At 43.7% G+C, this 72,089-nt stretch overlaps 1 long non-coding RNA gene across 2 annotated transcripts; it reads right to left on the bottom strand.

Moving 5' to 3' along the window:
* Positions 1-33,919: 33,919 nt before the first annotated feature.
* On the bottom strand, positions 33,920-55,927 carry LOC146776007 (uncharacterized). Of its 2 annotated transcripts, none has more exons than XR_014972314.1 (3): positions 55,742-55,927; positions 50,288-50,352; positions 33,920-34,334 (listed from the first exon to the last, which is right to left on the bottom strand). It is a non-coding gene; the product is annotated as an uncharacterized LOC146776007 (long non-coding RNA). The 2 variants fall into 2 exon arrangements; XR_014972315.1 differs by lacking the exon at positions 55,742-55,927 and adding an exon at positions 53,275-53,305.
* Positions 55,928-72,089: the final 16,162 nt, after the last annotated feature.

Consider the following 72,089-nt stretch of genomic DNA (forward strand, 5'->3'; position numbering starts at 1 on the left):
TAGACATCATATGAGTATTATATCTCAAGCTGTTCATATGCAGTTTTACTTTACCCCTTTGCTGGTCTCATAGCTTAGCACTGTGTACATCCTAGTGGTCACAATTTAAAACCCAAATAAAATATTTTATTGAGGTGATATTCCTCTTGTGGAGATATGTTTAATTCACTAGTCATTGTCTGGAAAAAAGGCATGGTACACTTGCCTTTCATTCTTTTAGCCACTGTATATTGAGTGCCAATAAATTGTCGGACAATAACCAAATTACTATTATTTGAGCTCAATTAACTGTTGTGACCCTCTGATTGGAGCATACTCTGTGGTTAATGCTAATTTGAATAAATGTTTCATCTAAACTCTGTTAAATGTTTGTACTTACACAAAGAACACTGTTAACACATGATAGTTTTTTCATTTTGTGAGGTAATGAAAAAGTTCAAACAAGGAGATGCAGTATTTAAATGTGATCTTGACCTTTTTAACGTGCTTGTTTTTTCCAATGAACGATTGTTGCGCTAAAAGTTTTCTTTTCGTTAATACAGATGTTTCCATTTCTACATAGACCATTGTTAACAATTGAAGGATTAGATATTTAGAAGGTTAGAATTGTAGTTTATACATGGGAAAACAGTCTTGAATGAGAAAAGACCCACATGATTTTGTTGCTTGAATATGATTTTACCTTTTTTAAATGAAAAGATAAGAGGCGTTTGGAAAGACAGGAACAAGTTGGTTTAATTAAATGTAGCAGGTGGGAAAGCATTGATAGAGGCGCGTCTTTATAGACAGACTCAGAGTACAGAAGTTTTATTTGGCCATATATACATTTTGTGAATCCAACAAAACACTTTGACAGTCTTTGAAAAGCATCATAGTCATAAATAACAAGAAAAAACATCAGATAAGGGGGACACAGATGGATCTCGACCTATGGGTAGTGTGGGACAGTGTGTGCGTGTCCAAATGTCCGGTGTGGTGAGAGTGTAATCACATTTTGTGGTGTGCATGTTGTGCCCCGATTGGCTGAATGTGCCTAACTACATGTGACATCTAACTTTGTGGTATTTTGGGAACGTGCGCCTTTGACCAAATGTGTTAAATTGGGGCTAATATCCTAGGTACTGTTTGTGGTGTGACTACCTATCTGTGGGATAGATCAGGGTTTTCCCTGGGTGGGGATTTGTCTTGAGGTTAAGTGTAACCCCGCCTGTGACCTGTCGGTAGGCCCGGATTTGGGTCGCAGGGCCTGTCTGGCCATGTATTTCTGAGTTAGGGTTGTTGGAGAGGTCATCTCTGATAAATCCGACAGCATTGATACAAGTTCGTGAGTGTGAGCATGTGTACCATGGTGATCAGTCATATCATATTTACCGATATTCTCATTATTACACATACAGTTGTTACATCGTACATCAATATTTTATTCACTGAGATTGACTTCACAATGCGTGCATAAGTTACGGTATAAATTGACTTTGGATTTACTGGTATTGGCATCACTTTGCATTCATAGGAGCTAACATTGGCATTGCATTTACTGGTATTGACATCATTGGGCATGCATAGATTACAGTGTACATCGATACTACATTTATTGATACTGCTGTTGATGATAAACTGCTGCTATGTGCACATACATCAGGGGGAAAATTGCTGTCATATTTATCAGTATCAACAAACTTAGAAGTGATGAAACGAAGTTGCAAACTTAACAATGCTGTCTGTGGACTATTGTATTTCTGTGAGAAGAGGAGTGATCTTGTTCCCAGGAAAGCCGCACAAACTGATTGTCTGAATGGAGAAGAAGATGCAACATGTTGCAAAAACTTCAGAATGTGTCATCTATAATAGTGCGTGCTCCTAGAGTAGGTCACCCCCACTTGTCTTTACGATTTTTTTTTATTTTACCCTTATTCCACGCTGTTTCTTGAACCTCTCTTTAAAGGAAGTTCTGCTTTGTTTGAATTTTGATTTATTGAATTAATTTACATGTCAAATCTCTATATTTAAACTTTCACTCTCTTGAACTGAAACTTAATATGGGTTGTGACTGACATCCTTCTCTGCTGATTCTTAGAATAGGGATTCTTTCCATTAAGGAACATGCTTAATGCATTTTATTTTTGTTTATTGATTGCTAACTGATTGATTATTGATTTTAATAAGATTTTAATGACTACAATTATTGGATTTACCTGTGATCTAATAAAGATGACTTACTAAAAAGATTAATAATAAAACACCTTAATTCATATGAAACTCTCACTTTTGACTGAAAATTAGATTAGAAATTGTGATTATAATTTATGTGATGTTCAGCTCCTGATCTTCCATAAAACACATGCAAAGATGCATTGCAACTTTGATCCAGAGCTGGAATTATCCCACGTGATGGTAAACCGAGAAACTTGATTGATCAAGGATACATTTGTTTGCTCCTTCTGCAATTTTTGACCCAGGCCAAAGTTAAGGCTGTATAATGGGAGGGGGGGGGGGCAATTAATATCTGTTAACATCTGACACGATGTGAGCATTAAGGCAATAGGACCACTCACCCTTATCCCACTTAACATAGCCAATAGCCCAAATATCTATGTATGTTTGATTTTCCTCATTCACGTATTCACTAAATGTAGGAGTTACAAGGCTACATAGTACCAGTGTTCCAATCATTCTGATTGGCTAAGCCACTTCCATCATTACATACAGAGTGCTAATGTTCATAATATATATGGTCAAAATATTTAAGTCTGATAATACACTAATGATGACAAGCCAGCCATCCTGGTGCATTTCTATTTAATAACTAATCTAGTTTAATTTATTTTCATAAATTGTGGAAATGTGTTAAGGATAATTTGGTACAAGAAGTGTCAACACTTGCTCACCACAGAGTAAAGGGAAATCATTGTGTTCTCAGTCACACTACTTTTTCAGTCCACAACTCCTGACGTTTGCTTAAGAATGAATAATGGATGTGTTATGTTTTGGGGCCAATAGCTCTTATAATGCTTTATAGATGTTTCAACGTGTAAAATCGATTACAAGATTGAAAATGAAAAATGTATAATCAGTTGATTGTTAGATATATCACAGTAACAATATTACTTATCTATATTACTAATCTATACCAGTGTCTAGTCTACCTGGTACAGTTAGGCTCCAGGAGATACATGGGTTTCTATCTTTTATGAGAAAAGTAAATGTGTACCTTTAAATCAGGTATATACATTTAGAGGCAGCTCTTCTTAGTAGAATTAAAAACGGTTCCGAGCATCAAACAGCTCAACAAATCGGTTCTATATAAAGGAGAAAACAATAAAATGGGGGGGGAAAAAAAAAAAGGGGGGGAGAAAAAGAATAAGGGATAAATCTAAACAGGGCCAAATTGGGAATCACAATAGCTATATGCGGCAGTACGGCTTACCCGAGATAGAATCAGATAGGTAAAGCGTTCTGAAACAACGTGGACAAGGTCCCGCACAGGGGGTCAGATGCGTCAGAGGTAAATTCCTTTTTTATTTTTTTTTCCCCCATTTTATTGTTTTCTCCTTTATATAGAACCGATTTGTTGAGCTGTTTGATGCTCGGAACCGTTTTTAATTCTATTAAGAAGAGCTGCCTCTAAATGTATATACCTGATTTAAAGGTATTGCTTGTTCCTTATTTTTCTCCTTTTTCCATTCTTTGAGTTATAAGCAATTATGGCTTTGCACTTTGCTTTATTATTCTCTATCCCGCTTTAATCTTGGTAACTTTCTGACTATATGTGCACCTTTTGATAGCTTTTTCTATTCGGCACTGGTGTCTCATCACTTTTTCTTGAACACTCACTTCTTGTGAGATCCTTCTCTGCTGGGTGCATACCGGTCTTACCTAAATTGAATGATTTTGTTAAACAAGCCTTCATTATTCATGTATTATTCACGCTTGAACCCTTGCCTAACTGACTCGTATTCTAGATCCTCACCCTTTAGCCCTTGTGACCGTTAGGGCCATACTTTAATGTGTGATGGCTATGGTGGAGGTAAAATGTTTTTTAACCATGCGTTTAACTTAGATGCCTTCCCAAGTTTTGATGTTTTCTTATTTCATTAATTTGTTGATTAAATTATAGGTATCCACTGTGTGTCCCACACGTTTACCATTGTCCTTGCCCTGATGAAGGTGTAGCCCCGTGTAGGCAAACACCGAAACATGCGTTGGCTCTCACTTTTTCGTGCCTACCTGAAGACTTCGACTGTCCTTAAGAACTGGGAGAGCACGAGCCCTTTTGAATCTCTATTGAGCCAAATTGTATTTTCTTTTAATCCAACTGTAAAACGATGTGGTTTTGTGAAAGTATACCCCCTGTTGAATAAATGAGTATGTTGTGTGAATGAATGTGTGTATGATTGTAGTGTGTGGGACCTTTACATATTTATGTTTGGAATCTATAATCTTGTGTCTACCTTTCTTGCAAAGATCATTATCCTGATCGTTGTCATTTAAATAAATTATGTTTTGATAACTTTCCCTCCTTTGTTCTTTTGCCTCTCTGAGTCAGTTTTGGCCTGTGGTTTTCACTGTAATCTAGACCCTAATTTGGGCGTACCTATATCAATTTTGTGTAGGCAGTTGGTTAGTTCTTTAATATTTGGCTCTAGTTGTCCCCTATTCCCCCTGCCTACCCATTTAACCTACAGGGGCCCCCTTCTATTGGATAAGGACACAGCTGAGACCTCACCTGTCGGAGTCCCAACACGCATGAAGGGAGCCGGGAGGCCTCTGCAAACGTATATATGTCGTTACTACGCATTCCGTTGCAACGCATGCCTTTACCACGCATGCGTTACAACGGAATGTTTTTTCTACGCTTTGCCTTTTCCTCGATTTTACCTTTACCCCGCTTTTTCTTTTTTGCGGGGGAGACCCCCCCAAGCCCCCTTTCTTCTTTTTTTTACCTTTTTCGCAGGTTTCCGCCGACACTGAAAACGGACTGACGCATTTTTTCGGATTAGGAAGACGTTGTTCTGTGATGACGTTGCTTGCGTGGTAAAGATGGTCGTTGAAGCATTACGCGTTGTGAAGACGTTTACGAGGTAAGTGGACTGTTGTAAACGTAATGCGTAGAAAATGCTTCGTGGTAAAGGCTGTTTCCCACCTCCGGCAAGGACACAGCTGAGACCTCACCTGACGGAGTCCCGACACGCCTGAAGGGAGCCGGGAGGCCTCTGCAAACGCCTCTATTTTTCAGAACGTCTGGCACTTGTAGCTGTTGGGGCCACGTATCGGCTCTGTGTAGCAGACACTGGCCCAGGTGGAGGCCGGGCCTAGCGCCATACCACCGGCCGTGGAGGCCCAAGTGTGCCCCTCCCTGTGGCGATGTGACACCTGAGGTGAATCCGATGCCACTCTGAGCAGGGTAGCAGTGCAGGAAACCGTGCTGGGAGGCTAAAGAACCCTGAGGCAACGCACAGGCATCATGGCGGCTGGGCCTGGCATCGAGGCCTGAGACAGCATCGGAGGCACCATTCCCAGGCATCTGCTCCATAGCAGGTAGCCCGAGCAAGGATCCCACTGGGGCTGCGGGACGTCCAAGGTGAGCGCATAGCGCCGTTGAAGACTGTGTGATGGGTGGTGACACCCCGGAGGGAGCTGATTTGAGATGCCTACCTGGTCCGCGCTGTTCCCCACCAAGACCGCGGCGGGCCTTCTGTGCAGAGGGTGATCACGGAGGCTTCAGGGGGGTCCCTGGGACAACTGGTACCCCAAAACGGCGGCGATAGTGAGCGGCCGCCTGGGACACAGTTTTGCCCGAGCCAGGCAGCGCAAGTCAGAATAGACCTAGTCCCAGGCTCCTGAACTCCTGCGCCCATCCAGTCCCGCAGGGTGAACACTGTTAGGCCCAGATAAGTCAAGGGTCCCCTAGACACAATCGACTAGTCATTTTTGGCTCGGCGTCGGCAAGTACAGGCTCCGGGATAGTGAGTAGCCCGAGAGATGCCCAAGGACCATTGACCCGGGATAGGGGACACAGTACCAAGTCCGTGGGGGTCACATAGTCCAAAACTGCAGACACACAAAGCACGGGAGCAGCTGGGGTGGCCCACCTGAGGCAAATACCGCAAATACCAGGGAAGCAGGGCTCCTGTGGATGACCACCCACCGAGGGAAAATAGACCCGTCGAGCAAGGACCTCCTATAGAAGCCGGGTTCCAAAAAGACAGACCAGCAAGGTCCTCCAGGTCCTCCAGGTCCTGAGGTGGACATGGCGCCAGAGGGAAGTCAGGCAGAATAGCCCATCACCCGTAGCTTCTTAGAGGCTTTGTTTGGGACCCTCAGAGAAGACTTCTCTGGCTTGCGCCGGGAGGTCGCTGCAGATATGAAGCAGGTCCGAGCAGAGATGCAGGAACTTGGGGACCGTGTGGACTCCTTGGAGAGGAGTGGTGATCGACGACAGGAGGAGATCACCGAGCAAACCCAGGAGCTGTTAGAGCTAAAGGATCGCAACAAGGAGCTGTTCCCCTGACTAGAAGACCTTGTAAAACCGCTCCAGAAGATCCAATATCCGCATTAAGGGAGTTCCTCTCCTCGCTAATGGGGGTAAGCTAGAGGATTGGGTGATCCGGTTCCTCAAACACGTGGTGCCACAGCTGGAGGAGAAAGAAATTGTGCTGGACCGCACTTACCGCGCTGGGCGCCCAGCCCGAGACCCGGGACAACACCAGGACATCCTCACTTGCCTCCACTCGTTCAAATAGAAGGAAATCATTATGGCGGCCACCAGAGACAGAGTGACCATAGCCTATGAGGGCCTACAGATCGGAATCTTTCATGAATTGTCCCCACTCACTCTCCAAAGACACAAAGTCCTAAGACCATTCACTGCCTTCCTGCGGGACAAAGGAACTCGCTATTGCTGGGGGCCCCCCTTCCGATTGTCCTTCATTTGGGAACAGGTGACCCACTCGGTTTGTTCCCTTAAAGAGGCACAGGAAGTGCTGGGCCTGGAGCTGGCAAACGATGACACCCCGGGGGCTACTGAAGGAAACGCAGTCATGCTTGGCAAGCTGAAGACGGGAGGGCGCAACAGGAGCAGAAGGGCGAAATCCTCTCAATCCTCTAAACCCACAGCCACAGAAAGCCAGAAAGAGCGGGAGGCGTTGTTGCAACAGCTCCAGCACAGAGAAGGGTCCCTAGACACTGAAGAAGCCGAAGAGTTGACTCCACAACCATGCTCTTCTTCTGATTCCGCAGGCATGAATCTGGAACAGGGGCATCGAAAACCAGCTCCAGCGAGACAGACTCCACCTCTCTGTCAAGATGTCGGACCATCGGATACATGGACCCAAGCACAATAGTGCAAGTACAGCCTATATCTCGGTGTTTTTTTTGTTCATGTTTTATCTCTCTTCCTTTCTTTCTTCTTCATCGTTCCTTCTCTATCCTCTGTGTCATGAGGTAAGCAACCGACTATTAAGCATGGTGGGGAGTGGGGTGGGTACGATCAGAAGCGGGCTCCTGGGAGGGGTTGGAAATGGCCGGGGCAGGGCTGGGGGACTGGGAGCTGCAATGGACGCGGGCGACCCCCACGATTGTCTTGAAGCTCTGTCAACGTTCCAATGTTGACAGTTAAAATTAACATCCTGAGCCTCAATGTTAGAGGCCTCAACTCCCCGGTGACGAGACGGATACTGCTGACACTTTTGAAGGAATCGGGTAGTGATATCTGCCTGCTTCTAGAGACTCACCTATTGCGGACTGACTGGAAGCGACTCCGCTCCGGGTCGTTCGACAGGCTATTCTTCTATTCTACTGGGGATAAGAAGGCACAGGTAGCGATCCTACTCACCACACACTTTAGGGGTCAGGTGGTGGGCACACAGGTAGAGATACCAGGCAGGGCACTGGCTACTAGGGTGCTAATAGGTCCCGACACATACACTATTGCATCTATTTGCAGCCCAAAAGAGCGACAGGAGCAGTTCCTCAGTGCTACCTTGAACGCCATTCTGGCCTCTCCAGATGTGGACTTGGTTGTGGGGGGGGGATTTCAATATAATACATGATATGCAGTGGGACCGCTCCATCCAGAGACATGGCCAATCTGGGGCGCTTACCGACTCCATGAAGCAGAGACTGACAGATTTAGGTCTGACGGACGTGTTGTGGAAAGTAAACCCGACAGCTAGGGAGTACACATGCTTTTCAGCTGCTCACTAGACGTATGCTCAAATCAACTGGTTTTTGATATCACCCAGGGTTACTAGAGACACCACGGACACTTCGGTAGGGACTGCAGCCCTGTCAGATCACTTGCCAAATCGACTGGAGTTGGGTGTTCGAGGGGGGCCCCAAGGCTGCAAACAGTGGAGATTTAATCATAATTTGCTCAGGTATGAGGCTAATCTCAAAGAAATATAGGGAATGATCACGTCATACCTCGAGATTCACAAAGTCGAGGATACCTCGATTGCCATCCTCTGGGACGCCCTAAAAGCTGTTGTCCGAGGGCGATGTATAGCGATAGTAGCAGGAGTCAACAAAGATAGAAAAGAGAGCAGTTGGAGGCCCAGGTCAAGGAGTTAGAGGGGGTGCACCATTGGACAGGCACCGTTCAAGTCAGGAGACAGCTTAACGCCGTTAGAAAGCAGCTGAAGGCCCTTGATTGGGATCGAGCGGAATATTCGCAACTACGGATCAAACACGATACTACTAACAAAGCCAGGAAACTTCTGGCGACTTTGCTGCGAGCACAGAAGACTGCGTAGAGGATTGGGCAAATTAAAGACATGCAGAGGGGGGGTTTTGAGCTCTCACGCCGACATAGCGGGCCGCTTTGAATCCTTTTACACCGAGCTTTACACTTCAGAGGACCTAGATCCAGAAGCCGCCGGGCAATATATACTGAACGTACCGGTTGCATCCCTCCCGCACACGGAGGCAAAAAACCTAGATGCGGACATCGGCATAGATAAAGTCCTAAAGGCCATATTCAGCCCCCCCTCAGGGAAGGCTCCAGGGGAGGATGGGTTCTTGACCAATTTTTATAAATCCTTTGCCCAAGAACTAGCTCTAGTATTGGTCCGACTATTTAATTCCTTTAGCGACACATGTAGGGTGACGCAGACTATGACTATGGCGGAGGTGGTCTTGATCCCGAAACCCAGGAAAGACCCTATGGATTGTGCTTCCTACATCCCCATTTTGTTGCTAAACGTCAACCTTAAGAACTTTACGAGCATTTTGGTGAACAGACTGGCGCCCAACATGTAGGGGCTGATCGATTCCGATCAATCGGGTTTTATTCCGGAACGCAACTGCAGTGATGGAACCCGTCAGATGTGCCATCTGCTGGACAAGACACAAAGTACTCCGATGCCTACGGTCCTTTTTTCGGTCGATGCTGAAAAGGCTTTCAACCGAGTGCATTGGTCGTATTTAAACCAGACGCTACGCAAATTCCGGGCCCGAGATCACTTCTTGCAGTGGGTGTACTGCATATATGTGGACCCCCAGGCATGAGTGAGTGAATGGTGTCACTTCGCGACCGTTTCACATTCGGAGAGGAACGAGGCAGGGGTGTCCGCTGTCACCCTTAGTCTTCGCGTTATACATGGAACCTTTTGCAGAAAGAGTCCGCCAACACCCGGCTATCTCTGGGATCAAAATGGGAGACAGAGTTAACAAAATTTCATTATATGCAGATGATGTGGTCCTGTTTTTAACCCGGCCTGAGCTCTCGCTGGTCGCCCTGATGGAGAAACTGGAACTTTTTAGTTTAGCCTCAGGATTTAAAGTCATTCTCCATAAAACCCAGGCTCTGAGCTTGACCTTCCCGCAGGCCGAACAGCTGGCGCTGTCGCCGAGGTTTCCTTTTAAATGGCATCCAGTACCTGGGCTTGCAGATATTCCCCACTGTCACCAAAACGGCGCAAGTAGAACTATTCCAGCTTACTGGCCAGGATCCGGCGTGAGCTCACGAGCTGGAAGAGACATACCCTGTCCTTGCTTGACAGATTAGCTGCCGTCAAAATGACAATGCTCCCACGGATATTGTATGTAATGCAGACGTTACCACTTAGCCCCCCTCCTAGCATGCTAGCACAAATGCAACACCTCCTTTGCACCTTTATCTGGGGGGCTACGAGACTGAGAATGGCCCGTCAACTGACGTACCTTAAACAGGGAGACAGGGGATTGGGGGTCCCATGTCTAGAAAGGTATTTCCAGGCTGCTCAAATCCAATACATGCTTGAATGGCACAAGTTTGAATCAGAGAAGCATTGGAGTTTTATAGACTGCTCGATTGTGGGCTTTCACATCTGGAAGGTCCCTTGGCTCCCCCAAAAACACCGCCCATATGGAGTCTATGCGTCACCGGTCCTGCGGGCTACCATGGCAGTCCGGGACAGGGTACAGGTACCACAAGGCTTATCCACCCTGATATCACCTCTGACCCCTTTTATAGGAAACCCTGACTTCCCGCCGGCTTCAACAGTGAACAGCTTTCTCACGTGGCAAGAGGCCAACTGTAAACGTATTGGGGATTTGTACGATGTGCATGGGGTAATGAAGTTCTCCAGTCTCACAGAGGGTTATGAAATCCATAAACAGGCATATTGGCAGTATCTGGCCTTCGTTATAGGGTCACCCAACCACAGGTGAAACCACACGCTAGTCACACACTAACAGAATTCGAGAAATGGTTCATCACTAGGACATCAGACAAACGACTGTTGTCGGACATCTACGCCTTTTTAAACACCTCCAAACATACCAGCAAATTCACTGCGAACCATAGGTGGGAAACAGAACTGGAGTATGAGTTCTCCCCCAAGAAGTGGAGTGATATTGTGCACAGGGCCAGGGCATCCGCTCGTAGTACAGCGGGCAAAGAGATGTTTTTAAAGATCGCACATTATTGGTACTACACCCCTGAGCGGCTACTTAGGTGGAAACCTGGGGAGACAGGGCATTGTTGGCGTAACTGCGGTCAGCCGGGCACGCTCACCCATATTCTTTGGGCTTGCCCAAAAAAAAAGATTTTCGGGGAGGTAACTCTACATGACATTGACACGATCTACCACACGGACCTACCAAGACTCCCCACATTTATACTTTTGGGACTCCCTAATGCTTTGATGTATCCCCACAAGTCTGGGAGAGGTAGAGCGATAGCGTTGGCACTGGGGGGGTGACAACCAGGTATTGCTGGCTAGATGGGGCATGGCAGAGGTTCCGTCTCATTTGGACTGGCTGTATAAGTTGTGGGAACTCCTGGGTATGGAAAAGATTACGGTAGGCCTTACACACTTCCTCTCCTAATTCGAGAAAACATGTGGGTCCACTATAAAATTCTTATCTAATGAATTCACGGAACTCACATGCCCAAAGTATCTCAGAGTACTCTGCCTCACTAGCTCCAATCACCCACAGGAATAAAATATGATAGGCCATCTCCCGCCTTGTCCACCTATTGATCACCTGCCAGGCTCACCTCACACCCGCTCTTGAAATAATCCTCAGTACCCTCTCTCTTCTTTCCTACCTCGTTCTCATTTTTATTATTCCCTTTTAGTTAAATTGACTTTTCCCCACCAGCCGGCAGATGTAGGTGGCGGCTATTGTTTTTTTTTAAAAAACATTTTATTGAATTTTAAAAGAAACATTGCTGATTGCATCAAACAATTGCAAATCATGTTGTATACATGCATCAGGTAGCGCATTAATCAATAGGCTATTGTTATGCTTGATCTCTCTTTATAAAATGATTTAAACCATAAAACAAGTGAATATCTTCTGCTTACAACACCACTGCCTTGCACATATGGAATTCTAGGCATTCACTAATTATAATTGCTAGCTAATCGCAATTTATTTTTTGTCGCCTACAATTCACCGCTCCTGATCCACTGCCCCCAAGACAAGATAGAGCATCTCTCTCATCAGTCACACATGCCACCAAATTGCTTCCAATATAGGATCATACCAACAAATAACAACAAGCAAAGCAGTATGGTTTTACATCACAACCTTCTCCAATGAGGGACAAAGGGCAGTGAGAGGTGAGTTAAAAGTAGGATTTTGTGTAGGAGCATTGACATTTACCCCAAAACAGTATATATTATATCCCCATTTCTTAATTGACAGCATCATGCAGAGAGTTAGATTTGTACAACAGAAGATTTTTTTTAATTCATTTTGCCGTAGTTGGTAACTACAGTATTATATGTATGCAGTATTTTCATAAAGGTTATGTGTAGTTGCTAAGCTTGATGGCTCACTACCTTGTGCTTTTTTATAAAAATGCTGAAAAAAGTGTGACTAGGGGCCAGCCGCGGCCCGTGCAGGTAAGAGCGGTGGGGCCCGGTGGGGGGAGATTTCGACAAAAGACGACGAGGGAAATGTTTTATTTAATTTTCCCTCGTGGTCGCCTGTTGAATTCCCTGCCAACCCGGCCCCACAGCATCACAGCCCCACCGCTCTTACCTGCACGGGCCGCAGTTGCTAGGGGCCCAGGGGTTTTGCAGGATGGCGGTGGGTTTCACATCAGCCTCTTTTTCCTTGGTAGATACCACATGGCATGGCTTCTGACATTCGGCAAAGGGAGGATGTGGCACGTCAGGAGGCAACAACTGTGTATCACATTGTCCCTCAGGGCTAACAGTTCTAAGGCATGGCTTCTAACACTAGGCAAAGAGAAGATGAGACGTCTCAGGTGGCAACAGCTTAACTGAAATAAGAATGACTAGATCAAACCGACCTTAAAGTACTTTTATTGCACACATTGATTCCAGAATTATATTCAAAATTGTATGCACTATGCAAATGGATTTTTGGAAAAAAAATCGTTCTCAGCTCTACCCTAACCAACTAACAGTCTTCAGCCTGCCAACTCACTGACTATTCATCTGTTAGCAGATATTCAACTGACAATGACCTTGACAAAGAGAGCCTTGTGATCTGATGCTGAGTGGTTGTTGGTGGTCTTGCCTTTTAAATGGTGTTCTTGAGGTCAGATGTGTTTTCTACCATGCCACAATTCTGCAGAGTAACTTGTTTTATGAAGTTTATACAATGGCTCACTTTCATTCCTTTAGGATGAGGACAAATACCTGTTGTGACAGGCCTCACTTGCATTATCTTTGTCATCGGGTGATGCATGGATATCTGATCTTCTCCGACAAAAGAAATGTAAAATTGATCGAAATGGAACATTTTTAGTTGTAAAGGGTCAGAGGCCCTGGTGAACAGGCAACATTTACTTGACAGCACAGTTAAAATAACTCCTTTCAAAAACCTTGCAATAACTAATTTATTAAACTTACCCCTGAGGCTTAACGGGGCAATAACCTACTAGACTGTTTCAAGAATTATGCCAAAGTGTACCCTTTCTACTAGCTAGCATCACCATCCCCTAGAACAGGGGTACTCATAGTACGGCCCGCGGGCTGCCAGCGGCCCGGCAAGCCTTTCTTGGCGGCCCGCGGACCTTGCAGCAAACACAGACTCTGCTCTGTGGGGGCCCGGGGATTCAAGCGATAGTCAGAGTGGAGCTGCTGGGGCGCTAAGAGGTGAAATACAACAAAGCCTCGTTATCATGCAAATGGTCTCTTAAAGACCTGTGAAGTACTCGGGTGGGGCTGTGTGTGTGCCCTGGAAGGGAAGCTGCCTCAGCTGCCAGGGGCATGACGCAGCCCCCATGGTGCGGGGGCCCCCACGCTCCAGGGGCCCACTCACTCTAAGCGAGGGAGACGGCTGCGCCTGGAAGCAATCCTCTTCAGCCTCCCCAAGTCCCCATAAATTAAACTGTGCGCGCACACCACGGTGACGGCATCCAAGCCTCAGAGTCTTCCCTCTCATTCTGTCTTGCTCCTCAGTTAGTGAAAACCGAGATTTCAAGAAACGGGTATTACCCTCTCTTTCCTCCTTTCGTTTATTTGCTCCCCTGTGAAATGGATCCAAAAAAGAATAACATTTTTGCTGGAAACGTTGTCTTTCTCTGACACAAGTGCAGCCTCCGGGTGGAGAGAAATAAAACATTCCAAATGTGAAAAATAAATAACTAATTAAAGCAAGACAGAGTGGTTTCGAGGTGTCCAGATTGATTTATTTACACCTAAACACATTAGTGCCACTTTACAGTGTTTGCCAGTGAAGTGATACTTTTGTTTACTCCTCTCTCTTTGAACAACATAGTTTTCCCTGTGTGGGAAAGTGCACCTTGCCTGGAGGTACTGAAATACCTGCTTGATGGGTGAATTGAAAACAAAATGTGTACAGCGACTGTGTGTTTACACATGTGGTCTTTTTATACCATACTGCCTATGTTTTGAAAGAATATAAGCAATGGACACTGAAATGGGTCCCTTCCGGGCCCTGTAGTCATGGCCTTACCTTTTCATGCAAAAGCACTCACTAATTTCAGAATAATGAGTGTAAAAGGAAAAAGGTAACCATGACTGAGAGGGGGGGAGACGGGGAGAGGGAGGGAGATGGAGAGGGAGGGAGACGGGGAGAGGGAGGGAGACGGAGAGGGAGGGAGAGAGGGAGAGAGGGAGAGGGGGAGAAAGAGGGAGGGAGAGAGGGAGGGAGACAGGGAGGGAGGGAGACAGGGAGGGAGGGAGACAGGGAGGGAGGGAGACAGAGATGGGGAGACAGAGAGGGAAGAGACAGAGGGAGACGGAGAGGGAGGGAGAGAGAGAGGGGGAGAGAGAGGGAGGGAGAGGGAGAGAGACGAAGAGGGAGAGAGAGGGGGAGAGAGGGAGAGGGGGAGAAAGAGGGAGGGAGAGAGGGAGGGAGACAGGGAGGGAGGGAGACAGAGATGGGGAGACAGAGAGGGAAGAGACAGAGGGAGACGGAGAGGGAGGGACAGAGGGAGGTGGAGATAGAGGGAGGGAGACAGGGAGGGAGGGAGACAGAGGGGGGAGGGAGACAGAGGGGGGAGGGAGACAGAGAGGGAGAGACGGAGAGAGACGGAGAGGGAGAGACGGATAGAAAGAGAGAGGGAGGGAGACGGAGGAGGGAGGGAGATGGAGGAGGGAGGGAGATGGAGGAGGGAGGGAGGGAGAGGGAGGGAGACGGAGGGAGAGGGAGGGAGACGGAGGACGGAGGGAGATGGAGGAGGGAGGGAGGGAGATAGAGAGAGGTAGAGAGAGAGATATATGTATGCCGGGTCCGGTGGCTCAGTGGACGAAGGCGTCCGCTGCAGGGACCTGTGTTCCACCTCATGGTCACATTTCTTTTTGTTGCTCTAGCCCCGCCCCCTCCCCCAATGACCCCGCCCCCAAGGTGCGGCCCTCGGCCACAAACCACACTGTAAATTTGGTCCCCAAGAGAAAGTTTGTGAGTACCCCTGCCCTAGAACATTGACGTAGGTGCTAGAGTGTTTTGTGCAATGTAAAATGCGGCAGAAACTGCCTTTTATCGCAGTTTTCTTAATCTGTGAAAAACTGTGAAATTGTTCTTTTTTGTGGTAATTCTTCGGTTTGCATAGGGGTGGGGAAGGCAAACATTTCTTGACTAAGTGGCAGATTCTTCCAATTGGTGAATTTTTTAAACTTGTGTTTTTTGTATTTTGGGGAAAAGTTCAACCTAATGGTATGCTTGAGTAGGAAGAGAAAGGAGAATGTTGTCAAATTGTATGCTTGCAGGTATGAGCAGATAGTGAGAAATGAGAGGGATAAAAAGTAGTAGAGTTCACAGACAAAAACGATTAGAAATGCTCTAATATTTTGAATGGATTATAATGAATAGATAGATAGATAGATAGATAGATAGATAGATAGATAGATAGATAGATAGATAGATAGATAGATAGATAGATAGATAGATAGATAGTCACTACGGTAGGTTGCCATCAGAGGGAGGGTGGCTTGCTAGGTCAGCAGGACGCTAAGTCTGATTACTTTTGAATAAAGTAAACATTTTTTTAATGCAGGGTGTTTTCCTTAGAGGAAAGAGGGTTGTGCTTTAAAAAATTGTGTTTGAAAGTTGGTAGTGGTCCCCTAAACCACTGCCTGCTCTCCTCCTCAATTATTTTTTTAAAATTCACAATGGGGGAAGCAGTCGGAGGAGACACCTTCCCTTTCACAAATATATTACCACCTCAACTTGGGAGTTGGTAAATTTCACATGGATTTAAAGGGATACCTACAATACTCGTCTTCTGAAGACTGATTCGGTATGGGGCCGCAATCCCATTTTAGAAGTCGATTAAAGCTTATTGACTTTTGAAATGGGATTAGTACATTCCAAAAAGCAAGCGAGTGTTTGAGACCGTTAAAATGCGTTGTAAATCTGCCCTACATTCTGTTGAGAACATGAGCTATAGTGCCACTAGTTAAAAATGTTTAAAAAGCATTGGGTTCAGAATATTAATTTGATCATTTCCTATTTTCTTTCTGATAGTCACACTTGTGAACGATCCGGTGACATCGCAGGTTCCATCGGATCTATGAGAAAGGTTTCACTCGTTTACAATTGATACTCGTCTGAGAAATTGTACTACAATTTTTAGAAAATTACATTATATAAATATTGCCTGTTTGAATACCCCACCAGACATGCAGGAATGTCTCTTGGTGTTTAATGTTTGCCATTAATAAAACAAAATAGCACTCCATGTGTCATTTGAGGATGGATGAAAGGCTGAGTGGACAAGTCATATTTCATATTTGTAACTTGGCTGAACACAAATGTCTGTAGAGGACACATTCGTTTACTGACCTACCCTATTTTTTTTATTTCAAAACTGATCTCGTCTATTAAGACCATTGAGTTTATAGAGGCATACATACTTGCCAGGTTATTTGCCTAGAGCACCCTGCCCAGAGCTGCTGCAAAGGTTTGTGATTTCTAGGTGCTGTGATATATTTCTTTCCTACTCCCCTGTCACTGGAGCCATATTTTTACACTTCTAGGGGCACTCTTAAGCTCGCCTACTATCCCTTGTTCTGGCACCAGCCCCACATTATTTATTTCATATGTGTTGGTTAGGTTAAATCAGGAAATGTGATGTCCAAATGTAAAAAGGCATTTGTTCGGTTGTTTTGCTGTTTTTTTGCTGATTGACATATTTTGAAAAGAAGTACCTGTGTAATCACAATTCAAGCTAGACGGGATAACATCATTTTTAAATGGTATTTTGCATGTTTTGCTTTCCTTTCACAAAATGGCACAGTTAGGAAAACTTAGGGTATCTTAAGACATAAACATTAGAAATACAGCTAGGGGCTATGAGCCTGGGATGCTGTTAATAAGTCACTCCAGGCTAAGGGACAATGCACTGAGCAAGGAATAAGCAAAACTCGTGGGTAATGATGAATAATTAATGAAGAAATGCAGAGTAATAAGAGGAACCACAAATCACCCTATGTATAATGGGTCTCTCTTGCAATTGAATCTGACTTTTTAATATGCCTGGACTATTTGGGGGATCAGCAGATTGGAAGGAAAGGCATACACACGCATCTTTTCATCGGGTTAAACTGTAAGACTGGTTTCCTAACAAAAGTTTAGAATAACAAAATAGTGTCTATCAGGCTGAATTAAAAGGAAGGCCCACATTTAAAAATACTGTGAGTGTCACAAATTGACAAAGTCACAGAAAGAAGCGCAAAGTGGTGAATTGGTGTTTGGTTACAACATTAAAGGTATTTAGTGCTGGGAGGTGTGTTTTTTACAGCACAAAAATCGCTTTCCACTGCTTTGCATAAGATGGGACAGTGCAAACGCCCATAATTATTGACGCAAAGTCCAAGGACTAACACTCTATTTAAGCACGCACTAATGTAGAGGAATGTTTTCCTTACTCAAAAAAACCCATTGCATCTGTGCTGAGGCTCACAGCATACACCCAGGCCCAGATATACTCACATTTGCACCTCTTTTGCGCTACCTTTGTAATGAAACCTGACGCAAAGTGTTGTGGTGCTCTTTACTTTCCAGCAGAAAGGCTCCCCTTCTAGTACAAAATCTATGCTTTATAGAACATCACACACCCTTGTACTAAAATGTGATAGTGTGTGCATTGGTGCTTGGCAGCTTAAAGTGCACCAGAGCAGGGTGCGCTTTTTCACGCTCACTTTGACACAACCAATCTCAGCAACTTTGTTTGCTGCACTGCGTTACTTGAAAGGTTAGTAAATTTGGCCCCCAAGTGGACATGCTTCTGTAGCATCCTCCCCAGTCTGGGTACATGCAAATGATCATGCCACACACTGAACTTGGTATTACATGTCTTTATTCCTCAGTGTGTAACCGTTCACTGAACATTGTACATCATGAATTCTATCACCCACACCCATGTCACTGTTCTACAGAGTCCATCAGGAACCAAATGGGTCCTGTTCTCTCTAAATCACAAGACACTACATCTCCCCCTCTGTTAAGGAAAAAGTACCAATAATACATATATAGAATACAACTCTTCAATAAGTCGTTTTGGTGCTTGAATCAATCGCCCAAATCTGGTCAAGTGAAGTTGTGTAGGTACAGGAGAAGTGTTCATGACTGACACAGGTGACAGAGACACTGGTACAGTCATTGAGCTCTCTCAGGTGGATGAGTCTCAAGTCTGAGATGTGGACCTGGTGAAGGTCTAGGCAGGTGCTTCAAATGCAAATAATCTTGTGTGATGAACTTTACAGGATGGTGAGCAGTCACCATGTATCCTTTACTAGTTAAAACCCTCAGTGGGTGAGCATCAAAAGGAGCATCAGACTTGTGTTTACATTGCTGCCTGATGATAACTTGGCTCTTTTGAACACAGTGCTCTGAGAACAGTGGCATCTATCAGCACAGGTCTTCATTTTGCATTTATGAGACCAGTCAATAATGCAAAGTTTATTAATGTCAATATATCTCTCATTGGACCATGGAGGCAGTTTGGTTCCTATGGCTCTCCCATACATTACTGTGACAGGGCTGTCACCTGCGGTAGAATGGGGAGTTGACCTGTATGCAGGAAGCGTGTACTGAAGATCTGATTTGAGTTAAAGTTGTTCCAGTGCAGTCCGCTGAACGGTCTTCTTGGGGTTTGCCAATAGCTTGTGTTCTCCCCCCAGTTGATTTTGAGCATACTTTTATTGGGAGAGGTTTGAAATCAATGAAAGAATTTATTATTTTACCTAGTCGATATGCTTCATGCATCTTAAATTACAAAACCCATAAGAATGCAATAAGCAACCATCTCCCACTGAGTATAAGTCTAGCACTCCCAAACAGTAGACAGAACTAATATAGTAGTCAAGTATCATGGGCCCAGAATCTATCATTGGGGAAGATTAACGGATATACTTTGCGCTGGTCCAGTTGCTAACCTATAGAGTTCACCAAACAAATCATGACCAAGTGCCATAAATCTATTTTAACCTGCTTGGAGGAATCCAGTCCCCAGAATAGTACGTTAGAAGCCTTTGCTCAACTTACATTTGAAATACAAAATCTCCTTAGGGCGGAGCATAAAGGAGCACAAACACGCAGCCACGGTTGGTCCAATACAAATTGTACGAAAGCTTCCACTAAACTAAAAATGGCTCTTCATAAATCTGTAAGGGACAGTGTGGAAATTCAGGAGTGCAGGAGGAAATATAACCAAGCACTAAAAAAATGCAAAAAGGAGTTAAAATAGAATGCTTAGGCTACCCTTTATGAAGCCTCGCGGAACAAAGATAGTGCCGTCTTTTGGCGGTGGGTGAATGATCCTTTTTTTACTGCCCCTAATAAACTATCGATAGAAGTTGCGATTGATGAAAAGCAATGGGTGGATTTCTTTTCTAAGGTCTATAATTCTTATACAGATGAAGTAAGTTTAATGTCCCCTTGTAGTCAGCAGGGAGCCAGTTCCCATGAATTACCTCCTTTAGACCTTTATTTTACACACAATGAGGTCATTGGTGCAATCAACGAGAGTAAGAGCGGCAAGGCTCCTGGCCCAGATGGTGTGCCAATTGACCCGTTTACATCAAATCTGCCCCTCTGGGCTCCCTTATTGACACAGGTACTGCATGCTTGTTGCTCGGAGGGTTTTATTAGGACATGGTCCAAGTCTGTTATAGTACCCATTTTCAAGAAAGGTGACTGGCAAAACCCAGCCTGCTATCGTCCAATATTTGTATTGGACTCTTTGGTGAAGGGCAGATTGTTTTAAACTGGCTCCAAGACTGGGCAAAAAAAATATTTTATCAGACGTACAATATGGTTTGAGGCAGGGGCTGGGCACTATGGAGCAACCTCTTAATCTTAGTATTTTAACAGGGAAATACACTCCGGCTAAAACAGGGAGATTTTACTTTGAATTTGTTGACCTCACAACCGCTTTTGACTGTGTTATACACAGCAAACTATGGGTCATTTTAACTGATATGGGGGTGGACCCCCCACTGATCCTGTTTCTGAGACAGCTGTATAACAGGGCGATAGCCAAAGTTTGATATGGAAAAAGGGGAGAATCCACTGCATCGTTTAAAGTGGAAAGGGGGGTTAAACAGGGCTGCGTTCTGGCACTGTTCTTATTCACTTTACATACAAATGCCTTGGAACAAGTGATGGTGGAAAAGGTAAAGGATTTGCCATATATTAATAAATGCCCAATAGCTACCCTTCTGTATGCGGATGATGCAGTGTTGATGGCCCGCACACAGATAGGCCTACAAAAGGCACTTTCCACCTATACTGCATTAATGGACAATCTTGTCCTAAAATTGAACGCCACAAAAACCTACATAATGACATGTGGGAAGGGGAGCCAGAAATGTAGGCGCATGTCCATAGGGAGCAGCAGGGTAGAATCTACCAAGACATTTTCATATTTAGGCATCTTGTTTGCTTCTAATGGATCCTGGCGTCAAGCCGCCAAATGTAGGAGTCATCTTTACATGAAATCGACGGCAGCTGTGGCCAGTTTTGCAAAAATATTGGGTAGAAGGCCTCCTGTGCTGCTCCTTCAAATCTATCAGGCTAAATGCGTGACTATGGCTACCTACGGATCGGGCGTGTGGGGTTTCAAGACTCTCAACCCATTCAGAGTGTTGAAAATGCCTTTTTAAAGTATCTCCTGGTGGTCCCAGCTAGTACTTCTGTTTACAATTGCCACAGTGAGCTGGGCGTCCCATATATTGCAGATATTATTAAAGGTCAGCCTGCTCTACTATGGCATATGATTTGGACTTCTACCAGAACTGGTCTTAACCAAGATATTAATAAAGACAGCATGAAGTTGGACCAGGCCACTAAGATCACCTGGTTGAAATACGTAAAAAACGTCATGTACAACCTTGGGCACCCTGAATATTACAATTGCCCTGAATCCATTAGCTCTGTCTCCAGATAGGTATTTAAAAGAACTTGTATGACCCACCTGGAGCCAAACAGATTTACTCCAGAAGCAAATAAGCCAACAGTACAACGGCACCATATGATTTTAACTACTCATGCTATACAGCCGTATATATTGTATAATCTAAGCGGGTACAATAGATATGTTTTGACCCGACTTAGCTTTGGGAACATTCACCGTTTGATAAGTTTTCCGGAGATAAGTAATTGGTCAAAAGAGCTATGCCGTTGTCCATGCGACGATCAGACTTTGCAATCATCATTGCATGCGGTTTTATTTTGCAAATTTTATAAAAAACAGAGAATGAGGTGGATTCTGCCAATTTTAAGGTTAGGTGGGTGGACCCAATGTCGGCATTTTTATTTCTGCAATTTTTAGACAACAAATGCTTTGCTGAAGCAATTGACTGTTTTTTAAAAAGTATATTGAGAAACAGAAAGACTATTACTATTTAAATCTCGCAAGGACAGGGGTTTTTGACACTCTATGATGGACTTAATTCTGTGAGATATTATTTTGAAAGTAATTTTTGTTTTGTGATGCATGTTCATAATCACGTCCTTTTACAAGATGAACTGTTTTTATCTGCTGTGTTTACTTTTGTAAAATACTTGCATAAAATCGATAAAGCTTGTTCTGATTCTGATTCTGAGTGTACTCATAAATCTCTCCACCAAACGATTCGTCTGTGGCCAGAAAGGTGTGCTTTTTTGATGTTTAACATTTAGATGAATAAGAAAATCTTAAAATTCACTACTATTGAAAGGCAGGCCATTGTCAGATTTCAAAACTGAAGGACGACCCCATGGTGCAAAAATACTTTCCAGTCTCTCAATGACTGTCATGAGTAGTCAACTACGGATCTTCCACAAGTGGAAAATGGGATTATTTGTCAACAATTACTGGTACATGATGTCCATTGTCAAGGGGTCCAAAGAAATCAATTGCAATCTTTTCTCATGCATGCTTTGAAAGATCAAAAGACAAACAAATGATGGACAGAATGCAGGGCAAATCATATATCTACCCCAAGTCAACAGATCTGGGTTAAAATCATCGTTCTTTTGCTCACCATGTCACCCCAGTTTCAACCCAGCCATATGCAAATCCGTCTTGACCCTGTTCCTCATGGGAACAGTCTAGGCCGAACTGCCAAGCCAGGTCCTGCCTGGACTAGAAACAAGCATCCAGGGACTGGTTTCGGGGTTTTACCCCATATCAGCCAGGCTAGCTCGAATCTAGTGGCACGGTGAGCCACGTCTGGGCATACCCACTTAGAATGAGAAAGCAAAAGACACATAAATGATGCACTAAATGCAGAGCAAATCAAATATTCACCCCAGTCAACAGATCTGGGTTAAATCCATTGTTTTTTTGACTCACCATGCCACCGCAGTTTAGACCCAGCCATATGCAAATCAGTCTTGACCCTTCTGCAGGGGGGACCCATCATTTTACATTAAGCTACTGAATCCTGGTAAATAAACCCGAAAGAAGACATTGAAGAAACCAGTTGTAACCATCGAAAGTGTTGCTGGGCCCTTGTATGATTTAAGAAATGCCAGACAACTTTCCAGCAGTCCTTTTTTTCTGAGCCCTAGTCTTCATCATAATCCTAACATAGTGAGGTTGTGGTTCACCAAGAGATCTGATTAACCAATCCTAACAATGAACAAAAAGTCAACATAAATACCCTTAATACCTAGATATGTCACCTTCCTTTCCTGTTTGATACACAGAGAGACAAACCACAAAATATGCCCTGTTACATAAACAAAATCTAGCCATCCCTATGCTCAAGATAAAAAGGACGGGGGGCAGAACTGTGAGGAGAAAGAGTAGGACTCACAGTAATGACAGTGAACATTACTAGCAAGTCATTGGGGCATTTTTTGCTTGTCTCTCCTCTTTCTCTTAGTCCTAATATTCCATGCTGTTGAGTCACACAAACATAGATACACAAACAAATAGACTTAGGACAAGGAATCAGTCCAACACAGAGGTTAACACATGCAAACCTAAGTCTGAGGTGAGATCCCCTTCCATTCTCAATCTACAGTGTGGAATGAAAATCTGTGGGGGCGTTTATGTGGCCTCATGGCCAGTATCCATTACGTAACCCCGCTACATTATGACCAGGAGGCAGACAGAATCCGAGATGAGAGACCCTGGAGTGATCCTCGAACAGGCTTCCACCAAAAAATACATACAAGAGAAAGCACCCAGAAAATTAATCTTGCCGGAGATACCAAATGTGAAAAAAACGAGCTGCCCTTCCAAAACAAGGGTGTCCTGCACAAGTAAATTCGAAGGAACTGTTTAAATGTCTAGAATGTGCAACTTCACCATATTAAGTGAGGATTGGCTCTAGAAAAAAACAGGAGAGATCAATCCCGGAGAGCAATCCGGAGGAAACCTTAGGAAGAAACCCTTGTCCGGTCTGGAAGACCACTATGTCCAAGATGAGATAAGGGTTCCACAAAAAACAGTGTGCCAATTTACTGACGCTGCCCCTTAAAGATACAGCATTCAAAACTACAAGCATTGATAACGCCAACCAGTCTCATTATTTACTGCAATTATCACTTGGAGGCTGTATTGTCTTAACCCATTACTAGGGGTCTCTCACGTTAGACATACATATTTGTAATAGCATGTTCCACTACCTTAAGCTGTTAGTAGACATCCTTGCCAGTCGAACACAAATTGGTGCTGCACCAGGGTGCAGCATCTTGGGCCATTACAAGAGAGTCCCATTGCATTCCACCATTCTGCCCACAACCTCAGGATGCCAGTGATTTATGAGCAATAACGTTGCTCTAGAAGGTGCAAAGAAACAATAGCATCAAGATTATCTTTTTTTAATGAACCTGCTACCTGCCTGTCGAAAACTGGGCTATTAAGTTGGGAGCAGGTGGCCCCTCAAACTTAATAAGCACAATCTGAGAAGTACAACATATATTGCCTAGAGAATCTCTGCTCAACCCTTGCAGCTATTGCAAGAGAAGCTGGCAATATCCAGAGAAGTGGGCTTTAAAGTAAAGTGGTACAAACAGTTTTAAAGTGAAGAAAGCAACACAGTATAAACGATTAAAAAACATATAGGAAACAGTAATGGTCAAGAAGACATCAAAATCGTTAAATTAAGGCAAGACATATTAATTTTTTAAGTTAAGACAGACAGAAAATAACGTGTTTCCTTTCTCTATTTACTTTTTGAAGTAGAAGAATACACAATTTTGTGTATTTTTTTTCAGATGTGGGTCCCTTGCTCGATGTACAACTGGATTCAAGCTAGCCTGGCTGATGAGGTGTGTTGCCCCAAAACCAGACCCAGGATGCTTGTTTCCGGTCCAGGGAGGACCTGGCCTGGCAGTTCAGGCTGGACTGTTCCCATGAAGAGCAGGGTCAAGACTGATTGCATATGGCTGGGGTGGCATGGTGAGCAAAAGAACGATGGATCAACCCAGATCTGTTGACTGGAGGGGAGTGGTTGAAACATTTCAGCTGTCCGTCCATCATCTTGTTGTGTTTGCATTTTGCAGTACACACAGAAAGCGGAAAATGCCTCTCAGAGTTCTTTTTGTGCAAGAAGGTGTCCCTGCAACACAGGCACCCTTGCAACATGATGCAAGGTTGCCTCTGTTCACTCTAGGCAGCCAAAAGTGTGGCAGAGCTAGGAAAGGACAGGAATGTGCAGTATAATGCTAAACACAGCGCATTCCTGCCCTTTCACACCTGCTGCATTGCGCTGCATGAAAAATTAATAAATATGCCCCCAAGTTTCGACTGAAGCTGTTGGTTTGGCCATCAAAAGCTCTGAATGGGACAGAGCTGGATTTTGTAGCCAACCAGGTCCCTTTGTTGCAGGATTGGATTTGCTACATTTAAAGTTTTATCTTCAACCTTAGCAGGTCACAGTTAGAAGCTTTAGCCGGGCTAGATACTTTCACTGCGAGTTACCACTTGTGAGAAAGTGCCTCTTTTTTTGCGTTATTTCCACCATTGTTTGTGGACTGATCCTGCTGGTCTTTGACCTCTGCAGACTGATTTTCGGCAGTCCAGCACCTGTGTATGTGCTCTGAGCCCTAAAACCTGACAAAATTGGCTTGCTTCTAAAGGGCATATTTAAATTTCCAGTAAGATAACACCATGGTGTAGGAAAAAACACCAATTGTATAAAAAAGACAAATTTTACCTGTAGACTGCAGCACACGTAGTGCCATCCACTAGGTTGAGAATAAAACATATGGCTTCAGGCATTCCTGTGTAGGTTGACTCCTGGAGCTTTTAAACTTGCAGGTGAAGTGGTCAAAACAATCATTTTGACATGAGAGAATCCCACTTTAAAATATTACATAGGGCAGGCCGAACAAGGTATTGCAGCCTGCAAGGTAGTGTGCTTAATATTTTAAAGTGATACACTCACAGATTTAGTGTTGGCATTTACCTACAGTAAGTAACCCCCAAAAGCATTTTTCACTGCAGAGAGGTTTTGGCTGTCTTTGAGGAAAACTAAAATGTAGATAAAATAATAATTCTTCTATCTTTGATTTGAAATAAGTTTCTGAGATAATCCAACCACTATTTGTAATGTTTAATAAAAATGTAATTCACTGGTAAAGTTATTTTAAGCATATAATTAGAAAAAGTAACTTTTAAAAAGTAAAATTTTCAGTCCTCCGGTCATAGCGGTTCCCGTCAATGTCTTGTAAATATGACAGATGGCTCCATTATCATGACAAAGTCACACAGCAGACTTATATTTTCTTTTTTTTATTGTCCTTAAGAAAAACTCAAAGTGGGATTTTGTTTAGGAAAATAAAAAAAACAGTGCCCGTTTCTACTTGAAAGTTTTTTCAGATAGTGAGGAGGGCATTTTGCAGTTTGAACTAACCATCACCGCCAACGGATATTGAATCTGGCCATATGTTAAACCACTCTAAATCAGGGTGCGGACACATGGCCAAATCTTCAATGGCCCTTATTCTGTCCGGCCATTGGAGGCTTTGATTTTGTGGCGTAGACGGAGTAGTCTCTCCCTTTGACATAATGAAGGACTGCCCATCTCTAAATGAGGCATGTGACCTTCTTCTTGGCAGAGCGGCTACTCTGTTGCTTTTGAGATGGAGTAACATGTCTGCCAAACTCTAAATCAATCCCTTCATCTGCCTGAACCTCCACTACACTAATTAATATCAGCTTGCTAGCATCTGATACACATCAATGTTTCCCAATAAGGAGGTGTGAAAACTACTCCTAGGGCAGAACCAATGGCTTAGGCTTTTTAGCAGCAAGACAAAGGGTTGAGGTATGTGACTCATATCTGCTCAGGAAGGAGGGTCATGTAACGTCATTTACTTGAAAGGGAGTAGGGTGAGGCCTGTCTATTCATACGTAAGTGTAAAGGTAGGCCTGGGGTCAGCTGTAGGCAGCTAGGCCTATGCTCAGTGGAAGGGGATCTGGTTCCATAACTAGTTTGGTGCGGTTGAGGAGGAGGAGACTGCTCATTTCCCTACACACAACTTTGGCTGGCATAAGGGTACTTACATTTTGGATTTTACTCAGAATAGTGCACTGTAAGATAGTTCATAGTAGGACAAACCAGGATGTGCTGCAAAAGTGGGAAGGGCTATCCCTGGGAGTTCTTTTCTCATTGTTTCGGGAGTGTCCAGGAGTCACCTCTACACACTGGCTGGTAAATAAAACAAAAGTTGCACCTCAGCCAGAACTCATGATTTCACTTTTGGCAACTGAAAGAGAACAGAATAGGACTGAACCTGCTGTCTGTGACCTGTGAAGAGACATGACAAGCTGCATGAGGCATTTTGTCCCCTAGTGGTTAGTTGATCAGTACCAACTAGACCTGGGCTGGACCCTGCTGATGGCCTCTGTTGCAGTAAGGCCTGGACCCTAACTGCTGTTTGGAGGTTCTGGGTGCCATAGAGGTGGCCAAGGGGAGCTGCTCCAAAAGGCCTGAAAAGTTGGGACTGGTGGGATATTTGGACTTCCATGACCTCCAGAGCAACATCTGTACCTCACCGCAATGATGCCTGATTTAGAAAAGACTTTGTTGGATACAGCTTCATGCTTTTCCTACTGGAGGATTTTGAGCTTCATAATATTGATTAGGTTCAAGGCCTCGCTAAATGGTTATCTGACTTTGAGAGGACTTCATCAGATACAGCCTTGGACCACTGGAGGTTTTCGTCTTCCATTTCCGAGGTGAAGTCAGAAGGTAACATCTTTGACTGGGACGATCCGCTTAGTGTATCCAACCTGCTCACCATCTCAGTCAGCCTGAAATCACACCTAGGCCGCAGTCAACTGCAAGCAGTAACTTCTTATCAGCTCTTTTCTTTTTCTTGGTGCTTTCTCTATTTTTGGAAAATGTCTGTGCTATATTTATTGTCTTGTGTTTTGACTTTTCAACAGTTTTGCTGCAGCTAAATACTTTACACAATTCCTAAGTTAAGCCTGACTGCTCTGCAGCATAGCCACCGGGGGTTGACTCTAGATTTAAATTATCAAAAGTATGTTTTACCCCTACTTGTTTGTAGCATTGTTCCTTGTGGTAGTCTCACATTCAAACCAATTATTAACCTACGTCTCACACCGCTGGCTGAACTCATTTTGAGCAACCACAACAAAACAAATGAGAAATAAGTTATTGAAATCTTTGGGCTCAGTAAGCAACCTGAGGAAGCATCAACATCAACTAGGAAGATAATAACGGCAGAAGGTAACCTAAAGTCGCAGTGGCAGCGACATTGGAATAGCTGAAGGAGGAGAGCTAGATCAGAGATAGGAAGAAAAACCAAAGAGAAACACAATCCCAGGCAGACAAAAAGGCAGTTCTTACATTTATCTCAGACGTTCAAGAATGACTGAAAGAAAAAGGACATTGATAGGTTTTGGATTGTTGAGAAACAAAAAAATGCTGTCCACAAAGGGACCCCAGCACTTGATGAGTAGGAAGACCATATTTCCTATGGACTACAGGCCTGACTATTGAAACATTTTTTTCTTGTTTTTCCTAAAATGACTTTGTTGACCAATTCAGACAATACACACATTACTGGTAAATTTGAAAGTTGGAGGGGATGTTAAAGGGAGAGGAGAGGGAATATGGTAAGGATTTGTCAATGGTCTATTACCTAACAGGCAAAGATTCAGAGTATTAACATTTAATGCAAAAAGGTTCAAAAGCCCCAATAAATTATCTACAGTGTATGCAAAACTAGAGGAGGAAAGGAAGGATATAGCTGTATTGCTAGAGGCAAAAATAAAAAGAGAGAATCAGGGAGGATCAACATAAAACATTACCACACTTAAATACATGCACCAGCAGAAAATAAAACATGTTGGGTAGTGATTGTGTTTAGGAACAGACTAGGAGAGAAGATTTTGGAAGTACTGACAGATAAACATGGAAGATTTTTAAATGTAGATTAGGTAAAGAGGGTTCTATCACATAACAAGAGTGACTGGGCTTGCTTGCCCACTCAACTGAAGTAGACTACACCCCCTGCATTCCCGACATGGCCAGGAGTCCGCGGTGATGAATCCAGGAGCTGGATCTCCTTAAACGACAGATAGACATCCTACAGCGACAGAACCTCATTTCTGAACCTGCTGGTTGTGCTGCATGGCTGGGGGAGAAGGAGACTAACCCCCTAGCATTCCCGACATGGGCAGGAGGCTGCAGCACTGAATCTAGGTGCCAGAGCACCTTAAATCACAGAGAGGCATCCTGCAGCAAGGGACGCGCATGAGCCACGCACGGGCATGGCACGGGCATGGCACGGGCCAAGAGCGTGTCCATTTGTACCCATCTGCAGCCGCTGAGGCTGGGACACCCCATTTGACTTTGCCTCCTTGCTCACCACTGCTGAGGTATTGTTAACATCCTTATTCTAGTTTGACTGTCCTCTTTTTTCATTCGCTTAAATGACCTTACACATGCCCTGTGTTTTCATTTCCAGGGCTAGCACCTCTCAGGCTGTGATAACTGCTCCCAAAGGATCCCAAGTTAGGAGTACTTCATAGCTTTAACCCCTCCAAAGCCTCAGACAAAATGGGAAAAAGAAAGATGAACAAAGGAACATCCAGGTGAGAGACCGTCACCACCATAGACTCATTCCTGGTCGGAACATCGAGCATTATCTCCAAAGAGATCACACTAAGTGAAAGAAGACTTTCTCTGGAGTCAGAGAGAGGCATCCAGCGGTTACATTCCCCCACTGACCCCACAGACTCTGTGGGTGCAGTTAGCACCACACTGACAGCTTCTTTATCTCCCATAACCATGCATGCTATGGAGCCTCAAGCAGATGGAAATATCACACTTGTGGAACCCCCAGTTTAAAAGAAGACGGCTGGTAGGAAGAGAGTACCTCTACGGCAAAAGAAGGCAATCTTACCCGCTACTCGTGTTACGGACCCTGACTCAGACAATGTCATGAACTTGTTATTTCCTAGGTTTGAATCTCTGTTAAAAAGTTTGTTGGCCCCCATCCAGCTGCGACTTGAAGGAATAGAGGACAAACTTGGTTCGATGTTTTCCTCAGGTTTTGTAGCTCCCAGCCGCATGGTGGTGGCTGTGGCTGAGGGACCTACCCATCAGGCTGGGCCCACACCTGTGAATGCCTTAGTACATGGAGAAGCGGCCAGTGAGCACAGTAGTAATGTGCCCAGTACCATTACAACATCTTCTCAAGGGAGTGATCATGTGCAGAGATTAAATTGTCCCACACAGGTTGCAGTAGGTCCTAGTCCAAAAGATTCCCTCAGGGGTCCATCGCAGCCCATTGGGGGCAGTGTCGTTAATTATCAACATAGTAGTCCCTCTACGGGACATGTGGCACGAGTGAGGAACTGCACCTCCTTACATGTACCACCAGAGTCAATTCCTCTGGTCACTATTGCGATGGGGTTTCTCCCTCAAACAAGGAGCGAATGAGGCCACGGTAGATCTTATACATAAGGTCAAACATTGGTGTGACACTTCCAAAGTAGATAGCGTCTTCTGTCCACACACATCATAATGGCTAGGAGCATGGGTTGAGTGGCCTCTAGGGTTAGGAAAAACCTGGTAGGAGAATGCGTCAGAGTTAATATAAGGCATGTTTTGTTGACTACAAGCCTGAGGAAATATTATCACATCACGCTCGTCCTGATGGAACTCCATTGGCCTGCACAATATTCAAAACCAGCTGCATTATTTACAAATCAATTACGACCAACACGCCTACTTATTTTGCACATAGGCTCACCATCTCTGGAATTTCTCAGCACACCTGCAGCCACGACACTATAATCCTGTAGACTAAAAAAAATTTAAAAGAAAAAACAAGACAGCAGGCCTTTCTAGCTATGCACCCAGGATCTGGAACAACATCCCTATGTCCATTAGGACCGTCCCAACACTGGTCCTATTTAGGAAAGAGCTGAGAACTCAGCTCTTCAAAGATGACTACACCCCAGCTTCCTCTCCTATTACTTGCTGACTTCATGCTTGTCTTTGACCACATAGAGCACTCTGTTGATAACTGAGGCGAGGGGGGTTTACATTTGGATTTTGTTTTTCATTGCACCTTTTTGCTGAACCTGAACAAACAAACATTGCTTCGGCAAGGGCAGGTAATAAAGGAACCAACAGTATTATAAAATATCTGTAACATGCAAAGCACATAACATAACATAACATGTGTATTTGTAAAGCGCACGTTCACCCGGAGGTCTCTTGGCGCTGAATAACAGATGTTCATTATCATTATTTGTCATTGGTAAGACAAAAGTCGATTTTTGTACAACTGAAGAAAAAGTATTTACATGAAAAGGGAACGCTGGTCTAGCACACAAAAAAAGTTAACAACTCCTGCTAAACTGTGTGGATCTGGATGTTCATGTGTGCACTCTGAATGTTTAAAGCGAGCGAGGCTAGTAAGTCAACTGGGGTAAGGGCCAAATGCCAGAATTGCATACAAAGCAACTATTTTGAGTAAGCTAACGATTAACCTTTATTAGATCCAATTTACTGCATCAGTCCCTTTATTAGTTGCCCCTGCTTTGATATTTTCTAGGAGACAGATTTCTTCTCAAGTGCAAGGTTTAGCATCGGGTTAGTGTAACAACGACTTGCGGAGGGGTCGCTGGATGCTTTGAATAGTATAATTTACTATTCCAACTTCAGTCTGTGTGGACCCTAGGGAATGTGTTGGATTTTAAATCCAACACCTTCTCCCCCCTCCGCAAGTCTTTGTTACGCCTTGCGGGGTAATGGTATGCGTCGTTACAACGCGGTCGTTGTAACGACCGTGTTGCAATTGCATGCGGGGTGACGGATTCGTAGTAAGGGCTGTTTACCGTTTGTATGGAAAAGTAACGCAAAGCAGTGCTAAATGCTGCTTTGTATTACTTTGCCTAAAGGGGGCGTTACATGGTTGGCACATGGGCGTTCCCATGCAACTGCTGGAGCGGGTAGTACAAAATTTTGTATACCCCCCCATTCTGCATGTTTCTATTAATCTGAATAATTAACTAATAGTAATTATATTAATTGGTTTGCAGTGAAACACTTATCAATCATACTAACAAAAGAATTACACGTGGGAATTGCACTTTGCATGGCTATACTAATTGTAAACTAACTTGAGTACGCATACTAACAGTAGGAAATTAGGATATTGCATGCTATATGTTGCTTTGGTGATGGATTTGTGATTTGTGCTTTATTCAGTGGTTATAAACCGCTCTGAGTGTTGCTTCTGCTAGATAAATACACACACATATGGGTATTAGCAAGGGGATAACATTTTATTAGCCATTTCTATGTTTTAATTACGATTTTGTGTTTCTTTTGCTTAAGTTGACCATTTTGGCCTAGACAAGATGGCTGAACGAGACGTTGAACGTGACTGCCCTGACAACACGAGGTTCTGGGGGAAGTGCGCATGGGTCACCGACAGCAGCAGTGGCCTGGACGTGACCCCGGGAGAAGATGTACCCACCAAGGTTATCCCGGGAACTTCGCCAACAATCACACAATAGACAATTTAAAACTGGAACCAGCAAGTACGATGAGTTCATTTCATTGGACACCCTGAGAACTTCACCTCACGACCCCAAGTCGAACAATCAGGACTTCCTAAACCCCGATCTTGATACTTTTTGACATTATTTTCATTATAAAAGTAGGTAGGGAATTGAACTAAAAAACTCGCTCTTCTTTGACGAACTCGATTTCCTGACGTTATGCTGACGGAGAGGACGGTGACACTGCTGGACAGCTGTTATCCTGAATCTTTGAGAGACTGAATTGCGGCCTAACCTTGCTGAATAAAATTCTTCCTTGACCTGACTGAGTTAGAGGACGACTTTTAGCCAGAATAGGTAAATATGATGCTCTGAAATGCAGATGATGATTTCTAACGTTTCTTGCAACATTTCTTAGATACAAAATATTTGATTAATTGACAAATGTGTTGTGTCGATTATTTGAAGAAGAGAATTAGGATTAGAAGTAGTGTATAGCTAGATGAGTTTAATCACTAAAATCATAGAGAACAACTAAATGATTCATCCCCTTATGAGAGGAATATCTTAGGGTTGAAAGTCCATGTATCTAGGATAAGGTAAAGATATTCCTTTCATGTCAGCGTTTGGAAGCTTGTTTCCCTAGGAAAGCAGATCAACTAAGAGTAAGTATTGGTGTTATGGGCCCCACAAATGAATGTATATGAGTGAATTTGATGTTGAGGTATTTGGTCTGTGACGAAGGGGAAATTTGATGTTTCACTCTGCAACACAACTACGCATGCTTTTTGATGATAAACCCAATCTACTAACATCAGTAGACAGGGTTTAGCGCCAAAAATTAACACTGCTGAAAAGCAGGCATTAAAAGGAGAAATGTTTTAATTTCTCCTTGCTTTTCTATCTTTGCATGAGTGCTGCACTGTACAGCACGCTTACAAAGTAGGAGAAGGTTTTACACTTAGCGATAGTATTTTGGGCAGGAAGGGTACCCTTCTTGCAGTAGCGGTCCGTGGAGGGAGTTCGGTGGGCCAGTGAGACGGGGCGGGGGAGGGGCAGGGTGGGGAAATGTAAACACCGGAATATGGATGAACGGAGGTAAGTACACATTTAAATAAATAAAACAAATTTCGTTGCGCGCCCTGCATCGCATTTTGCGATGCAGCGCGCGCAAAGGAATTCGTTTTATTTATTTAAATGTGTACTTACCTCCGTTCATCCATATTCCGGTGTTTACATTTCCCCGCCCCGCCTCACTGCCCCACCGAACTCCCTCCACGGACCACTACTGCCTTCTTGTACAAATCCTATGGTAGACTCAGGCATGCACTGGCGCAGGGCAGCACTAATCAGCGCCAATGCAAGTGAGAGGGGGGGAGAGTGCCATATTTCTGTAAATATGACACTCTCCTGAAATCTCCCTGTCACGCAACGCAGTACAGCCACTTTGGGTGCTGCCCTGTGTTGCATGACATCTTTGTGAATCTAGGCCACAATTTTTTGTGTGGTGGTTCGCCACTGCAATGAGGATTTCCATCTCCTCATCTGTGACGCAAGGTTTCCTTTTACCCCAACATTCCTTCCTCTTCTGTTTCTTGGAGTTCAGGCTGGTGCTGACTCCCTTGGCTCCCAGACTGCTCTTTGTGCTCCTTTAAACTTCTCTGGGTGTGTTCCCGGGGAGAAGGCGCAGTTCCAAAAATGTCGGTGGGTTCTTGCATTATTTCTTTTTTGCGCTTTGAAGCACAGCTTGTTGCATGTGCTTCACTTTTGAACCAAATGCTTCATCAGGGTGTTTGATGTTGCACAGACACGGGATGCTGCACAGGTCTAGTCCAATACATCGTGCTGCATTACTAAGTACCACTGTTGTATCGACCCAGGACTGGTGGGCAACTTTACTTCTAGTGTTTGTGAATGAACGGCAAATCCATCACTTGAGGGAAGGAGGCATGAAGGGAGTGTCATCAACCATCTAGACATGTCCATTGGCGAACCAAAAAGAAAGAAAAAGGGTTATTGTATCAGAAGAGGCACGACTTTGCAACGATTGGTGTAATGCACAGAATAAGACCGGCTTCACGTGGAACAATGAAAGGCACAAGAGAGCTGCACAAAGGCAACACTACAAGCAAGATGTACAAAAACTGAACGTTCAGAAGTTGCCACATTTTCTCCAGCCGGTAAGTAAAGCATCAGGTACTGAAAGAGAAACAAGAGAAGGAGCACGGTTAGGAAATACAATTCTATTACTTAACTGCACTGGGAATGTTCTTTCTCACAGATCTCTGTCTAGGCAAACCCTGAAATAACGGGCAGGGTTTGATTTCTTTTTCTGCAGCGTACAACAGGGCAGCCTTCGCACAAGTTGACAATCTGATACTATTTAAACGAGGGAGAAGCAAACAGCTTTTTGGCAAGTTCTTGCTCCGATTCTGCACGGCAACATTGGACAGAAAGGTGTTTTGGCTGCAATCCATGGCAGGCTCGATATTATTAGGTTGAGCCTATTAGAAAGTGCGTGCGCTGTCTGTTGTGAGGCAGATTGTGGCTAACCATGAACGTGGAGGGGCTTCGAGCCCGCCTATTTTTCACCATTGGTTGACTTCCCTTGTCACTCTAATTTGCCTGCTTCTTATTAGTTTCCCAGCTTCTCAGCATTATATTTGTCCCTCCTTTGAAGCATTTCCTCTTTACCATTTGCGAGTTTGCCTGGTGCCTAAGGGAACCACTTTTTTACTTTTGTGTAAGCACTCACAGAGAGTGCATTTTTTTTAACCATCTCCCTTGTGTACTTCTCGCCACCCTCTGCTACGGCCTGTCCCTGTGTATATTTCCCAGCCCCTCACCCTGTTGCGCTCACTTGTGTTCCTCTCCATGTTTCTTCAGTACCACCCGCCCCCCCCACCCCCCCTTGTGTTGCTTCTGCATCTCCGGCCCTTCCCTTGTTACTTCTGTGTAGTGTGTACCACAGACCTCCCTGTGCTGCTTCCGTGTCCCTGCCCATTATGCTTCTGTGAATCCAACCCCCATGATGCTTCTGAACCCCCCATTCACCTCCCCCCCCCCCCCCCTTGCTTTGTCTCCTGTTGCTTCTGCTCCCTCCGGTTTACATTTTTTTTTTTTTAGAACGTTTATGTGACTCGGATTAGTAACCTTAAAAAGATGGCTGCATCATTGTGTAGGCACATACATACGTGGTACGTATACCTACAAAATGGCACAGGCGGTCACGTAAAAGTTTTTTTTGTTTTACTTTGGTCATGCGGTGCAGCAAAGCAACAAACCATTGGCAAAGCCAATAATTCACAAAGACGAGCCCTGATGCTTTTATTTTTTGTATCCTGACATTTCTTCTTGATCAAACTTGCGCAGGCCACACAATGATACTGTTCTCGGCCACGCAATACATCATACAGGGTCCTCTGTAACTCCAAGGGGATGGAAATATCCCCAGTCCCGAGGATTTAAGAAAAACATGTGGGAAGCAGGGTTTCTGCAATGCTTCTTGAAGTATATTGACTGATTTTGATTTTTAACCCGGGGATCTTGGATAATTTCGTCAGGTGAAGTCTTTTCATAAAGCATTGCTTCTCATCATCCCAATGGGGTCGATAACGCCACTCAGAAAGAGGCCCAAAGTTTAGGGTGACTAGGTTTTTAAAGTAAAAAACCGGGCCATTTCCCAGAAATAGAAGAAGGACTATAATTTTCCTTCCACACAGCACAGCATGACAGTGCTCTTTAGCAGAGAATTACAGAAGAGGCAGTCAGAACATACATAAAATGCAATTTTTAAAGCCAGTAGCATGCCTGTTAATTAAATTCACTTCTTATAACAGCAGCTAACTACCCCTGCTTTGCAAAACTTAAAAAGATACCTCCCAGCGTTCTCAACTGACCCTCTCTAAAAACCGGGACATGAGCTTAATTTCTTGAAATTTGCCGCAAACAGCTCGCGAAAAACCGGGATTGTTCGGGCAAATTCGGGACCTGGCAACTCTATATATTGGCATGAGCTAGACACAGCTCAAACACACAAAGAGATGGTTGCTGCTCCACTTTTCCGAGCTGCTGCACAGGTGTTGGAATAAAGCATATGTTGGATTATGCCAATAGTCTGATTTTTCCACCAATACATTTCTACAAGGTAACTTGCTCAAATTTACAGACCGAAAAAGGCCCAGTATTTACCAGGACATGAGGATTTGGGGGAAGCAAGCACAAACAACCTCGTGTTATTCCACATTCTCATAATAGGCGTTTTTGAATTATAGAAATAACGACCCCAGGACATCACCATTTATTGGTGTGATAAATAACAGACGTTTACTAGAGGCCTTACAAGCACTGATAGGGTCAGGATGCGGAGCCAAGATTGTCTCTTTCCCACATTTATTTCACTCAAAGCCATCTGCATAGGCCTTCAGCTTTGGTGTATTTTCAGCCCTCAGTTGCATACACTCTGGGAGGAACTGAGATCATAATTAAATTAATGCCGTTAGAAGCCTCCACATTCTTAAACTGATGTTTTATTTGCATTTTCTACAAGTATGGTTGTGAAACCCTGCACGATTGTGTATGTTCATTACACTAATCCCAAACAGAGAACAGCAACTTGCATTCCACTGTGATCTGAACTTTGCATAGCCTCACAGCTGTTTAACTCATCTACAAAACGTTCTCAGACACAGGCAAATTGCCTACAAGTTACGAAGCTTATGAAGAACTATGGGGCATATTATCAAGCACGTCGTTAAGATTATCGCCGCTTTAGCGGCAGAAAACTGTCGCTAAAGCGGCGATAATGGGCTTGATAATATGCCGCAGAGAATTCCAATAGAAGCCCATGTTCTGGTGTGAACATGGGCTTCTATGGGAATTCACAAGGGCATTATCGCCGCTTTAGCGGCAGTTTTCTGCCACTAAAGCGGCGATAATTTTAACACCGTTTCTTGATAATATGCCCCTTTGGAGCCTATTTAAGAAAACATTTGCATCACTGTGTGGGAACAGCAATGCAACAGTTTCTCTGTGTCCTCCTTGTGACATCATGGATGCGCCGTATTTATTGTATGGCGCTCTATGTCTCAAGGAATTACAGATATGTCAGTACTCCTGACGTATCTGTAGGCGCAAAAATGATGCATTGCTGGGGTGTGTCTGAAGACAGATGCAACTCCAGCAATGTGTCCATTCCCATGTGAAAGGGCCTGCGTCAGTCCTACACCTGCGGTGTGGCAGGCAAAAGGATTTGACGCAGTGGCTTCCTAGAAGTGTTGCAGTGAAATCTTATAGATTTCACTACACCACTTCTGCAAGCCTTTATTGCAGGGGAATGCCCACCCTGCATACATTATACCTGTTGCAGGTATAATGTATCGCAGGGGTTTAGAAAGTGACTGCTCAGATGCATCACTTTGTAAATATGTCGCAACGTGACGCATTTTTATGCTGCCGCAGCGTCACAAAAAGTGACCCAATGGCAGCACAAAGGGCTTATAAAGACGCTCCTATATATGGTACTCACATAGATTACTGGTCATTCCCTGATTTGCCTATACCGAGAGCGAAGAGCCATCTGTTTGTAGAGACTCTGCATGCTTGCAAACCGCACATTGTCACAAATAACTTTTCTTTTCAATTCCTTTTACTGTCGTGCAGAAAAAATATTTCCGTGAATTGATTTTCTTTTTACACACACTATGGTTTCAGGGTTCTCACTTCGAGCATTCAAATGTAAGTTTAGTTGTTTATAATGCATTATAAAACATATGTGGGAATATCCACATAATTTTGAGTGACTTGGTGTCAATCCGATGTAAATTGCCTTGCTCTGGCCACCTATTTTATTTATTTTTATTTATTGAGAGTGCCCAGGCATACAAGAGCGCTGTACATTATACACGGTAATAACCGTTTACAATGAGTACGGTTTCGAGGATGAATGCAATGAGGGAGAATATATTCAAGGGTAGATAGACGAAGGAGAGAGACGGGGTAACTCAGTTTATCACCATGGAGGGATTGTGACCGGTCAGTTCATTCGATATCTTTAAAGCAGAAAGGATTGTGTGAATGTTCAGAGGTAGAGAGTACCAGATGCTTGGAGTGTTTCCAGTTAAGGAGCGTGAGTGGGATCTCTCTTTCCTAAATCTAAGGGGCATATTATCAAGACAGGCGATAAAATTATCGCCGCTTTAGCAGCAGAAAACTGCAGCTAAAACGGCAATAATGGGCTTGATAATATGCTCTACGGAATTCCATTTGAAGCTCAGGTTAGATGTCCATCACATCTAACCTGGGCTTCAATTGGAATTCCATAGAGCAATATGCTCAAGCCCATTATCGCCGTTTTAGCGTCAGTATTCTGCCGCTAAAACTGCGATAATTTTATCGTCTGTCTTGATAATATGCCCCTAAGTGCCTCAAGGAGTGGACAGCCACGGCCCGTGAAGGTAAGAGCGGTGGGGCGGTGAGGCTGGGTGGGGGGGGATTTCGAAAGACGATGACATGGAAAAATTAAATATATAATACATTTTCCCTTGTTTTCATTTGTCAAAATCAAAAAGTAAAATATAATTGACATTGCAGCAGTAACCCACAAAAATAGAAAAATCATTAAATCAACTGTATGCTTATGGCATGTACATTGCCTAAGGAAACAACAAGAACGCCAACTTAAAAAGGCATATTCAAACCGCCAAATCATTAATATCAAACATTGGGAATATTCAATACAAGAACAAAGGTGTGCTCATAGAGCCTGTAAAAGAATGGGCATGTGTTAACGTGCCTGATAATACCCTAAAATAAGTCAATCAACAACCGAGTCAAGTAAAGTGAGCCTCACAAAGGAAAATGAGCCAATTCAGCTCCAAACAGATAAAGATCAAAATCAACTCTTGCCTGTAAATGAGCAAAGTGAATTAAATGAGCTAGCAAAGTGAGCCTGCAAAGTAAGCTTGCTAAGTGAGCTAGCTGACTGAGCATGTAAAGTGAGCTATTTGCTAATATATTCAAATTCTCTTATAGTGTTTAGAACAATACGAATAATCCATTCAGAACAATTTTATGACACTTTTTTAAATACACAACATTCTGTCAACATTGGAACGAGAACCGAGAGGATTCACGAAAATAACATGTTCTCTTGTTTTTCTCGTGAAGCCTTGTGTCATTCAAATACAAAATCTCCTTATTTGGCAGTGCAAGCATTCGTTGTGTATGCAATCTTTCCACCAGAAGTAAAACAATGACTTTAAAATGCATTGCATTACTTAAGTTCTTGCATATCGTTCTTCCTGCATGTATCATTCCCATAGGAAGATTTACATAATAAAACAATAGGAGCAATTACTGTAGCCAAAGCACACTGCAGATTTTGGCCTTGTAAACATTAAATCTTGATAGCTAAGGTAAGATACAACATGGCAAAATAGACAAAAAATATTTCCCAATATTTTTCGATTTTACAAAAAAGGAACACATGCACATTTAATTATTGTGCACATTTTAAAGCCATAATGTGTTTGTAATGTCAAATACATATTTATTTTGTTAATTAACTTTCTCATGGCTACCTCTGGAAAGAGTGAGTTTGCAGGCCAGGCCTTTGTGGGTCCCAGTATGGAGAACTTTGTGAGTAATGCAGGCCATTTTGAAGATGGCTCAGACTTCAGTCGGGAGTTCCTTTTGGGTGTTCAGTAATGTGGTGACAACGTCTGACTCCTGAGATTAGCCTTGCAGCCGCATTTAGCATGGTCTCCATGGGCGAGAGGTGAGATTTCTGTGGGCTTGCCTGAATCGCAGTACCGTAGTCAAACCTAGAGGTTAGAAGCACCTGGGCGACATTTTCAACGTCAATTGGCACAACAGTCTGACCTTTTGTAGAAGTGAGTTGGCATAAAGTACTTTTGGCTGTGGAGTTGATATGGGTAAACATGTTTAGATTAGATTTTTCTCCAGTGTTCTTCTAGGTTAGGTGGTGCTGTCAATGAATTTGGGAGTGCAATTTAGGTCATCAAGGCAGCTGAGCCAGTCTTCAATTTTGGGATCTTTGTATGGGGATGAAATGAGGAGGAATTAAGTCATCGGAGGGCTTAGCTTTTAGTGATCAGCAGATTGCCATGATTTAACAATTCATAGAGTACTTTTTAAAGGAAATATTGCAGGGATGGAAAAGTCCCTCACATGGTCATAGAAGTGGACCTCTGGCCTGAGTGCCCCAGCTTTTGTGATCTATGGATCCTTGGTAACAATTTGACGTTATGGGTGAACCATGGCAAACACAAGGAGATGATGGACGGATCGCCGAAACTTTTCAGACACTCACCCCCAGTCACAGATCTGGGTTGAATCCATCATTGTTCTTTAGCTCACTTCCCCACCCCGGTTCAGACCCAGCTATATGCAATCAGTCTTGACCCTGTTCCTTATGGGAACAGTTCAGCCCGAACTGCCAAGACAGGTCTTCCCTGGACCGGAAAGAAGCATCCTGGGACCGGTTTCGGGGTAACACCCCTCATCAGCCAGGCTAGCATGAATCCAATGGCAAAGTGAGCAAGGAACCCACGTCTGAGCATACCCTGCAAACCCATATCATGCGTTTACGCCATGACTTAGGCTTGTCTCATGGATTGCAGTCTGGTTAGACCAGAAGGGGAGAGCAAAATGTGTTATCCTCATAGTAGTGAAGGGCTACTGCCCTTCCCAAGAGCTATGTAGCATGAGCGTGGTGGTGGCATCACACCGTTTTGGAATCAGTAATCAGTAGCATGGCAAGGCTGTTTTATCTGCATCATCAGAGTGGGACCTACTGGCCCACACAATTGAAGTTCTGTTGCTGTGTGCTTAGTTTGTCCATGGCCTCCACCAGGATGCATGGAGGGCTGGAAAAACATGTGCGTTTCATGGCATATTGTAATGCGTATGTGCCTGTGGCAGCAGTGCATTCATGTCTGCGTGTGTGTCTATACACTGGTCACTGTTCCGTATGTGTGACCTTGGCAATAATGTAATGATGCCTGCATGCATTTTTATACACCGTGTGTTATGTGTGTGTGTGTGTGCCCAAGACAGCAGTAATTAGAAAACTGCACAAAGGTTTGCATGCAGCTCTAAAGATGTGTGAGTGCCTTTGAGTGGTACAGTGCACACAGCCTGTGGGTCCAGATTGGGAACCCCGGGGTTGACTGGAAGAACATGTAGAATTGCTGCATTCCTTGGAGCTAGGTGGGACACACACTGTAGGAAGAAACAAGCAGGCTTATCAGTATACTTAAAAAGGGTCTCTTTCTGAATCAAAAGTGCCTGGACACCTTTTAGGAACGTTATGGGGCTGATAAGGGAATCATAAAGAGTAGGGCTTGGGTCCTTTGACAATCTTTTGATGTAAATGTCATTGAGGCTGTGTACTCTTGTCACTCTCATGGCCTGTGTTTGGGGCTATCACGATTGGAGACTGTCCTGTTTTGATAGACTACTTTCTGGAGGAAGAGTACAACAGAGGAATGGGCACTTCCAAACAGTCGTCAACTCCCAAAACATGAACTTCAAACACAGAATTACTAAATCACATTTTCATCATATGCCTTGTAGAGGCTGTGGTAAGAATAAGGGTCATTGCCCTTGGTACCATGCTGTGGCAATAAAAGGCCCATCACCTTGGGCAGCGCCATGACCTGAAGAGGGACATTGCCTTATTGATACAGCGCTCAACCCCTGTATGGCAGGTGGTAATCGTGGAGAAGATTGAAAGCCGACGCCCTGGTGTATCATTATGATGAGAGTGGGGCCAGCACCTGGTGCAGGTGCTGTGCCCTTAAGTGACCGTCAGCCTGTCTGCTGCTGTTCTCAACCACTGGTATTTCAGGAAGGGGCTGTGGTGAAGTGAAAGGGCCATTGTTCTGAGACAGTGAGCAGCTGTGGAGGATCAGTGGGCTGTGACCCACTCTAGGAATGTATGACATTACAATGCATACATTTACAACGCATGCCTTTACAATGCAGCTTTTACATCGCAACATCCTTTACAACGCATTCTTTTACATCGCATGCCATTACATCGCATTTCCAGAAACTACCTTTACAACGCATTCCATTACATTGCATTATACCTTTACAACGCATACCATTACAATGCATACCATTACATCGCCTTTAAGGTAAGTGTTGGATAGTATAGGGGTAATAATTCCTATTCTAACTCCAGTGAGTGCAACAGTAGGGTAAGTGTTGGATAGTGTAGGGGTAAAAATTACTATTCTAACTCCAGTGAGTGCAACAGTAGGGTAAGTGTTGGATAGTGTAGGGGTAATAAATTACCATTCTAACTCCAGTGAGTGCAACAGTAGGGTAAGTGTTGGATAGTGTAAGGGTACTATGCGTTGTAATGGTATGCATTGTAATGACTTGCGATGTAATGCCTGCATTGTATTGACATGCATTGTAATGACATGCGTTGTAGTGACATGCGATATAATGGCTGCGTTGTAATGACATGCGATGTAAAGGATGTTGCGATGTATTGACTGCTATGTAAAGGTTGTGCGATGTAATGACTGCGTTGTAAAGGTTGTGTCCCCACTGAAGAAGAGCAACAATAGATCTGCCTAAATCCAGGAGCTGTCAAGACCTGCTGCCAGCTTCAAGCAGCAACACACTGGACCGCTTCTTCTTGACCGAAACCTGACTCAACTCCACATCGACACCGCACTAATTTCAGCAGGCTACAATATTGCACAACATGACCGCCTTCATGAGTCAGGGGGATGAATTGCAGTCATCTACAAAGACTCCGTCAAGTGATCTACATGCATAGAGAGTACCACCTCATTCATGGAACATCTGCACTTCAAGCCGCAAATTTTTGAAAACTTCACTCTGAACTGAACCCTCATCTACCTACCAAATGGCCCATGAGCTGCGTTCACCAGTCTCATCACAGACTTCATTGCCCCTCTCACCATTGACTCCAAAACCTTCATACTCCTCGGTGACTTTGACTGACTGACTTCTGCTCCACAGCACTCATCAAAAGCCTGAACAATATTGGACTAACACAGCTCATCAGAGAACCACTACATATCTAAGGACACACATCAGACCCCACCTCCACTACCAGCGACAACATCAAGTAAAATTACACCTCACCGCTCACATCGATTGACCACTCCAACATCCACTTCAACACACAAGTCAACATACCCACCAGCGTCAGTCTACCCAGCCACAGCAGGGGCAAAATCTCTGAAGCAGACTGGCTCAACGCCCTCAGCATGGATCAACCTAATCCTACAGACAACCTCAATGGGGACATCAACAACATCAACAACTGAATTAGGAACTGTGCAGATGCCCTCAAACTCAACAAGCAAAGACGAACAAACATGTAGGCCAGCTGGTACTCAGAGGGCCTTAGAGACTCCAGCAGACACTTCAACCAGCTAGAAGGAAAATGGAGAGCCAGCCACAAACAACCTACAAGGCGGAACTCAGATGCTACCACCAGCAACTAAGAAACACCAAGAGAAAAGAGCTAGCTGGATGCTTTCCACAAACAGAATCACCCTTTTTCAAGTACTCTGAGACGACCTATCAAACATCTTCCACAAAAAAATCACAAACATATACACCATCTTCGCACACCAACCTGACCCCAGTGATCTCATTGCAAATCTTTCCATCACCAACCAAGACAGCCACCTGACCGAATGGAAAACTCTCACCAGATTATATACAGCAGTGATTATGCAGACTATTCATCCAGGAGCCCCAACAGACCCACGCTCACACCAGATCTACAACCTTGGAGCTTCACCCATCAGCACCACCCTCACCCACATCATCAACACCTTCATCTCTTCCATCAAATTCTCAAAAGACTGGAAGCAAGCAGCAGTCAACACTCAAGAAGCAGTGAGACGACCCGAGTCAAGTGAGTAATTTCCATCCTATCTCCTTGCTCCCCTACCCAGCCAAAGTGATAGAGAAGGCCTTCAACAAGAAACTTATGACCCACTTCGAATAACACCACCTACTGGGCAACACTCAATCAGGATTTAGAAAGAACCATAAGACCGAAACAGCACTCATCGCAGCCACTGACGACATCTGGACCATCCTTGACTGAGGAGAAACAGCTGCCCTCATTCTGCTCGACCTCTCTGCAGCATTCAACATGGTCTCCTACAACACACTCATTAAAAGCCTTCACAAGATCAGCACCCAAGGACCTGCACTCAACTGTATCTGCTCCTTCTTCACAGGAAGAACCCAAAAAGTCAGAATGCCATCCTTCACATTGGAGACCAAAGGCCTGATCTGTGGAGTCCCCCAGGGATCATCTCTCATCCCTACCCTGTTCAATATCTACATGACTCCACTCACCAATATCATTTGATCCCAAGGCATCACCCTCATTTCCTCCACATACAACATCCAATGCTGACAAACAAAACTACCACCAGCAAAGTAAACTTCACTAATTCCATAACCATGGTAGCAGAATGAATGAGAACCAACTATAGAAGCTTAACTTCGACAAGACAGAAGTACTGGTCTTTGAAAACAGAACCTCCCCATGGGACACCACCTGGTGGCTGACAGAGTTAGGACCAACAGTCACAGACCACACCAGAAACTTGGGGACCATCCCGGAGACAAGCTCAACATGACAGCACGTCATTGCAGTGAGCACTGCCTGCTTCCACATCCTACGTAAGCTATGAAAAATATATATAAACGAGTATTTGACTGCACAATTAGTTATTGGGATCTGTGGCTGTATTTTGTGTTATGAGCTTGTGTTCCCCATACACCTACCTCTTTCCAGAGAAGCCTTGGACTGTTTGACTGACGCTACTATCAAGAGTCAAGTACTAAAGGGGTACTTGGCCCAGTTTTCAGAACTCGTATGAGATCGGGCCCGGGGACATCAGTAGCTACTGCTTGCACCATGGCCATCCAAAAGGGGTATTGACAAGTACATCATCTAGAGATTAGATGTTTAGGTAAAGCTGGGTGTCATCTGGATATAGATGATATGCGATATTGGCTAGTTGGAGTAACAGTGGAAGGGGGTCCATATTGAAATTAAAGTGTGTAGGGGCAAGAATGGAGCCCCAAGGTACCCCTTGACTGACTATGGCATAGGTTGAAAAGGAGCACTTTGTTTAATTTGTTGGCAGTTCCTATTGATATATGAAGAGAACCAGCTCAGGACTGTGCCATCACTTACCATACATGACTTTAGGGTGTTGTGAAGAATGTTGTGATTGTATAACTGGTTTGTGAGCAACTTGTGAGAAATATATGTAGAGGTTACGTCTTTGCCACGCATATGCCACTTTAAAATTCATAGAGGAAAACATATTAGAATCAGGTCTTTCAAACCGAAATACGTTTATACATGGACCCTGGTGAAGTACACAAAATGCACTGCGGCCCTCAACCACACTGATATTCATAGCAAGAGAAGAGAAATGTGCTTTACTCGGCCTTGAAAAATCTGCCAAAGCCATCACAAAATGTAAAATTTTAATGCCATCTCTCCTTTTTTCAATAAATCTGACGGTCTAAAAGTAAAACGAAGGATAAAACTCAAAGTTATTTTAGCCCTCCATAAAATCATAACTGCTCAACTCCGATTTACTTTGAAAAAACTCATTAGCTAGAAGAAAAATGCCAAAATATCAAAATCAAAAGCACACTTCTTCCAGGATAAAAGAAATTGGGCAGAACAAAATAGAGTCCCAACCATCATGCCACTGATATTCTGTGAGGAACATGAACAATAACAGCCCCTGCAATAATTAAATAAAGGGAGGTTGACGACCAAAATGACTTTTTATCTTCAATTGACGCCACTGTTAAAATAATGCACCACCGTTAAAAAAACTTAATTGAAAGAGGCAGCGAGATGTATGCTACGAATACAAGCTGAGGATAATGAGCAGCGTCCAAGAAATTGTATTGCTTATAAATTGTATCTCTCTTTCAATATTTCCTTGTAAAAATAGTCAACACGTGTTTACCCTTTAACGATATTAAAAGTTGAAGCGCGTTTTTGATTGGTCAGATAAGGCAAATATCGGCGCAACACTGCACTAACACAAAATTGGTTTAGACTTACATATCTATGGATAAAAAATTAGGACAATAAATGAGGACTAATAAGTGAGTAAGTATCTTCAAGTAGGAGGTGGACTAGGAAATAGCGTCAATGCAATTATGTTTTCCATCTAATTTAAATGGCATCATGTTCAGGATCCAGGAGCCTATTCATAGAAGTTGGGACATAGAGTAGCAAGACAGCTGCATTATTTCAGCTCAAGGCCCTTTCTGTCAGTGTTGGCAGCTCTGAAATAGAATCACCATTTAAGGGGGTTGTTGGACCTGGCCCTCTCTACAGGGTCACCCCAAACTTGTCACCGGCTTTACCCTCCTCTTTTTGCTCAATTTGTTTTTGCTGGCCATAGGCCTCTGTGCATTTTACCATTTCTAACCAGTGCTGAACTGCTTGCCCTCTCTCCTTAAAACAATGCAATATTGGCTTATTTAATTTACTTGTAAGTCCCTGGCAAAGAGGTACTACATGTGCCCTGGGCCTGTAAATTAAATGCTACTAGTGGGCCTGCAGCACTAATTGTGCCACCCACTTAAGTAGCCCTTTAAAACAGGACTTAGGCTTGCCATTGCAGCCTGTGTGTGCAGTTTTTAACTGCCATGTCATCCTGGCAAACTAAACCATTGCCAGGCCCAAGCCTTCCCTTTTTATAAATAAAAGTCACCCTAGAGTAGGCCCTGGACAGCCTAGAGGGCAGGGTGCGGTGTATTTAAAATTTGGGCCATGTAAATTTTAGATTTACATGTCCTGGGAGTGAAAAGCTCTTAACTTCGTTTTTCACTGTTGCAAGGACCATGCCTCCCATTGACTAGCATTGGACTTACCTTATCACATTTAATGAGCTGTAATTTCCAAATGGGGGCAGGAACCCAGTTCATGTTTGGTTTCTTTGGAACAGTAATGAAAAATCCTAATTCATTGTGAAGTCAGATTTTAAAATACAATTTTGAAAATGCCACTCTTAGAAAGTTGGCGTTTTCCTGCTTAGCCATGTAGTGCCTATAGCCTGTACCTGGTTCAGATGACTGGGTGTAACTGACAGTTGAGCTCTGTGTATTACTCCTAGACAGTTACACACAAGAGGAAGCTTAAGTTTGCCTGGATGGGCCATCACTGGTAAGAAGGGAGGAGCTGGTCACAGCCCCACTTACACTTGAATAGGATGTGTCCTACCTCCACACAAAGGGCTGCATACCTCCTGTAGCTAGTCTGGAGCCAGAAGCAGGGAAGCTGGATGCCTAGGGACTTCAAAGGAAAACTTTTAGAAGCTTCTCTACCACTTTAAAGGCACAACTGGGTATAAATGCTGAACCTCAGCCACCATCTCTTTAGTACACTTAAGGACCTGACGGAATATCACTCTGCTGGACTGCTGCTCTACTGAACTAGTGCCTTGTTGTGCTGCTGCCTTGCTGTGCTGAGAAGAACTGGACATACATCTCTTGAACCCAGGGTACCCTGAGTGACTTCAAGGGCTAGTCTGTTGGCATCCTGTTCTGAGCCACAGGAACATAATAAGCTCTCACCACCTGCAACAGCATCCAGATCCACCCGGAGAAAGACCTGCCCCACAAGTGATGTATCTCAGGTTCGACATTTGTTGTGGCCTCAGAGAGGATAAATTGAAGTTTTTGGGCTCTGTGGTGCTGCATTCTTGTCACTCACACAGTCCAGCAACACAAAGTTCAGTCAGTCCAACCCTCTTGGCTATAGCATCAACCACTCATGCGGAGCGACACCACGAAGCATCAGCCCGACCATCTGTGACAACATCATGATGATCGCGTAACAGCAATGACCACCCATGGCATATGGCCTGCTCTTCGCACTGCATTAATGACCATCCACAACACTTCCTTGCTCCTCTCTGCCTTTTCCACCGTGAACTAGACTCTTGGTGCTGGATTGAGAAGGTAACTTTTCAGTGGGACTAACCTGGTTCCTGTACCTTATTTGCACTCCATCGCGGTATGCCTGAACATGCAACTTTCTCCCGGTCTCACATGACCAGATAGCCACGGTTGGTGGTTTGTGCTTTTTGGCACTATTTTACTCTAAAATCTTTAAAAATTCTTAACTCCAGTTCTACTTATTGGATTTTTGTCATTTTCCGTCTTGTTGCTTTCTTGAATAAAAATGACTCTATGTTTCTAACTGTGTTGTGGGCTCCTTTTGTAGTGTGTTTTCACTGTGGTACAGTTTGAAGTGTTGCACAAATACTTTACACATTGCCTCTGTGTTAAGCCTGACTACTCTGTGGCAAGCTACTTGAAAGTTGAGCACAGGTTAATTTATGGTTTGCTTGTGACTTCACCCTGAGACGAATTGTGGTTTGTACCTGAGGAGGGTTTCTCCCCTCTCAAACAGTAACCCAATTTCTTACAGGGGTCATACAAGTCATGGGGAGCTAGTGAAGATCAGTGGCACCAGTAGTAACCATCAGCACTGCTGCACACCGTGGAAAGTTATTCTTCTCTTTTTCACTATTTAAACATCTCCTAATGTTGCTGAGGTACCTGGACAGACAACAAGGAAGTCTCTTAATCTAAGATACAGCATGATGATAATAATAAGGATGATGATGACTCAATGGTGATGATTTTGACGGTGTAACTTACATAGATACTAAGTGCAGCTCAAACCTAATAAGAGGGTCTGGATGAGTATTTTATATGCTAGGTGAGTACAACAACAGGCATGCCACACTGGTGAAAGGCGAGCGTCTGATTACCTTTTGTTAAAATGATTCTATCTGCACCTGTAGACCAGCAATATTTCTTCCTACCGACATCTGCAGAAGCATCTTGAAATCGACTAAAGGACTGAAAGTATCACAGGAACAAATGAGAAAACACAAATATCAATAGTTATCAGGGTACGGATAGATCCTCCTCAGCCAAGATGGTCACAGAAAGTTGATCCAAGTGGCTGATTGTCCTGTGGCAGAACGACCTTTTGGTCAGATCTTGGTGCCCTCACACACCTGTTAGGGTGTCATGCTTCATCATTGGGCGCTCCTCATCAAGCCGGTGCTGCAATGCTTGACAGGCCTGGGGGCTCTTTGTCAGAGATCTTTTGATCTGAAACTGCTGTGTAGATGAATGCATGTGAGGGTGCTAACTAACCGTGTAACTAGTGATGTAGGTGATATACGTGAGTGATGAATAAAATAGGCTTAGGTATCCTATAAACTAAATTTTATAGAGGAAGGATACTCGGTCTAAAATAAAAAACAGTGGTGCTATCATGTGGTCTTAAAATACCAGGATAGCTTTGAGTGTCAGGTGGTTAACATGTTTCATGCCTCGACAGCCCCAAAAATTGTGCAGCACTTCTTCAGGACCAAAAATCATGAAGTGTGCCTCAAACTGAGGCTTATGGTCTCCCTTCTAATAAGGGATGACCTATCAAAGTTTACCGGCCTACCCCTAAATGTATGCTGGCCTGTGGTTCCACCTAAAGGAAAGGGAAACATAAGGTGGAGAGATACATACGACAGGTGACTCATAACAGTACTTGGTCTATCATTGTGGTACATAGGTGAACACATCCATGTCTCTAGGATAGGTGATATATGTCTGCTCACTCTAACAGTACGGTGACCAACGTTCACTGTCTGAAGCTCTACAGACATCCAGTAACAATATATCTAGTTAGCAACACGTAGAGGTGCCAGGTGGATCGTAGTGTAAACACTTACATCAATCTCACATGCATGACCTGGTGAGGAGAAGGCCTTCACTTAAGATGTGGTAGAATCTGTTTGTCATAAAAAAAAATCAGGCTTGAAAAGGACTTACCTCATAGGAGGCAGATTCAAGCTCCTTAGGAAAAAATGGAGGGTCCCGATCAAGTTGAGGGAAGCCTTCATAGGAGAGGGGAGAAGAAAAAGGAGCATTTGTGGTCATGAGAAAAATAAGGTAATATGTGTCAGAGCTGGCATATATAATTAGCGTTATGACCAGGGGTGAGTTCCGTTTGGTATCAGGTTACTTAAAATAAAAACTGAAACAGACCCATAAGAACATAGGTCTCTATGCGGAGTGTATTTTCAACTGAGCCGGTTCCTGTTGAAAATCAAAGCCCGCATGGGTAATGATTATCAGGCAGAGGACGTAATTTAAAGGTGGTACAAGATAGTGCGGTGTATCAGCTGGGTTGGTGTAAAGTTATTGAGTTAATCGCAGTCCAGGACGTATCCCTGCAGTTGTGTACGGCCTCCTGAAGGGAGTGAGTGTGGTTGTACAGGAAACACCTGACCAATGATTCTTAGTTCATTTGTGGCAGGGATATTATCAGACCCAATATTGACACAAATCCCGCCAAATTCCGTCTTTTGGTTGCCGGTGTCATGCAGCATAGTCTGTGTATCACATTCTTAACATTGATGGGATAAGAGAGGTAGCAATGGGCAATATATAAGAACAGACAGACAGGTATTGTGCGTACGGTATATAAGTTAAACTATGGTGCCAACATAGGTCACAAAATTAACAATAGCGGGTGATGGAACTAGCCGTGTCCAAAGAGCAATTTAGCTCAATAACCAGAATTACAAGCAGCATAAAGAGGGGAACCTGGGCACTCTCACGCAGGAAAGGAGAACTGCAGTGGAGTGGAGTGCACAGAAGAAAAGGACCTACATCCCAGTAAGCCTAATTGGTGGTGGTCAGGACTTTGTTGTCTCACCTACCCGCCTCCATCGTCCTGGAATGCTGTGGCTGCGGGACGCCGGCCCACTAGTGAAGCTACCGGTCATGTGATCGCTTGTTGCATACAGCTGTGCAATGGCTTCTCTGTGTCGTGGGCGGCCAGTTTGGCGGTCACATTGAGGGTGGAGGTGTGTTTCGTTTTTTAATGACATTTATTATCTTAAACCAACATAGACTGAAGTAGCTGTCAAAATATTAAATAAGAGACAAAAACAAATTTGGTATCTGCTTTTTAGGGCATTACTGCCCCATGAGTCAGTCATATTGGTGGCAAAGGTGGTTAAGTGGGGAGGCCATGATGGAGTGGAGCGTAATTTTATTGGGTATAACCAAGTGGGGTGGTCTCCAGGCATGACCAACATTGTTGAAGTATCTTAATTGTGGGGACCAGGGTTTTGTTTTAAAATGGGATTCATTGTGAGGATTTTAACAAGATTTGTATGTGTATACAGGGGTTGGGGGTGAATGTGTCCAGCCCTGCTGGTACAGTCAGGGGTGGACTAGAGTACACACCAGTCTGCATGACCCGCTCCATGATTAGATGCCCCAAGTTTTTAACCACGTGTGCAACCGCTACTGACCCTTTGGGAACATAACCCCAAGGATGGGAACCCAAGTAAAATTAAGCACCAGCAAGATGGTGTGCTGTAAAAAGTGATCAGGTATTCAACTCGTGCCACAGAATATCATCATTCAAGCCTGTGATGTTAGTGGACAGGCTGAAAATCCAGCACTGCTGGATCTCAAATCCATCCATTTGTTAAAATGATTTTATCTGCGCCTGCAGACCAGCAATATTTCTTCCTACCAACATCTGCAGAAGCATCAAGAAATCCGCTAAAGGACTGAAAGTATCACAGGGACAAATGAGAAAAGACAAATATTCACATGCTCGACATCAGAGTTCACCCACCACTGCAGACTCAACTCAGTGACAGCTGCAATGATCACTATCCTTTGCAGACTTGTATCACCTTATATCACCTTTCTACAAAGAGCCAGCCTCTGACAGGGTAGACCACTGCTGTCAACATGTTGTAAAACAACACATAGATACTCATGTTCAACTTCTTCTCACCTTTAAAGGAATTGCATATTTGAGATTATTTACAACTTCAAAATACACTTTTGATTATTTCAGGACTGGAATACCCTTTCAGAATGAAGTGAGATGCTCAGCAGTCATCTTTCCTGTTTTCTTACAGGTAAGTGCCACAGAACAGGTCTGGTTTTAGAAACTTTTAAGTGACTCTGTGACCTCTTTGAAAGCTCCTTTGTGGAATGCCAAGTAGGGCCATAAATAAAGTAGTATTACCACACTCGGAAACTTACTAAGGAGGCATTGTGTCAGAGTAAAATGTTTAAGCTTAAGTTTAGGAATTACAAGTGCTGATGAAACAGTATCACTAGAAAGCAATTATTGGCTGGATAACCCCCCGAGCAAAAGTTTTACCATACCTAAGAAACATTAGCAGCTGGTGAACTTCACAAGTGGTGGGCTGTAAAAACCTTTCCCAAATTAGACAGAACAAACGTGCATGACCATCTACCTTGCAGACAGTCAGGTGGTGTTTTCTCCTTTGAGAACCTTTTGTCATAAACATAAGGGCCAGTTAGTACATTATACAGCACAATTTTCACATAAATTGGTTAAAAATAGATGCGTAATAGACACATAATAAATTCCAATACATTCAGACTGCCCACGATAAGTCAGGGTTTGGCAGCATCTCCCCAAGAATATCACAATTTCTACACATGCACACAAATGCTCACTTATGATATAGCGAATTTCCTCATTTTGCAAATTAAATGGGTTTAGTTAAAAAGTATGAATGTCTATGTTAAATAACACATACATAATAAATACAAACTTTGTAGTAGGTGATCATTCTTTGGCTTTTTAAGCTAACGCTTGAATTAACACATTGTATTTACGTAAGTTAGGTCTGTTCTTGCATTTAAACTGTTGTTTTGCTATTTTCCCTGCAGATGTTGTAATTTTCCAGAATTCCTCTGTTAGCTAGTAAATAGGCATTTGCTATGTATTAAACAACAGAAAGTGAGGTTCTCACCGGTAAGGGAAGAGATGGCAGGAAACATGACTCTCGGGCAGAACTATCTAAACAACAAGATTTGATCAAAGTTACAAACCAAGGACATGATTCCATCATTCATTGTTAAGATGTGAGAAACTAGTTAGTTTACCTGCTGCCATAGTTTGGTAGAAATGGATTGGTTAGTGGGAACGGGGAATGTCAGGTTTCTTGCTATTGATGTTTGGTAGAATATTAGTGTGTGCTCCTTAGATTAGTGAGCCTCCATCTTTCAGAGAGCTTCCCTTCTCACTCAGAGACTAGGTACTGAGAGCTTGGTGCAGAATTTATGAAGCAGACCTTAGGGATGCCTACTGACTTTGAGCTGAGAATACTTTACAGCTCTTGCTAATTTCCTTTGCTTGAGCGCTAAGCAGTGCTTAATTTGTAAATACATTAGTGCTAGGGCTCTTGCCAGGAGGGTTGCAGAATGCAACACAAATTGAAGGAGGAAAAAACTAGGAGAAATATGTCCATTTCGCCATCTCGGGAGGCCTACGGATTTGACGTTTACCCATGTTTACATCAATTTGTAAATCTGAGGCAGCATCAAATTCCATGGGTGCTGCATGGGAAAACCCACTGCAAAGCCCATCGAGTGCCTCCTGATTGCAGAGTAAAGAGACACATTGATTTGTGCTGCATTGCCCTACTCATGATTCATGAGGCCACTCACAGCCATGCAGGGTGGCTTTGCGTGGCTTCATAAACCCTTATGAGAGCCCTGAATCATGCATATACCACTTTACGTAGTGCAAAAGTAACGCAGGGCTCTCATAAATAATTTCCTCAGTGTGCGCGCACTGTTCAGCACTGAAACTTTACTATCTTTAACCAGGGTCTGCTATTTTCAAGCACACACAGTGTCAGCCACACACTCACCATGTGTGTGCTGCACACCTCTTCAGTCTTCATGTATTGTACTTCACACAAGCACACATGCACCCAGCACATGCTCCCATTGCACACACGCATCACAGCACTACATCTTTCATGCCATGTATTCCTCACAGGTATACCTACACCCAGTACATGCACTAACCACACATGCAGCATACAGTATTGCGTTATCCTTGTAGTGTACCCTTCATAGGCACGCACACAACCAGCGCAGTGTCACTACACCAGTGCTGTGCAGCTCTCTACATCTAACTAATGTAGGCTAAGAATAGGTTAAGCACACAGCAGTGGAACTTTCAAAAGGTGAGTTAGACTGTAAGCATCACTGAATTGAGACAGGGCAAAAAGTTCCTGTTCACTACTTCTGATAACTACACAGTATTCTGCCACCATTGCACTCATGCTGCTTAACTCCTGGTGAACAGTAACAAACTACAGGAGGTAGCCCGTAAACCCTGTAGAGACCAGGGAAAAGGTGTGTTACATACAATAGTGTCTCAGAGGGTATTATTGGTCAGGCAATTTCAAAGGGGGCACAAATAATTGCTTGGAACACGGAAGGGACAACAGGGAGACAATAATTTGCAAAGACAAAGATAAACTTTTTTATATATTTCGTCATATATTTAAAGACGAGAAAAACACTGTTACATTAAATGACATGTAACCTGTGTTCTACCGTGCACAAGTGCTCGTGAAATAGTGAACGGTGCAAGTTACATGTGAGGAAGTATGTATAGCGGACAAGGGGAGCAAAGTAATACAAATTATGTACAAGGTGTGTTCGTAGCAATGCTCAAACAATAAATGCAAATAAATACAAGGTAATTTAAATGGGCATTCACGAGAAAAGCGCTGTTAATTTCGCTGTTACAGTCGACAGCGTTTCGGCCTATATGCAATGTTAGACCATCATCAAGACCAGGTTATGGGTAGTTACAAAACAGTGCTTTGGGGGAGAATAAAAACACTCAATAGTGGACCAAGAGAAAAGAAAAGGCCATGATGGCAATGCAGTGAGCCCAAGCGGGAAGTCTATGGCAGGTAAGCCGAGACAGCTAAGCCCAAAATTGGGAAGGAGCTGGGGGTGCACTAGCAGAAGAAGTACAGCGTGTCTAGGCTCAAAGATAAGAAGTGAATGATGACGGCGGGGGCAGGGAAGAGAAAGTAAGGGCCAGGGTCTCACTCTGACCGAAAATAGCGGTCAGGTAGAGCTGCGAGGCAGAAACACTTACTAGCAGCGAATGATTCGTGGCAAAAATGCGGTGGTCTCAGGCAGAAGGCTGTAGAGATCCGACTGTGAAGGAAGGAACTGAGTCAGGAAAAGAGCAGTGCAGACAGTTAAAACACCCTGGGAGCAGCAAGGAAAAATGGCACTTACTGGATATATACCAGAGGGGAATCCCTCGAAAAAGTGGGTCCAGGTGGGGAGAACCTGTAATCAAGGCAGCTGTTCAAAGGAGGCGTAAGGGCACTTATGTCTGTAACAAGGGCACAACAATAAGCCCAGGGCGGTGGGTAGGAGGAGGACGGTGCGGGGACTTACAGCGTTAAATCAAGAGTGCGTCCAGATCTGGGTTTCAATGACTGTGGGCCAAGGGTGGCGCATGGAATTAACCCATGGGTGAGAGAAAGGAGTATAGCTGCCGTAAGTCCGGCAGGTCCAGGTCTGGTCAAGGCAGTGGTACGATAAGACATGTCAGGGTGTGTCCATCTGTAGCAGAGAGTCAAGGTGAGGAGAAGATTAGCGAGGGCAAAACAATTAGCCCAGTAAAGTGGATTCAAGGTGGACGGTGCAGCGATTTATAGCGTTTAATCACAGGCGTGTCCAACTCGGCTTCCAATAACAAGGGGCCGAAGTCGGCGCGTGACGTGAATCCCTAGAAGGAGGAGTGAAGTCAGCGTGAGTCCGGCAGGTTCAGATGGGCCGGAGAAGAGGGAAGTTAAATGCCGGCTGTCGGCAATCACTCGTTAGCGTGCAAAGCGGACACGTAAGAAGCAGCCACGGCCTGTATAGGGCGTGCTACCGGGGCGGTGATGTGTGGTGGGGGAGGGGCAGGGTTGTAAAATGCGGCATACGGCCGATTTCAGATAAGTAACAGAAAAAAATAAAATAAAACGAATTTCGTTGCGCACGCTGCATCGCATTTGGTGATGCAGCGCGCGCAACAAAATTCGTTTTATTTTATTTTTTTCTGTTACTTACCTGAAATCGGCCATATGCCGCATTTTACAACCCCCCACCCTGCCCCTAACCCACCCCACGTCACCGTTCCGGTAGCATTCCCTATACGGGCCGTGGCTGGTAAGAAGGATTAGAGAAGGGGCAGGTTGTACCAGGGAGTAATTAGAAGTAAAGCATGGAGATCGGCTCATGCAGAACAATGACTCAGGCAGATCGTAACAGCATGCATGTACAAACAGTTTAAGAATATGGACTACAGGTACATTATGAAACAAATGATTTACTGTGATTAATAATTAAGGGCAAGCATGTCTATGCAAATAATGAAGACTAAATTATAAGGGTACGTTTGGAAGATGATTCAATGTGAAAGTTTCATGTTAATAATGAAAAGAGAAAAAAGAAGCTAAATTGAAATTACAACGGTACAGTGGTCTATAACACTCGTTGTAGGTGACAGTTGAAGGTACATAATATGTTTCAACAACCAGCATAGATCAAATGGTGCAGCAAACAAGTTAGTAGGTTCTGCGTCTATAAAGGTAGGGGGGTGAATGAAAATGAAGAAAAATATATATATAATTTATATAGAAAATTGGAAAACACTTATGTCATACATTAGAATGAATAGTGGAGATGAAGATTGTATTAGCTTGGCGGGTTAACAAGCCAAGGTGTTGTTCCACTCATCTAAGGTGTTCAGGCTACGTTCAACAGTGTTAGAACAAGCTATCCAACGGCACTCGCACCTGTTGAGAAGTTTCTGCTAGTTACCACCCCTAAGTGGTAGGGTAGGCTGGTCTATGACTTGCCAAGTGAAGTCAATCTCTTTGTGGCCTAGTTCTTGAAAGTGTAGTACTAGGGGGGCATGTGGTGTACCGCATCTGATACAGTTTCAGTGTTGGATTATCCAATCCTTTATCATTTGGGTTGTTTTTCCTATGTAGAAGAGGTCGCATGGGCAACGTATGGCATAGATAACATTGCATGATCTACAATTGGTAAAGCTTTTCAGTGGATAAGTATGCTAATTGAATTGAAATTCTTTGGTGTTGAGCGATGTGGAACACATCTCTGGCATTTGCAGTTGCCTATTTTGGGTGGCAAGCCCCAGGCGCATGTGAAGGGTTCTTTTCTGTTGGTTCCTCTAGGTCATGTTATGGCATGTACCAGGTGGTCCACGAGATTCCGCCCCCTGCGTTAGGAGAACAAGGGGGATTTCTGAAAGATATTCAGGGTTGTCAAGGTATTCCAATTTCTTTTGATGATTTTAGAGATTTTGTTGCTGGCGGGGGAGAAGGTGGAGACGAAGGGGATGTGAGTGTACTTCTTTTTCTCTTTGGGTATAATCAAAGTTTCCCAGTGACTATACCAGGCTCGTTTGCGGGCTATGGTGACCAATCTTTTGGGGTAGCCACATGCGATGAGTTTTTCCACGAGTACAGCTGCTTCACAGAAGAAATCCTTCCTCCATTTGCAGTTGCGGCTGATGCGGAGGAATTGTCCAAAGGGCAAAACCATCACGCAAACCCTACGGATGGAAACTGGAGTGTAGCAGAAAAGTGTTGCGCTCTGTCAGTTTTCTAAACAGGGCTGTACCTATTTTGTCTTCTTCGACCTGTAATGAGAGGTCTCAGAAAGGAAGGTTGTTCTTCTTGGGATAGGCTGTACATTTCAGGTGTGGTTAACAAATATGAAGCCAATCAAGGAACTGTAGTAGGGTTTCATTGGTTCCTCTCCAGATTAGCAGAATGTCGTCTATATAGCGACGCCAGAATGAGATATTAATTTTAAAAGGATTGAGGGGGGTCAAGATCTTGATTTTTTCCAGGTTATGTACATAAAGTACAGCAACAATAGGGGCAAAGCATGCCCCCATTGAGACTCCCTTGATCTGTAGGTAGTAAGTGCCCTTATAGAGGTAATAATTATTGCCTAGGGCAACTTCGAGCAAGGCCATGACAAAATCAGTTAGGATGCGTGTGGGATGTGGTCTCAAGTCGAGTAGTTCTTTTATGACTGAGAGGCTTTCTTTGTGAGGAATGTTCGTGTAAAGCAACTCAATATCCAGGCCGACCATCAAGTCAGTAACTATGGTGAATAGGGTGTCCTCTATGAGGTTGATGAGGTCCATTCTATCCTGGACATAGGTGTCTGTGAGCGGGACAAATTCCTTTATTATGACATCTATGTTTTTGCTAATTGGCTCAAGGATGGAGCTGCATCCGGAGACTATGGGTCTACCAGGAGGATTGTATACATCTTTGTATATTTTGGGAAGGACATATATCACAGGTGTGTGTGGGTGGCTGTTGTTGAGGAAAGTGGTTTCTTTATCCGTGATGATGTCCTGGATTTAGCTACTTCTGTGACTTCTTGGATCTTTGCTCTTACTTCAAGTAAGGGATCCCATGGTAAAGCCCTTCCCTGCCCCTAGCAATTATTTGTCCCCCCTTAGAAATTGCCTGACAAATAATTCCCTCTGATAATTCCTGGTGAAGGCGGTCGCCTTCCACCCCAATGAGGGTGTCACTTTGAGTGCCTCTCCTAGTTCAACAAGACTGCAAAATGTGAGAAAGGCCTATATCATGGTACACACACAGGATCTATGTTTGCCTGTGACAAAACAAAATCAGCATAGTGATCCAGACATAAGTAAATTTGGGCACTCAGGGCAGGGCTACCTGTCTTTACTATGAAAATGACTTTTCTGTCCTAACATACACTAATTTAATTGGGGAGCACTATGGCCACCAGCAACCAGTAGTTTGCTGCTATCCAAATCTTCATGTGAAGGCCTCACCTATTTCTTGGAGCACCTGGAGGAGGAACATCCAGCTCACCCAGCTGAATGATTTTCCATGATCTAGCAACATAATGGTGAGGGAGAATCTTGCTGCAGTACCCCTTCCCAATAAAGTAGAACACACAACAGATACTGTTGGCTGCTTGTCTAGAGGGAACAAACCCTGATTGGTCTAAATAGATGAGGTATGGCATGGGGGCAAGATATTGGCTTCTGAGTTTAATAGGGCTATAGGCCGATATGCCTCCTTGTGTATGAGCAGAAGGTGGGCTTTAATCATCATTGATGTAACAGAGATTGCTTGTAAGAAGGAGTTGAATATAACTACCAGCTGGGGGATCAGGTACAATTCAAAGGATTTGTAGAACACGTTTGTAAGGTCATCGAGTCCAGGCAATTTATTCGGATTTAAACCTTTAATGATTTTGAAGACCTCATCTGGGGTGATCAGTTTTTCCAGGGCATCCCTATTGTCCTCTGAGAGTAGAGGCAGACTGCCACCTGGATGTATTCCCTCACTTATCCCATATCTTCTCACTCCTACATGGTTGTATATTATGCCTGGTGGTCCTTGGTTTTTTCTTTGAAGGAGGTGATCCCCCTGCCCTCTCAGGGTGGGTATTTTCTTCATAATATTTGCACTCCCTAGTATTTGAGCCAGTGAGAAGTATGTCATATTGCTTTTTTTTTAAAGAAATTTTGGCGCAAGCACAGTAGTGCTTTTTTGGACTTCTCATTTGCCAACAGACCCAATCTCCCTTTTGCCCTAGTCAGGGTTTGGGTGGGGCGCCTAGACCCCTCTCTTCCAGAAGTCCTCTTCACCCATCTTTAGTTCCGCCTCCATCTCCTCCTGAGGAGAGGGGCATTGTTGGCAAATCTGGGCACTCTCTGCCAAACACTGGTTCCATACCATTGTCTAAAAAACATTCCAAAGTGTGCTCTGGTGCCTGTTTTGGTGAGAAAATTACATACATTGGTGAAGGTCAGATTTACTTTTCTAAGCCCAGTCTGAGAAACCTGGTAGTACCAGCGGTAAATAAAGCAAAATTCCCCCCTCACTTTTGGAGAAAACTCTCATAGAGAGTGGGGTTATTCATTTCTTTTTATTTTCCTTAACGAAATACCACTTTGGGTTTTTGTTCAAGAAAATTAAAAAAACTTTGTACATTTGCCATGTGGCTCCATTATGTTGACAGAGCTGTCCATCAAACTTAAAATGCATTGACATGCCAAAGCTAGAGCTGGGCCAGCGGACATCTCAGAATTTGGCAAACAGGGACTCCATAAGGGCGATAGAGTATTTTACTCTGCTGCCCTTATTGAGTACACTCCTGTCCATCAAACTCTAATTCGGGCTGTAAGTCTTTTCTATCCTATTCTAACTTAAGTCTAACAAAAATTGGGGAAAGTGCATTCATTGGGTGGGGTCGTCAGATTTACAAAGACACTGCATCCTTAATGGTATCAAATGCTTTTTGACAATTGTCTGTTCAGTTATTATTTTGGGGCCGTTTTTTCCAATTCAGCTCAGTCAATGGGGCAAATATGCTCCTGTACCCTTTCAAAACCTGTGATGGTATTCTTTGAGGCCAAAAAGGCCCTCTTTTGAACCTCTGAGTGGGAGGTTGCTTGAACTAGATGTTGTAATTTTAAATAGGAAAGGTTGCTTGTGCACCAAGTCCAGGGGCATAACACAGACCCCTGAAGCCCTCGCAGTGCGGTGGGGGTCCCAACCTCCAGGGGCCCCCCTCAACACCGTACTTAGACTGGAGAGCTCCTGATTGAGTCCAGAGGGGGCCCCTCCACGCACCCTGCAGGGGGGCCCCCTCAGGTTTCGTTACTGACCCCATCAACCTATTGGTTAATGAGAACTTCAGAAATAAGCCCTATTTTGCACCTTCTAGCTTTGTTAGTCAACCCTGCCTATTGCAATGCCTCAAATACTTCCCCCAGCTGAGTGAGGTTATCTTTCATTTGGAACTATAAACTGCAGTGTCATTCAGGTAGGTGATACTAAAGAGCACCTGCCAACCAGTACTCTGCTGACAAGTCTATGGCAGGTGGCAGCCACATTGTTCAAAGTAAAGGACATTTCTGTACATGGCCCACTTGTTTAGGGAATAATAGACTCTCCTCTTTCCAACCTCAGTTAGGGCAAGTAGCAGAATAATAAGTTGAACATACTGAGAAACTTTGCAGTCCCAAACCTGTCAATGAGCGAATCTGCTATTGGTATTATTAAGGTGCCATATTTGGTGGCTGGTTTAAGCCTGCTATATTCCACATCGAAGCCCTGTTCTGGACTTAGACATTGTGGGAGGTCTTTGGCACCAGAATAACCAAACTGGACCAAGGAGTCCAGAAAGGTCCAATCAATTTCATGAGCAGCATATCTGAGACTTCCTCTTTGATACTGGCTCTCATTTTGTTTGGCAGCCTGTAAATCTTATTTTGAGCCAGTATGTTGTCACCTGTATCTATGTTAAGAGTGTGCCAGACTGTGAATCCAGGTGTCAATGAGAACAGACTGAAGAACTGATCCAGTAACTGAAGACAATCTTTTTGCTACTCCTCTATCAGTGTGACATGGTGTACCACTCATCCACTGATCTGCCATTTTCATTTTGAGATAGGAGATCAGAGAATGGTTCACTTTTTGTTTCTTCTCCACCATCTGTTGCCAATAATATAATGGCATACCTGTTGTAGTGGGGTTTTCGGAGGGTGACATGCAAAGTCTTTTGGCAGGTTCTGTGACAAAACCAATAACTTGGCCTTTTAGAGTTGCAAACTATTAGCTTTGATAACGTGTGTTCTACTGTTCCTGTTTAAACCTGCAATCCAATAAGCAAAATAAACAGTAGATCTGGCATGTTGCACTCTTATTTCCTGTGATGGAATGACCAATTCAATTCACCTATACAAATTAAGAAAATCCATGAATCATATTTTTATGTTAAGTATCATATATTCTTAATCTACTGGCTTATCATTAAAGATCATTCATGGAGATAACATGTAGCCAAGAATAAACTCAATGTAGTTCTTCCTATAATCAACCATAAAATGAAATAATATTTATCTGTGAATATAGTTTAAATTAAGTCCCAGGGAAAAGGAGTGTGCTCTGCCAAATATGCACTTTGAGTCTGTTGGTAGTCCAGTATTCCTCTCTGACCTCTTCTCTCCCTGGAAATGGTCAGAGATGTACTCCTATCAAGGAAAGGAGTAAGTTACTTTCCAAGGTGGGAAGGCAAAAATGATAACAAAACACAATGTGGGTCCAGCAGGAACTCATAACAAAACCAATTACTTTCCACTCCCTAACTAATGCAAATCATACAAAGGTACATCTAATTTAAAAGAAGAGAAAGAAAAATGCGTGTGTCTGCAAAAATATATATTGATTATTTCGGACGAGAACCCTCACCTACCTGACGATGACATGCTTCATCATAGAATCCCTCCTCACACCTGGACAAATGGTAGCAGGTGTGGGCTACAACTCTCTACTGGAGAGAGGAGTCCTTGAGGTGGTCTTTTTTTGTGATATTCCTGAACCTAGATGAGAAGATGGTGTGGGTGAGATGTACAGAGTGCTAATGAAATGTAGGTGAAGTGAATTAAAACTACCTCTTGGTAGGCTAATTCTGTATTTTATTCTGGTGCCTTTAAGTAACAGAATAAAAACAGTGAAGGGAAGACTACAGAGCATTTCCCTTAGAGAAAAAAGGTTGACATGTTTCTGTCCTGTCTTGGACCAAATATTAGGTTCTGGAGCATTCTTCAGGACCATTAATCAAAGTCACTTTGTCATGAATGATTTTATGCATATGTACATACTTGTACGTAGGTTGGTGATGATCCACCTGATAAAGAGGGTAGCCCACAACTTACTGTTGGTGGAATCCAGCATTGTTAGACCTTAGAAAATACAAAAGAATTTATTTGAAATACACAAAACAGAATCGTGGTCCCTCTTATTATTGCATGGACCTGCTCGGGTTAATATGTCCATCACCAGTCTTAAGCTTCTTCTTCTTACTTTTCTTTTTAATGAGATGTACCTTTTGTGATTTGCAAGGGAAAATACCCCCAACCTCCTTGAGGTTGTAGGCAAAAAGGCTTCTCCCTGGGGAAAAAAACCCAGAGGAGAAAAGAAAACAAGAAAAATAAATGTTTAATTGCCCAAAGTTGCAGGCTTTCCACAACATGTAATTTTGAAATGTGCATAATTGTGCATTTGTGAAATTACAATGTCAACATCAGAAAATAATTCATAAAACTTTCTTTCATGGTGTGACTTGAGGAAGATTGATACATTTCTAAAATACACAAAACCAGACTGATAGCTAAAAAAAAAGGTTGTCAGGTGCAGATTCACACATGCTTGTGAAAAAAGCCATTTTTAAAGCTTTTCAGATTTGGGTTTTGCCTACTAGGCACCACAAGCTGTCTGTTTGTGAAAATACCTATTTTCCGCTTCCATTCGGACTCAAACCTGCCCACTGGGTACTGTTGGTTGGCTTTTTTGTTGCTTTCATTGGCTTGCCCTTTATTTGTTAGCTTGTGTGGTGTTTACTTCATCTATTTTTGTATGTCCCTCTCATGGATCATAGCCTCATTATTTGTATTGTGTGAAATGCTTACATTTAAGTCGCTAGGTTATTCTTTTTGGTTAAGCACTCCATAAGAGTGCATGTGTTTTGCAACTGTCTTCCTTGTGAGCTTCTCTTCTCTCCTCCCACTGAGTACTGCTCTCTCTCACCCATGTGCTTCTCCCACCACCCCTTCTATTTTGCGCTTGTCTTTGTGTGCTTTTCCCCCATGATGGTTTCTAGACTGTATGCTTTTCCTCCCCAGTTCCCAGATTCTTCTGTCTCAACTATGTGTTTCTATCCCCCAAGTTCCACATTCCTCTCTCTCCCTCTGTGTAGCTTCCCCACCTGTCCTTCCATGTTGCTCCACCCACCCGTTTTTGAAAAAAAATAGATTTTCAGCCACTCTCATGTTTATTTACCAATTCAACTGTGTGCTCCTACAAAAAGACTTGCAAGAAGTGCACACGTCATAGCCCATTTTTCTTGTGATTTCTTCTTTAGCCAAACTGTACATAATCACTAAACAACATTGGCAAAGCCAATAGGTCCCAAATGTGAAACCTATTTTCTTTGCCAATGCTTACCTTACCTGTACACCTGAACCTAAAATGTGCGAACCTACTGTAAGAAATTGGACTATTTTTTCATTGGAGTGAGAGCCCACCACAAATAATAATCACAATCCTTGGCACGGTGAACCACACAATGTCACTAAATAAATAAGGGCTTAACCCTCTGGTAGCTCGGCACAAAAATTAGTCAGGCTTAACTTAAAGTCAATGTGTAAAGTATTTACGCAGCACTCAAGCAGTAGTAAAGTGAAAGCACAACACATGAAAAATCGCGGACCTATTTAGAAAAATGCATTTTAATAAATAAAATCACATCATCACAACAAAAATCCAGTAGGTAGATCTGGAGATATGAATGTTTAAAGTTTGGATTAAAAATAGCAACAAAAAACACAAAGTACAGCCACATTTATCTGGTCGTGCTTGCCTGGGTCAAAGTCAAAAGTTAAGGCTACTGCGATGGAGCGCGAGTCGGATCCAGGGGCCAGGTTTATCCTTGTGGAAAGTTTACCTTCTGACTTAGAAAGGTTTATGAAAAAAAGGGGTTATTTCAAGTCAAGTTGCAAGCTGAATCCTAAGCAGGGCTCAATGACAGCAGGTTGCTGAAGTGCAGGGTCAAGGTGCTGTTGTCGACAAAGTGGGAAAGCTCTGAGCAGGCGAAGTCTGTTCTCAGGAGAGACTCGATAATGACAGGTTGCTGCTTGGCATCGAGCCTGATGAAGCCCTCTATGTTTAGGCTTAGAAACATTTCTGGAAGTCAGTTCTCTATTGGCTGAGGAAACCAGCAAGCTGTGACTGACCAGTAATTTGAAGGTTGTGGCTCCAATGATGACACCGGTCTCTGTCGGTTCTCCAGGTGGAAAGTTGTCCAAAAAGTTTCCAAGTCCCTGATCTTGTGGTTAGGGGACAGGAGAAGTACACTCTCACACCAGCCAAGGGTTCTGGATGTGGTGGCCCAACTTGGGGGTTATTACTAACTCCAGCAGAGGCCAGCAGCAGTGTCCAGGACAGGTCCAGTTGGTACTGGTCACATGGGCAGTTGCAAGATAGGGGCTTCTGGAAGCTCATTATGTCCCTGCAGCTCAAACAGGTCAACAAACTGACCCTTGGAGTCACTACTGGGGTCCTGGGGTTCAAAACAATTAGGTCCAGTCTTTCTTAAGAGTTTTCAGATAGTCTTCTGATTCTTCATAAGTTTGGGAGGGTTCTTAGGAGAGGGTTTGGGTTGCCACTTTTATAGCCAGTGTCAGCCTGTGATGAAGGATGATCTTTCTCCACCCCCTAAATGAATTCTGGTCAGTTCCTCAATACCGTCTGGGTTTGGTGCCAGCCATGAGACAAAGGAGAAGCAGGCCTAGGTGAGCTTCAACTGACAGTGACAAGGTAGGTATCCTTCGAAACTCAGGAAGGGGTTGGCCCCAGTCCCCAGGCCATCCTGTCAAGGGAGGAGTCCTCCTCCCTACACCCAGAGACTTTTGTTCACTGTTTGGGAGCAATACATATCTCACCACATGGGAGACATCAGGATTCAGGTGTCAGCTGGACACTGGCAGGAAAGCCTTTGGGTTTAGTCAGGAAAATGACAACTTTCTAAAAGTGTAATTTCCAAAATAGTGATACAAACTATGATCTGATGTGACCATAAATTGGATTTTAAATTATTATTAAAATGAGTCCTTGAACGATTTGTCTAGCTGGTCCCAAACTGAAATCAACCATTATGAGTTGGTATAATGTAAGTTACTGTTTTCCTATAGGAGAGTCTGCCTAGCCACAGTGAAAAATGAGGTTTTTTACTGTCATGACATGTAAAACAATAAATATACATGCCCTGTGTATTCAATGTCATGCACCCTGTACTATGGGCATTTAACGCCTAACTTAGGGGTGACTTTTAAGTGTGAAAATGGAAGGTCCAGGGTTTTTTGCCAGAACAAAGTGGCAGTTTTAAAACTGTACCCCGGGGTGCCGTGGTGAGTCTGACCACAGATTTTTATGGTGCTAACTTAGTGGGTGGCACGAGCGCTGCAGTCCACTAGCAGCATATCATTTACCAGCAATGGGTACAAGTAGTACCGTATACTGCAGTACTTATAAGTAAATGAAATGAGCCAATCAGGTCTATACCAAATTTAACATGTTTGATAGGGAGGCCGCAAACACTTCTCTACTGGTTACTGGAAGTAAAGGGCACAGAGTACTATGTTCTTTGAAAAATGGCTTCAGCAACAGAATGGAAACATTTGGGGTGACTGCAGAAAGGGGAAATTTCCAACACCTACTCATTGGAATTTGCAAAGTTACAAAGCCTTTGAAGAACTAAAAAACAATAAGGGTCATACCATAATAATATGTGCTATATGAATATTTTATTCTCCTCCACCTAACAATCTAAAGAACCTATCTAACCAGTAAATAATTTGAGCAGGTGGTTGCTGGTGGGGGACACAGTACTCATTTTTGGGGTCAGGCACTTATTTTTCTGCATCAGACATTTACAGAGAGCAAGAGAGGGAAAACACACAAGGCAGAAAGACTGAGGAAGAGAGATGGAAAAACTGTGACAAAGGAGGAAAGCAGGAACCTGCAAGAGTAAGACAAAGGGCCCGGGAGTGTTTGGCAGTGAATTTAGGAGGCATGAGGTGGATTGAAGACTTCGCAGCCGTGGTATTCTGCATTCCAGAATTTATTTGCACTGGTCACGAGCTTCTGAGTAGAGCTTAGGGCACCTGCACTCATTCTTTATCAGAAAAATCACTGGGGCAGATTTATGAGGGACTTGCGGCCCTTTTACGCCGCCGTTGCGTCACTTTTGTGACGCAGCGGCGGGGTAAACCCTGCGCCATGTTGCACCCCATTTACATCGTGACGCATCTATGGAGATGCGTCACGGTGTAAAGCCCTGCGCCACATGAAACCTGCGTCAGGTTTCATGTGGGCGTTTCTACTCAGGGGGGGCGTTCCGTCGCAGAAACGCCCCTGAAAAGTGACTCAGTGAAATCTATAAGATTTCACTGAGTCACTTTCCCAACGCTGATGCGTCAAAACCCTGCGCCTGCTTGAAGCAGGCGTAAGGCTTGACGCACCATGTTAGGGATAGGGTCGGTTGGAACAGTGCTGGAGTTGCGTCGTGCTTGCCACGCACCTTCAGCACTGCGCCAACCTTACGCCGGCAGATGCGTCACGTATCTGCTTGTCCTTGCGCCACGATGCACTGCCTGCGGTGGCGCAAGGACAAACTTGCGTGACGCATCTTCCCTGGCGCATCCATGCTGATTTGCAGGGATGTGCCAGGGAACAGAAATCTGCCCCACTGTGTTTAACTCTTGAATCAGAGGCAAACAAGAGGCATATCACTCCTTGCACGTTGTCCTTCCAGGAGCCAAATTTCTAATGCAGGAAATTGAATTTAAAGCAAGAAACTTCTGATGTAAAAACAACAAATACATTAATTAATCAGGATAAGCAAAGAAGACTCATTACATTTTCTTGCTAGGCTTATTGGCAAAAACAATTTTTAAAATCACGCGTTAACACATACAACTGTGTATATAAAAATACTATTGCTAGGTTCTGTTTTCAAAAACAAAATGCAGTCCTTTCCACGGCGCTAAAGGGAATGATTTGTATAAAGTATACCAACTGAGGGGTCTTATTCCCACCATATTGGGAGGTTTTCTTTAAACCACCAGTGCATAAGTGAGAAAAGCGAAACCTTCAACTGGTTTCACTTAACAGTAGTATATAAACACTTGAAACCATGAAGCTGGCTGCCAAACCTCCACATATAGATTTCTGATAGCGAGGATTGGGGAAGTGAGAGACAGAATAAGGCAACCTAACCTGGAAACAGGTTAGTGGCATCATTTGATACTGTGTGGAACCACACGATGAAAGTGTTTCCTTCCTTCCGCCACTTCCTGTTTTAAGGTTGGTTTGATTGATTTTTGCTTTCCAGTGAATGGATCGCTTTAAGAGACAATGCCGTCACTTATCAACCCTGGCTCTTCTGTGTCTGCTCTGCACGGATGTCTGGGGTGGAAATGCAGCCGCCAGCAAGTGGGAGTGAGTGTTTTGAAATGTTTGTATACTGGCCAAGTATGCTGCTTTCGATAAAGGCTGAATCAAAAAAAAGATTTGATTTTTGTACAAGAAAAAAAATTATAAATTGCTGCCCATGGCGGAGACGTCTGACTACCAGCATAGGGAAGCCTTATGATTGGTAAAAAATCCAAAATGTTAACTGGTAATTTTTACATCGTCAAATTTCTATAAATTCGGATAGCACTTGGTGAGTCTAAATTCCAGTATCACACTTTATTACTGACTTCGTTGCAGGTGTGAAAATACCACAGCAGTAACTGGAGCCGGAATCCGGTACTGTCCATAAAGAGTGGCCTGCTGTCTCCAGGTCTGGAATGGTCGAGTCTGCAAACCCCAGTCCTGACATTTCCGGCCCCGTAGACACTAGGACCGGAGATGCTGCACGCTGGTAAAACTGTAGCGAGCAGGTACTGGGTGGAGGGAACTCGGCACTGCCCTTGCCTGATCCCTGTAGCACTAAGAGAGGAACATGCATCACTGGCCCTAGTCAGGCTTGAGGCACCCCTGTACCCCAGGCAGCAAGGCCAGGACTGAGTGAAAAACCAGACACATGAGGAGTCCAAGGCCAGTCAACACCTGCAAGCATGAGAAGCCAATGTTCTTCCAATCAGGCCTGGCCTTCACCATAACCCCGCCTACCCACATGATTGAGGAAGGACCGCCTGGTAACTGGCATATTCCTGGGGTGAATGCTACCACCCATACCCTTGTCCAGAGCACAACACTGGATAAGCAGACAATGCTCTCTCCAATAACCCCTACCCAAAGCCCCTCATGCACCCATCCCACCACCCCAAAGGACCTTCCGTTATGGATGGGAATGGCCTATAGGACAATCAGACAGTGCCTGAAGAGCTGGTCTGGCTGGCCAGTGTGTGAGTCAGTTATTCGTTTGCGGGGCTGTTTTATGAACTGGTGGGCCATTTCTATTGTTCATTTCCCTGCAGCAAGGGCACATGCTGACAGTCTGAAATACCTTGCAAAACACCTATACAGAGTGTCCTTGCGAGTTGAAAACTGACCCGATTTGCAAATGTGGGACACTTTTTTAGCTCTCTCATTCACTCCTGGGGGCCACTTTTATTTTGGTGTCCCAGTCTGTTTTTTTGTCCTAGTGGGACACTGATTGCATTAACACTTTCTCCCTGCTCTGAGTAGACAGAAAATAATAGCAGATGTGGCCTTGTAATTGTGAAACATCACATGAAAAATGACCTAGTATTCCCAGGTCTGTGTGACTATGCTCCATTCTGGGGACAAAATGAGCAGTTGCCAGTTTTTGGTGTGGGGATATCCGCTGGAATCACAGATTCCGACTTCTGTTACGCCCACACCAAAAACTGGCAAACTGTATTCAGTGCTGTATATTTGCAATTTAGGAACATTTGATTTCCACACTGTTCTTCATGAGGCGAGACAAAATGAATAAGAGACGATTTCTTGGAATTCACTACTGCGAATTTACAAGGAAATGATCAAGCACAGTCTTTATTTCTGCAAGTAGCAAAGACGCAAATGTGCAAATTTCTACAATTACACCCTGAGAGTAGAAACCTTTCAAAACACAGACCATTATAAAAATATGTACCTTGTTCTCCAAAATTGCTTCAGATTAGAAATTAAGGAGATCAGTGGCCTGGTCTCCGAAGTGAAACTCCAAAGCTGACTTCTTTTTCTTTTTTTTTCGAGTTTTATATAGCGCCAACTCGACCCGAAGATATCAGAGCGCTTTACATGGGCACCAGTTTCGTTACTGATGGACACATTCATTTTTGTTAGGCACGGGGAGATTACGTGATTTGCCCAGAATCACAGGAAGTTGAGCGTCCCTGCTGAGACTCGAATCCAGTTCCCTAGCTTCAAGGTCGACGGCTCTAGCCATTAGGCCACATCCTCTTCCACTTCCTTCACAATGGTCAAAAAAAGCATAGCAAGTATTTCCCAGGTCATGAATGTCGACTGGGAGAGAAATTAGACTTAGACCTGTACACGCCCATTTTCAGAGCTCTGTAAGGTGAACTTAGTACATTATTTGACACCAACACATCCTTGTTAAATGCTCTCTCCACTGTCATCGGCCTTCACAGGCTTCTTTAGTGATTTATTTTACAAAATCATATGTAGGGCATGCCTTTCCTTTCATCTAGGGTTTTTGATCATCTACAGTAGGATCTTTTAGTCATGTGTCACCAAGTAGTAATTTTTAAAATTCCTAGAACAATACATAGTGCCAACAAACATCACAATTGCAAATTAAGCATTTAAATCTGTCTACAATAGAGAAGGCGCACAAATACATATTTAAAATTATCAGAAACTTTTGCTGCCCAATAGAAGTCTCTAATAATTTTTATGATGGCATACCAACTAATCATAATACCGTGGCAGAACATGTTTGAACATTTTCAACAACAGATGATAATATTTTAGAATATTTAGGGAATCAGTAGCAAGAAAATAAATTTAACATACATTGAAGAAAAATCTTTATTCCAGCAATGTCACAGATACAGTCTCAAATTGATACGCTAACAAATGATGGTAACTTTCAAACTTTCTCCTATGGAGCACTCACTCACTCTTTACTCCAAAGCAAAACAATCTTCTGAAGGCCTTGACTTAGGATTGGGTGGTGATGAAACATTGGGACATAAAAGTAATTGGTTTACACTAGTAGCAAAATAGGAATAGGAATAGGAATATCAGATGAGTTCCCTCACAGAGAAAGAGCACTATTATTCTTTTTGGCTGAAGATAAAGGGAAATATTCAGAAATGGTGGTGAGAAAGCTGCTGTACGAATAACAAAGGATGCATCATTTTATGTATGGACCTACTGAAAATTGTGGCTGAGTAGTGTGACTGAGTAAAGTTGACAGAAATGTCAACTCGTTGTGGGTACGACATCCATAACATGCGGACAACCCAGCATGTACAGGGATGGGGTGTGAGGACACTGACGTGGGCCTCCTTCCATGGAAGAACACTTTCTTATTGGCTGGAATTCTGCTTGCCTGTAGGATATTAGTAGAGCATCCAGAAGCAAATTCAGTGTAGGGGGTTTCAAATGTATTTATACCGCAGACATCTTTGGAAAGATTAGATTTTTGGTCTTTGGTTGCAATTTCAAGTTTTTAACTGACCAAAGAGAAGGCTACCATGGCAAATGTATGCCAAATGTTTCTCAGCTGTTTTATCTGTTCAGAGGTTTTCCATGCACAGTGGCATTGAACAGAAAAGACTATTACCAGCTCCTCCACACCTTCATCATTGCAGCCTCTACCTTTGAGTGAATGTCATCACTAGAGGACAGGCGTGCTAAGTTTTTGCCATTAAATATTTTTAACATATTTCCTCCTTAGTTCTCCACTCTATTAATGATGACTTGCTCCTCCTGTTTTTCCTTCTCCTGAGATCCAAAGTAGGTTTGCAAAGCTGAGTTCTGGATCTGGATACCAGAGTGCTCCACAGTTGTTGCACTTCAGCTGACATATGGCAGTTGCACACATGCAATACAGTAGAGGTGTGGAAGTGGGGACATGGCCCTTAATAAATGCAGTATTGTGGCTTAATGTTTGACCCTGCTTGAGCGCGTATTTAATTAAAAAAAATTAGGGGACACTTTTC

The sequence above is a fragment of the Triturus cristatus genome, chromosome 12, assembly GCF_964204655.1.
Source record: "Triturus cristatus chromosome 12, aTriCri1.1, whole genome shotgun sequence".
In the NCBI taxonomy this organism is placed as follows: domain Eukaryota; kingdom Metazoa; phylum Chordata; class Amphibia; order Caudata; family Salamandridae; genus Triturus; species Triturus cristatus.